We start from the raw sequence: 72,089 nt of genomic DNA on the forward strand, positions 1-72,089 counted from the left end.
CCAGTATGTTTTAACATGTTTTAACCCCTTAATGACCAGGATGTTTTTTAATTTTTTGTACCCTTCGTGATGTTAGTGGGAGTTCCCCTGGCATTAGTGGGTGGTCCTGCTCATGTCAGTGGGTGTTTCCACCGATGTCAGAGGGAAACACCCCATTTAAATGGAAAATGGACGGGGCGTGTCAAGACCCCGCAACCTGGAGGATTCGGGTATTGACCCGGAGAAGCGGTGCTTCACCCAGGATTCTCCGGGCAAACCCGAAGAGTTCCCAGGTATGGTTATAGGGCAATAAGTACAAGTGGCGCTTTCCCCCCCCCCAAAGTCTGGTAATTCAGCCCCATGTGCAATTTCAGGTATCTTTGAAGCCGACCAATGCAATTTACCCCATCAAACCATATATTTTTGAAAACTAGACACCCCAAAGTATTTCAAATGCTAGTATTTTAACCCATTCCATGCACTAATTATACTACCACCCTTTGTCAAACTTTGTAGTAGTAATTTATTTGGTGGGGGTTTTTTTAATCACACACACATTGTACTTCAGGTGTGCATTTATAGCTCCTGGTATTTGTCAATGTCAAACACCCCAATATGTGTTCAGCAACATCTCTTGAGTACAACCAAACCACCCATGCATGGGTTTGTCTGGTTGTTTGGGGCTAAAAGGCCACATTTTTCCATTTTGGTCAGTCTGTGCCTATGCCCTATTTGGGACATCTTTGAACCTGGCCACTCCAATTTACCCCATCAAACCATTCTTTTTTTTTTAGTAGATCCCTTTGGTAGTTGAAATGCTAGTATTTAAACTCTTTCCATGTCAGGATTTCTCATAAAAATAAACTTTTTATTTATTTCATATTTTGGGACTTTAAAAAAATATTTTGTTGGAACTTGATGGGTCCCGTGATGGTGACATTATTGTATAATATATTTTTAGCTATTTTAGTTTTTTTTCCCTTTTTGTTAATTACTTTCTAAAATGTTTTACTAATCACATTGTGGAGAGACCCTCTTGGAAGTGTTTTAATTTTTTTTAAAGGATACCGCCATCTTGCAAGAGGCAAAATCTATTGTAGTGGCATCCTGGGGTGGGTGTTTGGTGTCGCTTAATGTCTCGCTATCAAGGCATTTCAGCTACACAATTGAAGCTTAGAAAGCAATCGTTGATAGAATGGATGTCCGCCGCCATACAGGCATAGTATATGGCAGATGTCTACACCCCGAGGAGGGGCCACACAGGGCCGATCTTGGTGTTGCTGAATGCCTCGACATTAACGCATTACAGCAACACCGTTTATTGATCATAGATCACTTTCTAAACCTGCTTAATGCCATTACGTGTCAGGCACGTCACTGGTCATTAAGTGCCTTTTTTCTGTGATGTTCCTGGCACGTCACTGGTTGTTAAGGGGTAATGTTATTAACATTGTCTTTTCACTCTCCCTTATTGTAACAGCGCTAGGGAATCTGCTGGTGCTATGTAAATAAATATAATATAAATGTGCCAGGAAAGACGTTTTCGATCTATCCTCCCTAAATATTTAATATCCTTGAGAACAAGTGCTTGTCTCCAATGGTTCATTTCTTTCGGTGAAAGTGCCTCTAAGTGTACTGCGCTTGGTATGCTGAGTGCATACATACACTTTGGTGGTGTGGGACAGTATACTCCCAGCGCTTCCGTTCTGGGTTGTCTCTGATCGGTGCCAATATCATGAACGTTTAACAGGCTAACACAAAACAATCTGGTGGCGTCAGGTGGCTCCGCAGTGTGTTTCACGTTGGCACGATGGAATGGCGGAGACCGGGGACTGTTATCTTTATCTCAGGTTTGGTGATAAATCTGACGTTTATCAGCCCATAGGATTTTTATTAAACTTTATCGACTAAGCGTTCAGATGAGTTGGAAGCTAACGTACAGGGGACAGATGTGGCCAACCTCAGAGAGCTTCTGCTGCACAAAATGCTTGGCTGGCCCTGTATAATGTATAGTTAAATCAGTGATTTTCCCCCCTGTCTCCTCACATTGACCTATGCATTATATCAGGCTTTCTTGTTGGAGAAACCTGGCAGAATTGGTCCTTCGTAGTGCATGGAGGGAGTTGAAAGCACACTCTCCTGCCAACTCTCCCTTTAGTGAATAAAGTTGGAATTCTTGCAGCAGAAACTTGCAAATCAATTTCATGAAGTTCTCTCTCTTCTCCTCCAGATCAGTAAATGAACAGGGCAACAATAACCTCATTGGGAGAAGTCTAAACAGCATTATATATGGTTATTTAGTTTATACAACCGCAAAAAAGTTGATTTGGCAGATAAAGAATGAAAGATTGTAACAGAATAGACAGAAAGTGTATGAGCTACACCCTTGTGAACAAATTCCATGGTTGGTTTGTTTTTTCCAAAAATAATCAGATTTATTGTGCCGTCATTAAACAGTTAATGATGCAGCTTCCCAGAGATTTCATGCAGCTGGCTCTGTACCATAAGAGATTTAAGTGGATCTACAGGGTCCTTCGCACCTCTTTCAGTTAGAATATTTATTGTTTTTATATATAAAAAAAAATCAGCGTTGGTTTTTGTAAATCAGAATTTTTAGAGAGGTAATCCCAGGTAGCCACGCGATATAAAATACGGTATATTCAACAAGTAAAGCGTCAGGTGTAACAGACATTAAAGTATATTAATAGGTGAGGCCCCTGGATGAGACAGCACTATCCTCCAAATACTACAAGCTTTAAGCAAGCGGCGCCTACAGCTTCTCAATCAGGACTGCAGATGCGCCACCTCCGCCATTACAGATTCCAGCCAGTCCAAACTGCCCCTTCTTCAATGCATGAGCCATGTGACCAATAATTCTGGCACCCGACATCCTGAATAAAGAGGGCAGAAAGCATATTTAAAGTTAGAGTATATCTCCCCAACACAGAGGGTGAGACAGTAAAAGAAAAAAAAAAAAGGGGTGCATTTATGGGATTTAAGAAAGTTCTTATCTGCCGTCAAATTCTATGTTTCTATGATGCATCTTATTGCTTAGACGGGAATCACAATTTAATCCACGCACATATTCAGCCCTTAAATGATCACCAAATTTTCATTTATTCGGTCTTTACTTACCCTATGGGATGCCCGAGGGACACGGCGCCTCCATTAATGTTGACTTTTGCTGGGTCAATCTCCAGCATTTTGATATTGGCCAGAACAACAACACTAAACGCTTCATTAATTTCCCACATGGCAATGTCTTCTTTCTTCAATCCAGCCTGACTCAGAACCTACAAACAAAAGAATACACGCAAATAAAATAAATAAAACCCTTAATTGGGGGGGGGGGGGTAGTATTTTGGCAAGAAAACCAGTGGATGACAGTCTACGTCAGGTAGGAAAATAATATAAACCGCAGATAATCTTTAGTTCTAGATTATGGCTACATGTGCAACACAAATAATGTAGAAGACACACGTGTGCAACACATTCTTCTGTGATGAGTGGTGCATGGTAGGTAGGTCTGGGAACACGCCAATATAATAAAAACGGCAAGCGAAAAACTAACTACATAGTAGGAGTATCTGTCATGAAGAAAAAAAAAGTCAATATTCAATTTCTAGTCCAAAATTGCAGTTTCCTACCTTGGGTATCGCATAGGCAGGAGCAATGGGGAAGTCAATGGGGTCCACAGCGGAGTCTGCAAAAGCTGTACGATACAAGAGTAATGATATATCCTGAAAACTCTTTACTGCTCTACTGCTTAACTGGATATTAAAACATCTGAATTGATAACAAAATACGGTAAGAGTCCACTTGGTACAACAGTAGTAGAATTATTTGGTCTAAGGGCCACCCCCTCGTCCGATTCAGATGGGTAAGACTAATAATCTGGAATCTTCAACCCAAATCTAGGTACGTAGAGAAATAAAGTGCTAAGAGGCAGAATGTTAACCCCTTAAGGACAATGGGCGGTCCCTAAACCCATTGAAAACAATGCATTTTGAGCCCGTACATGTACAGGCTTTGTCATTAAGGGGTTAAAGAGTAAATTGGCACAGAACATGTTGCGTTTACACACAAAACCATCATAAAACTATTATAAACAAGTAACCGAAAAACTTTATATTATCAATTTCACCTGGAAAACCTGTGTAAGGGGAGATTTACTAAGCAGTGAAGAGCTTAATTAGAACAACATGTTCTAGATTGCATCTTATGCATCAGCCGTAGACTAAGGCTCCACGATACGAGGAGGATTGGAAGGTGAAATATTAGTATAAGACATTAGACTGGAAGTTCTCAATGTGCACTAGCAAACCTGGACACATTTGTAAATAGATTTTATTTAATTGTAGGCGAAAGTGAGCGAGATATAAAATCTACCTACCCACTATTCTAGCAAGAGGTTTAACTTTCAGCTTTTCTGCAGCTCCGGACGTCATGAGAACCAAAGCAGCCGCTCCGTCATTCAACGTGCTGGCGTTGGCGGCTGTGATGGTACCTAGAGAAGACACATAGCGGGAGAGGTAAGGACAGCTCCAGCCGTTACACATCTGAATAAAACCTGTGGATACAACTGGGAAAAGTAGAATTCTAGAAACCATACCCTAGATAAAAAGATGAAGAAGCAGAACGAGAGACACAAATTATAACGAGAGGCAAATGCAGAATTCAATCCCAGCAAAACAGAAGAATTAAAATGGGTGAAAGAATATCTAAAAAAAACTATAGGAAGCAAGACAGTCCACGTGGCCCGACATGCTGTTGAGGACTACGACAGACAATTCTCCTAAGAAGGAACCTGAAGACAGTGTTCCAGAATGCACCGGGGGACTCAGTTCTCAGCAGCACACGCTAGACACAACCACTCTTTATTATTCCTCCATTCAGATCCCAATACACCCAATGGGTTAAACCCGATCTGATGCCGTTTCAAAGTTTAACCCTCCGCAAACGTCCAGTTTCTGCAGCACGATACCCACCATTGTCCTTTTGGAAGACAGTCTTGAGTTTTGGGAATTTACTGAAGTCAACTCGCTTGTACTCCTCGTCTTCTTGCACTAGAACATCCGGTTTACCTATAAGGGAGGACATCAGGAAACTGTACAGAAAAGCTTATCTGGGGGCGTATGGGTGAACCACGTCGCCTGGAAGGCTGTTCCAAGCATTTAGCAGGATCTCCTGTAACTGTACAAGAGTCTACCTTCCAACACAAACTGCCCAACCCCCCCCCCCGTGGTTATACCGCTGCCCGCTAAACATTTAAATGTATTGTAGGTATCCATTAAATTAGCAGAATAATAATTCAGATCCAGCGGAGGTATCCACCTTTTTGTGAAATGGTCACAGGTGCAATCTCACTGGCTAGTAGCCCAGCGGCCCAGGCGGCTTTACTCCTGGTATAAGAGCTGATGGCGTAGTTATCTTGCTCCTCACGAGCAATGTTAAACTTCTTGGCTGTGTTTTCTGCGCAGTTTCCCTGCAGAGAAATAAGAGACTTTATTTTACTGAAAGTGGTACTGGACAAGTAGAACAGCCTTTCAGCAGAGGTGGTAGAGGTTAATAGGGTGAGGGAGTTTAAACATGCACTGGATATCCGTAAGGTTATCCAAATAATGTTTGATGCAGAAAAAAACCTGGGATATCGCTGAGGTTTGGATATGATTGAAACTCCTAATCATGGCACAAACAAAGAAAAATGAAATCCTACACGTCACAAAAAGCCGACGACGAGCCAATTCTTTATGGCAATGATAATCAAACCCATTTCCCACAGATTTTCATTGGTTAGGGCGTTCAGGTGGGCGATAAGACCAAGCCAGTCTGATTTACCGCAGACACAAAGTCAGGATGTTAGTCTAGTAGACCAGACCAAGATAACAAGAAATATACAGCTGGCTGAAAATAGTATTGGAGAAACAGACATTTAAAAGAAAAAAAAAAAAAAGTGGTGACTCCCCTGTAACAACTATTACCCTACAGATGCAACAGTTATAGGACACTGTATGACCCTCTTTTTTGTTCACTACAAAACGTTCAACACACTGGAAGAAAATCTCATGCACATTATAGGAAAAGACCCTGAAAAGCTACAGTAGACAACCTCTTCCTAGTGTATGTATTAAAGCCACCATCACTGAGCAGTCACCTAGCATACCATGTGGATTTTGTTGTAGACATCAGTCAGACCGTCTTTTACGATCAAGTCTTCCAGTTTTACTCCTCCATACGGCGTGGCTCCTCTGCTCATGCAATAGGGCACATTAGACATGCTTTCCATGCCCCCGGCTACCATCACGTCCTGTTTGAAGCAGAATACTCAACTTAATAGGCGTAACTTGGCATTGTATATATATTTTATCACATACATTTTGTATAAAACATTGGCTAGTTTCTCAGTTTGGGAACTCAGTTACCGAGGTGGAGATTCAATAAATTCATTATGCATCATGAAGGGCCATTTCCTCTAAAAAGAATGGCTGAGTGGGCCATGCATACTGTATCGCTCAATCAAGAAGGTAGTTTCAATAACTATACATTATACAGGGCCAGCCAAGCTATTCTTGGAGCAGAAGTTCACCGGGGTTGGGGCTTCTTAATGAATAGTGAAGTGAGGACATTGAGACTGCAACTATCCTACAAACGCCCCCTCTTGTGAATAAAACCCACTGTGGTAAATGTCATCGGTGCTTAGTAAGCGTGTCCGTGTCCTGTGAAAGTCCTAAACACGTGCTCCGACATCATAGAAAGCTGGCGGAACATGTAAGCCTGTTGTTGCTCAGGCACTGCGACATTGAGGTTGTTCTGTCTAATCCCGATGAGCTTCTGTTTCCAGAGAATGATTAGATCTTTAGAATCATTACATGACACGCGTTCACACAACAGAACTAACCTGGTGCCCACACATGAGGTTCTGTGCAGCCAACATGACAGCCTTCATTCCTGACGCACATACTTTGTTGATGGTGGTGGTTGGGGTGGATATTGGCAGGCCTGCAGAAAATAACAGGGACTGTGAATGTCGCTGATCGGAAGAGAGAATAATTCCACTAATGTGTAAACAGACAGACCAACAACTAATTTTTTCCCTCATCCTCATTTTATCATCCGCTTATATCCGAGATGTGACCTAGACTTTGACAAGAGCAACTTGCTATCCAAGTACTCCGAATGAGCTGGAGGAACACTAAAATCTCAAGATCTAAATCCTATACACAAACATAGAACACCACAACCACTTTCTGCATCATCTGTGAAGCAATACAATGTAGAGGGATGCAAGGCTGTAGAGCACCAGGTGGGACAACCCGATCATAATCCCACGTAACAGAGCTTCATGCTGTACACGCCGTCACACAGGTCAATGCCTAGAAGCGGTCACTGTCCCTTCAAACTGGAAAAACTGCTTCCGATACATCCCGTCACCTATTGAGGGATCCGTGACTTTCAATGTATACAAGATTCAGGAAGACATCAGTACCTGCGCCAAGTGCCGCCTGTCTGGTGGGTGCTTGTCCTTGGCCTGCCTGTAGCACGTTGCCCATGTATACTTCCTTCACTTCATCTGCTGGGATGCCTGTACAACGAAGAGGGTATATGATATAAACAACTGATACATATTCAGAAGTCGTCATTCGTCTAGCAGCCAACAAGCTCGCATCTAAATCCCACGGTACCTCGAGGTGTTCTGCCTGCGCAGAGCATACCAACAGCAAACCCAAACGTACCAGCTTTCTCTATGGCAGCTTTAATGGCTACGGAGCCAAGTTTAGTCGCAGGCAATGAAGACAAAGTCCCCTGAAATGATCCGATTGGGGTCCTGACGGCACTCGCTATTACCACTTCCTGGATAGAAATATGAAAGCACCAAATTACTATAGAGCTCGTCGAACTCCTTCACACCGCAGGATCCTCAAAGTACAGACATCTTTTTTTTGGTGAACATCAAGTTTTGTTGAAATACACACTCAACCTTTTATTTAACCCTCCTTGTGTCTGAGCTGTCTCTGCAACCTGGAAGACTGTGTGAGCAAAGACTCCTGTACAGAGTACCATTGTATTGTGTCACACATACATATATACATATATATATACATACATACACACCCACGTATATATACATACACACTCCAACATAGACTACATTTGGGAAACATTTCAGTTTAGACAGAGGACGCTTTTGTCTACAAAGCATATACCGTAATGAAATGACAACGAATAATCAGGCCTGGACCGGCCATTCGGCCACTGGTCAACAGCGCCACACATACACACACACAATAGTGCTGCGTGTATCCAGCCGCACTTACGGCATCAGGTGGCCTGTCCAGCACTGAGAAAAATCACTTATAGCTGCACTGCATTTATGGGGTTAAACTTACATTTAGAGAGCGTGATGAATAGCTTCTGTGTACATAAACCTGTAAATGAGACAACAGTATGAAGACTTGGTAATGGTGCATACTATAAATCAGACATGTGCTACAAATAAAAAAAAATACCCCACCCCCACATCTAGGATAGTTCCCTAAAAAAAAAAGAAGTTTAATTTTTTTTTATATTTACTGAACAAACAGAAAAGATACTTTGCATGATTTTCATTTGCCAGACATTTATATTTCTCATTTTTGAAATCCGTGCATTCCTCCAAATTAATGTTATTCAATCATCAGCAGAAAAGCTTTCCATTATTATGTTTGTCCAATTTTGGGGAAAAGGAGAACCCCTGATAACATTGGCTTTCTACAGAAAACGAGAAGATTCGGAGCCGGTGAAGAGCTTTATCCACCGTCAGCCTTTAAGGGTGCAAAGAAAGAACATGGGGGTGTAATTAGCCAACAATAGTTTGTGTATACATCAAACCTAAAAGCAAGTATACTTTTATGATAATATTTATGGAGTATTTACACGGTAAGGAATGGTTATGGTAAGACATCCACCCTTCATAACGATACAAAACAAATAAAACAATATAGAATATAATAAATCATCCAATAGCTTGGAGCAAATAAGAGAGAGGGGAGATGTGATGGAAACATTTAAATACCGGAGAGAAATGTATTTTAACGGAGGAGAAATGCTAGAACAAGTGGCCACATTCTAAAACTAGAGGGTCAGAGGCTTAGATGTAATGCAAGGATGTTTTCCTTTAATGAGAGGGTGGCACAGCCTCCCAGCAGAAGTGGTGTAGGCTAATACAGTGAGTGAATGCTCATGGAATATGCATTAAGCTATCCTGAACCTAAGACAAGACCAAGGCCTGATTAACCCCTTTGTGACAAGACTTTTTTTTTTGCTTGCTGAATTTAGAAATGCCAATGTTTGGTTTTATGGAGTTTTTTTGCAAGTTATAGGCATACCTGGGAACTTCACGCCCCCCAGTTCCCCAGTTAAACAACTATGTGTCTCAACATCAGCCGGACTCCCTGCTCGCATCCCACAAGGGATGGCTCCCGGTAGCTGAAGCCATAAATATCCCAAATATGGTTATAGGGCAATAAGTACAAGTAGCGTCTTGCCATGTCCAAACAATTGTTTTTCAAAACTGGTCATTCTGCGCCCATGTCCTATTTGGGACATCTTCGTTCAATTCAATTTACCCCATCAAACCATATACGTTTAAAAACTAGACACCCCAAGGTATTTCAAATGCTCGTATTTAACCCATTTCATGCACTAATTCTACCAACATCCTTTGTCAAAGTTTGTAGTAGTAATCCCCCCCCCCAAACACATTGTATGCTATATAAACCTAATGCTATACTGAACGTACATGTACCGCTCTATTTACCAAAGTAACACATAGCGCTATATAGATATAAAAACACTATATAACAGTATTTGTATAGCAGTATTTGTTCACCTCATTCACAGAAATTGAGCCAGAAAGTACACAGTCTGGGTCAACATGCGGTTGTGTTGCAAGAAAGGTTTTTGGCCGCAATAGTATTTGATTATGTAAACTGGATTGCAGATACCTAGTCAGTCCTGGCTGATCTGCAGTAGAACCCCTGCTTATTACATTCTCCCTACTCGAATACTACTAAAAATACACCTGTCCACTCCTGGGCTACTGAAAGGATCATTTAGAAGCCAAAGTCTAAAAATAAATATAAATGAGGGAATCATTACAGATCTGCATTAGAATTTCAAAAAAGTTCCCAAAAACAATGCAGCAGCAGAGATCTCACCTACCGAAAAGCGTCTACGGGATGTTACTCAAAGCAGCCTTAATCATTCAACAAAGGGTTTATTCACCAAAGAGAGAGTTGTGGCTTCCCCACTTCACCATTCATTATGAAGGGCCATGCTGGCAAGTTTCTCCAGTAAGAATGTATGATCTAGCCCTGTATTATGCATAATTTAATGGGCGAGGCAATCCAAGAAATGTCCCTGATTTAACTATACATTATACAGGGCCAGCCAAGCTCTTCCTGCAGCATAAGCTCACTGGAGTGGGAACTTAGTAAGGTCAAGGAAACCCAACTCTCCTTGTAGTCTACTCTGTGAAATATGTTAGATGTTTTAATATTAACGTATTGGCCCGAATATAGGGCGCACTTTTTTTCAACCTATATTCGGGGTCTGGTGCAGGGATGCGCAGTCTGCATCACCCGATGCCCGGGACGTGCAGTTCCGGGCACATTTTTTTTTCCCTTTCTCATTTACCCCAGTTGCGGGTAAGCAGAAGGGTTAGGATCCAGATCCCCCGCAGCGCTGCTGGGGACCTGGATCCTCCTCTCCGGCAGCCGTGGACATCTGCACAATGCTGACAACCCCTGCTGCCGGCACTTCTGCTGGGGCTTTGTTGGAGGAGCACCGGCTTGACATAACTTTTCGGTGCTCCATCATATAAGCCCCGGCAGCGGAGGTTACCTATACGTACCGCACGGACGTCCACCAGCCGTCCTGCTATACACCAGGGGGTGCATTGGTAAGTTGCGCGGGGGCGGTGCACTTCTAGGAAGCAGAGTGGCATATCAGGGGGGCATTTATAGGAGTCAGAGTGGGCATAAAGCATATCAGGGGTTATAAAGCATATTACGGGCAGAGTGGCATATCAGGGGTTATAAAGCATATCTGAGACAGAGGGGCATAGCTATAAGTAAGGTGCATTATGAATTAAGGGGGGGACCTTAAAATGGTTATTGATTTTTGTTTATTATATATAACATATGCTGACAAACTGTATAATAGATACCAAAAAGTGTTAAAATACATGTATTCCAGTGTATTAGGTAAAATACTGTTTTACCATTCCACTAATATTTTTTTTTTCCTTTAAAAATATTTTTTTTCTTTAAAATAGCCCCAAACTTTAAGGGTGCGGCCTATATCCGAGCCAATACGGTAACGGGAATAGACGAGTTGTTCTGATTTTGCTGCACATAACATAATATTCTCTAAGATACGTTTAGGAAACAATGCGCCTAGATGGCCATCTGCTAAGCGGTGCTATGACCTTGGCTGTACGTCACAGGGTTGTCCTCTCAGTAGGTGGGTTTTTGCTGTAAAGGTTTCCCAAGGTCATGGCAGCACGCCGACCATCAGGGCCAACTGGAAACAGGTGAATTCCCCAAATTCTAAAGAAGCAACCAACTCAGCTAGGGGAGAGCTGGCACATTCTGCCCTGGGGGGCATGTAATGCTAAACCGCCCCTGCACAGGGAAGAGCTGGCATTTTTTTCCCCCCAAGGAGGCACATACAGCAGAGTGGCCTCCTAACCCCCCCCCATGACATACACTCACTGACTCAAATAACACAAACGCACTTATACATACACACATACTTACTCTATCTTGCCTCACTCTGTCACACTCTTACCTTGCCTAAGTGTGAAAGAAGCCATGCTATTATTGCGGGGTCACGTAACACCTTGCCGCTTCTTCTGGGCAGCCGGTTGTTTGGATAATTAGGACCGGCCCCTATCAGCCCACCTCGGAGCTCAGCAGAAAGTTTATCTAATATGAGCGTTAACACGTAGTTTGTGGATTTTATGAACGGTCTTGTTTAGTATATTAGTTAAAGGTCATAATGATCCACATGTTCCACCTTCATACACGGCTTCTATTTATAAAGGTCCACCAATTATTATTATAACCTTTTGGCTGAAGGTCAGAGGGATGGATTTTATTGCCGACCAAAGTGAATATAGATGGGCGCTCCATCCGCATCCCACAAGCTCCATCACCTATAGAGTGTATTGTGTAGAGGAAAGAAACCTTTATACTTTCTGGGGGGGGGGGGAAGAGGTCCAATCGTAGATATCAATATAAAAAGGTACAAAAAGCTAGAAGCCAGATACATAAAATCAAAAAAAGGTAGAAGCCCCGGCTCCTGGTTGTCAAACTCTGCTACAGTATCGCAAGTTCCGATAATTTGAGGTTTGAGGATTTTACAGAAGCACCCCCCCCGGCAGACTAGATGGGACAAATGATTCCTGTCTGCCCTTCTATGTTCTAAAAAGGTCTGTAAATGAATAGGTGCAGAATGAAGCCATACAACGTGAAGCATGTTACGTGTGAATAATAGCAGAGGGGGGTTTGCACCAACCCCCCAAAAACTAAATGAATCACATCCGCCACATCCTAAATAATCTACTTAACGGTGAGGGTGGTAGATCAGTGGAACAGTCTCCCATCAGAGGTGGTAGACTTTAATAGAGCAAAGGGAATTTAAACATGCCTGGGATAGGCATCGGAAGACAGCAGGAAAAATGGGCGGACCAGATGGCTGAATGGTTCGTATATGATGTCATATTCCATGTTTCTAGGCTGGCATTACATCATAGGCATGCTTTTAGGCACTGATTCCATCATGGGCTTCGCAACACCTTCATACTTCATGCCCCTTCAACTTTATCTACAAAATGACAATCAGAAATAAAGTGCTATGGCAACCAGCAACATTCCACTGGTTGCTATGGTGATTGCACGATATTTCAGACTTTCCTCCAGAATTTCTGTTCATCAACCTCGAGCTCCGAAGGTTTTACTCTCCAATCCTAAGCACTGAAGGCTGCTAACCGTATGCCCGGTGCGCCGGGCCACAAATAGGCCTGTCAGCTGCACTAAACGGTCCAGCAGCTGGAGAGCTGATTTCCCTCCGCTGCACTCTCCGGGACAGCTGGAAGGAACCCTCTGCATTCATATAAGGAAGGGCCGCCGACTCTGCCTCATGGGCTAGCATGGCGCCAAGAGACAGACCCCCTATCCTGTTACAAGTTTGGGGTCATCCGGGAAATACTCACTCGCGCCGTGTATGCCAGCCGAGCCTGGAGCTCCACAGCACGCGGGGCACAGAATGCCATGTCTATAAGTTGGCAAGAGCAGAGCACCGCTTACACCACCGCGCCCGACGTGTCCAACCACACAGAGTCACCTTTACAGCACTCAACACCAAGGGCTTTCCACCACGAGCCAATCACAAGCCGCGACCGGACCAACCCCCTCTTGCGATTAGATGGCGATCACGAAGGGGCGTGGTCATCTGTCATTGAAAACGAGTTGTAGGCGGTGCTATGTGAGTCACATGGACGGTAATACAAAGCATGTTCTGCCATATTTGATGCTGGAAAGCTGGCGCGGGATGAGATTGCACTCATTACTCTTTCAAAGAATACAATTTTTAGCGAGTTTCCTTATAACGGTCCCCGAGTGAAAAAGAGCCGTGCCTGCGTGTCACGTGTGCATAAAACCGGCACGGAACACACGGCTCCCTGCAATGTTAATTTTAGTTTATTGCTCGTTTACTGCCTGTTTATTGCCCGTTTATTGCCAGGTCTTTCACGCCAAAGAATAGCCAGGGTATTTCCCTCGTTTCACATGATCCCTTTGATTTGTATTGGGAAGCTTTGACAGTTTTACCTCCTGCATTATTCTGAATTATTTTACATTATTCGGCATCATCTTGCATTATTCGACATATTATTCGGCATATTATTCGGCATGATCCTGCATTATTCTAGCATAGAGGCTTTAAGGAAGGGGTGTCCAAGTTTTTTCTGCAGTGGGCCACTTCATCAGAATTGTATACGTCCGAGGGCCGCACTCATTTTTCACTGTGAGAAAATATGGCCTTTAATAAAATATGCAGATTAAAATAAAGTAAATTACACAAAACCTTTACTTTTCCTCTCACTGATTTCTGGGCGTGGAAAGGTTTGTCCTCTCAAGTGACTACAGGATTCTGGATAATTAAAAATGAAATAGTTCTATTAATTCTAGGGATGCACCGATATGAAAATTCTCGACTGAAACGGAAAAGTCAGGGTTCACTTAGCCAAAACCGAAAATGACCCCCCCCAACAGCAATCACTCTCCTATCATGCCCAGGTACTAAATGCTGGAACCTGGGCATGATAGGACTGTGATTGCTGTTAGCAATCACACTGTTAGCAATCACACTCCCATCATGCCAAGTCAGCCAGTACATGCTGAAACCTGGCTAGCTGCCACCCTTGTGTATTAATGCTGCCAGCAGTATGGGGTCTGCACATCACTTACAGCCACCCTGTGCCTTGCCTTCCACATCCATGCTATCACACACACACACTCATTCATATACCCATTATGCGTGATTGAGGGGGTGAATGACTCATTCCCCCACCCCCTTACCTGCACTGCAGCTCTCTCTGTGCCGCTTCTCTTGTACTGCACAGAGGAAGCAGGAATGGAGCAGAGTTATGTGATGTGCATACCTGGGAACTCTCCGGGTTGGCCCGGAGATTGCGGGGTGGAGCACCGCTTCTCTGGTTTTCCGGGTCAAGACCTGAATCCTCCAGGTCGCGGGAGTGTGGTCTTGACATGCCCCGCCCCACGCCCATTTTTCATTTAAATGGCTGTGTTTCTCGCTGAAATCGTCGGGAACGCCCCTTACGTCAGCAGAAACTCCCTCAACATCAGCGGGACCTCCCACCGATATCAGGGAGAACTCCCACCGACGTCACAGGAGCGCCCGCTGATGTCAGTGGGGAGTCCTGACCGCGTCCCAGAAGCCGAAAATTCCCAGGTATGGTGATGTGACATAAATTCACGTGACTCTGCTGGGTTCCGCTTCCCCTGTGCAGTACAAAATACCCTCCCACAGGTAAGCAGCAGGGCCCTTGTGATCCCGGTTGCCCTGGCTGCAGATCTCACATGGGCCGTACCTCGAGGTGCGGCAGGCCGCATTTGGCCACCCCTGCTCCGTCTTGCATGAACCGCACGTGTGATATCTCTCCAGAGTGGCTCGATGATATTGAGGTCACCTTTTTCTACTGTAACCACTGGAGGGTCAACTTGGTCATTATCGTGCTGCAAAGTCCAAGAGAGTGTCATGCGCAGCTTTCTTGCTGAAGAATGCTAATTTTCTGCCAGTATTTTCTGATAACATGCTGCATTCATCTTGCCATTAATTTTTACAAGATTCCCTGTGCCTTTATAGCTCACCCCCCAAAAAACCATCAGTGAGCCACCACCATGCTTCACAGTGGGGAGGGTATTCTTTTTGCTATAGGCCTTGTTGACCTCCAAACATAGCACTTATGGTTGTGACCGTAAAGCTTTATTTTGGTCTCGTCACTCGGAATTACAGTGTGCCAGAAGCTGTGAGGTGTGTCAAGGTGTTGTAGGGGATATAGTGTAACCGGGCTTTTTTTGTTGCGTTGACTCCTTTCTGGCAGCTCGACCATGCAGCTCATTTTTGTTCAGGTATCGTCGTATTGCGTTCCTTGAAACAACCACACTGTCTTTCTCCAGAGCAGACTGCATTTCTCCAGAGGTTAACCGCTGAGTTTTCTTTGTATCCGGAGCAATTCTTCTGGCAGTTGTGGCTGAAATCTTTCCTGGTCTACCTGACCTTGGCTTCGTATCAGAAGATCCCTGAATATTCCACTTCTTGATAAATGATTGAACAGGACTGACTGGCATTTTAAGCCTTGGGATATCTTTCTCTATCCTTTTCCATCTTTATAAAGTTCCATTACCTTGTTACGCAGGTCTTTTGGTTCTTTTCTGCTCCCCATGGCTCAGTATCTGCTCCGTGCATCCACATGAGAACTAAACTATTTCTACACAGACACTAATTGCAAAAAGCCAAGGTGTGGGAAATTAACCTTTAATTGCCATTTTAACCTGTGTGTGTCACCTTGTGTGTCTGTAACAAGGCCAAACATTCAAGGGTATGCAAACTTTTGATCTTTTGATATCTGTTATCATTATGATTTAAAAAGCAGCCAAACAACTATGATCACTAGCCTTAAATAAAAATCAGTTTTTTTTTTTTGCATGATCAGTCATATTTTCACAATCAATGCCAACATTTCACAATCTGTGCCAGGGTATGCAAACTTTTTAGCACAACTGTATTTTTTAATAAATAATACTGAAATAAAAGCTTCCGAACGGTGTGCTGTTAACATTTAACCAATAGTGCTTTAACATGAAATTATATTTTATAAATAAATAAAAAATACAAGGAATAAACATATATATAATTTTTTTTATTTTGACAAAAATAAATTATACAACATAAAAAATAAAGTTCAAATAAATGAAGCAGTGTTTTCATGGACTGGCATGGAGAACTCCTACAATCCCAGACATTGTCCGTTCGCTTGTCGTCGCACGCGTTCAAAATGGTAGATAAAACACATAGATCACAACCCAGAAAATCAAGAATGCTCAACGCTCCAGAATATGTATAGTGTGTAAAAGAGTCACCTCGTAGGAACCAAAAGGGGGGGGGGACAATCCCAGATAAAACACTGATTGCAAAACAATTTACTTCCTTAACTGGTGAGCCTTGATCATGAACGAACATTTGGATCATACAGGACAATGACATACTTTGCTCTTTCTTGGAAGATGATGACCGTGAGATCAATATTAAGTCAAAAACAACAAAAGTTGACTTCAACATTTCGTATGGATTCCATGGTTTGAGCAAGTGCAAGAATTACTCAATTTAGAAACTTTTTTTTAGGATAATACCTTTTCTAGCAGGGAACATGGAAGACACAAACCTCATCTTTGTGTGAGCTACAGAATATGATTTAATAAAATAGATCGAAGTTTAGTGAAGTTGGCAGTGCATGATTATCCCTCTCTCCCCCCAGGGGGGTGTAATAATTTGATGTTTTTAAATCTCTTAGAAAAATGTCCACATGGAGCTGGGGTTTAAGGTGCTCTGGAGATACACTTGACAGGTTTAGTGGCACATGGTATGATCCAAGCTTCGCTTGAGGCCATAGTTACCCGAGAACAAACCCATAAACTGTCACCCGTTGGGTAATTTCAGACCATTAAACAAAAACAGCCAGGAATGTGCATACATTGGAAATTAGCATTATATTAGACTTGGCATTGCTTTTCAGCTATGATACCAGCTAAAAACAGCCATGAAAATTCACTAAAGTACCAAAAATCCCTAGTGAAACATGTCCAGGACACGTCTGAAGCAGTTTACGCAAACCTTTATTGTGGATTTTCTGAAACATTGCTTATAAGTCATCTGTACCACAAGATTACATTTTTAAAACGTCCAATCTGTGAACGTCCCTGCCTGTTAATATATAACTGGTAAATATTCCCATTATAGGGCAAATCGTAGCAAAGTCCGTTCTATCATAAAAGTTTGCAACTACCTTCACAGTAACAAATAAAAAGTTCAAAAGGGACGCTTTTTGAGAAGTACCCCAGTCTGGCGCCACGTCACTGATGGCCACCACCGGCTTTGATGTCAACTAACAAAGTAGGTTTTTGCTGCTGCTCGGTTTCCAAACACCTGCTTCATTACTACCAGAAACACATTAATGGATGGTCCGTGAAAACGTGAGTTTATAGATGCATTTAAATACATATAGAGGTTTAACAAAATACAGAAGAGAATTACATTTTAAAGGAGGAGATGTTTCAGAACCACGATTTTCGTCTAAATCTCGGGAGTTAGAGGCTTAGATGTAACGCGGGCGGAAACAGAGATTCATTTGTACGAAAGAAATTATTTTGGTGTTTCTGCTGACGGTATGTTTCCAGTGCAAGCATAAGCTAAAAAAAAAACCTGGTAATATACCATATGATCTCACTTACATCCCCTACCTACCAATAGCTTCAGGTGTAAACTGCTTTCAGACAATAGAGCCCAAAACACAGTCCCAAAAATACACATTATGATGTATAACAACTCAAAGGTTTCCACTGTATCCAGGGGCTGATCCCCCAAGATGTCAGATTGCCTTTATTATCATAATAGAAATGGGCAAATTATACCCACATCCAGGGGTAGGTAAAGAAAAAAGACTTGGGGAAGTCATTGTTGTTTTTGGGGGCATTTATTCAAATGTCCTTCACAAACAATGTTAATGCCTACTCCTGCCCACATCTTTTAATATTCTTTCTGTATTTTACAAAGAGCTCTCGGTAGTAATTTATGACTAGGCGGCCCCATTATCACCCGACCCTGCCAGACACCCGGTAAATACCTTACATTTACTCTTTAATAACGTTCTAATAATGTCTTCAGAATTATGCATCTTGGAGGGGATCTCGAAAGGTTACCTACTTTGGATTGTTAACTGCAAGAGTGTTATGTGTAAGCCGCTGAAAACAATAAAAGTAAAAAGGTGCACATGAATTCATTTATTAATATATTTTAAAGAGCGTTGCGTTGAATTTTCAATATGATTACATTATGTACATAAAATATCTACACACATATATGTATATGCATATACACAAATATATACAAGATATAAAGACTTGTGTTTATATGTATACATATATACGTGCGAGTATACATATAGATACATACGCTTCCGCTGTGTGTATATATCTATACAGGAATATATGCATACATACATATCTATCTATATAAACACAGGTTGGTTTTTTTTTTCATGGCAGTCCCAGCTGTATAAATGTGTTCGTTTATACAGTAAGTAAGATTTTTGAAATGATTAATGAAAAAGTAAAACTTCCCCGTAAAAGCAGAACGTTAGAACGACAAACTACAGTCTACCCTGTGATCGGTTTTCCTTCTATTACATCATTTGTGAAAATGAACCCAATTCTTCAACACCGACAGGTTAAAATTAAATTACATTGCAGGCACACTATGGCCCCCACCGGCTCCTTCTGATTGGTGCGCGCGGCTCTTCTCTTTCGTAGGCTATTTCCTAAAGGAGCCTCAATCTGTATTTATATTTTTTTGAGCGGTACCTCTGGGCACGACGCTTGAAAACTTTAAAAGACTCGGCCATGTCGGAAGTGCTTGCTGTGAAAACGCATCGTGCTAAGAGAAGAAGTAAAAATCACTAATAGAGTAACAGAGTTTGTGCTCATCACTCATTCACCTTCCTGTTCAAGGCGCCATTACGTTCATTTACATATGGTGGGGAAAAAAAGGTCACAAAGATAAAAGTTCTAAAGCACCTTTCCTCATAATCGCTATAAATCGGATTTAAATTCAGTGAGCACAATGACAACGGATTGTTTTTACGCTCTTCATACCAATTTACATGATTAAGCTTCCAATGCTCAGTAAAGTCAGAAAGATTCAGGTATCTGTCAAATTTAACTAATGCGAGTCGGTATTCTTCATTCCTTCGCATACCAAAAAACAAACACGTGGGGAAGTTTGAAAGTGTAAATATCGTCGGGCTCCTTTAAAACAGCAGGTTTCGGTTCACTAACATTTGGGTTTTCTTTAAGGATTTCCTTGAAGTGAAAAAAAAAAGGCTTTAAAAGTAATATCAAAAGCATTGCTCATGGGGGGTCAACATTTTTTACTATTACAAACCATTTAAATTATGATATGCATAAAAGATTCACAACAACTGTGCAGCAAGGATCCATAGATAACGTTCAGTCAATGTCATACTCCAAGGTGAAAAGTGCCAATTCTTAGGTTTAACACTTAAAAAAAAAAGAGAAAGAAAGTAACAGTTCATCAGTGCACAGTGATGTCCCCTTCCCCAGGACCCGAATTCTTTAAAGTGACAGGTCTGCTCTTCGAAGGTCAAAACACACGATCTGTAAGCAAATGTACAGTCAAAAGAACATCGTGATCCAGTCTGCGCCAACGAGTGGGTAGTGCACGGCTACTGACCCCACGATACGCTGGGAGAATCCAATACACTTACTTCTCGTTCAGCGGTAACAATTACTTGGAAACGATCTACAGATGCGCACATAGACCCTGGGTTAAAATACCTTTTTGATCAATACATTTGCTAGCCACTTGGCTTTCCTAGTGTACAATCAAAAACATGTCGTTCTTTCAAGAACTTCAAAAATCATGGTTGTATGACAGGTGCATTTTAACAAAAAAACAAAACAAAAACAAAAAATAAAACACGATGCTTCTGGTTCCAGCAAAAAGAAATCTACTTTACAAACTCCGGCTGTGTTCTCCAGAAAGCGTTGTGTTCGTTAAAACAGCATGCTGGTAAAAGCAACATGGAGGGAACGCTGTCATGCTGGCAGAATGAAATTGGCAAACCTCAAAAGAAATACTTAAAGTTGTTAAGGTGAGGCAGGGGCTGCAATATTTATGCAATGTAAGTCTGGAGGAGTTGGCTTTTAGCATAAACATTTGCGATAACCTGCCCAGAGTACGTTTCATGCTTTCCATAGGGAGGACAGGTCTCTGGATTATGCCATGTATATGAAGGTGTTGATATCAGACTCATCTCTGCGGATGTATTTGTGTTCTATGAGCCACTCGATTTGCTCTTTTATCATTTTCTTCTGGGGCAAGAACATGTTTTTCAAAATTTCTACAAGTTCAGTCTGGAGCTGGGCGTTGGTGATTTTCTTCCTCATCTTCATTATTTGAATGATGGCTTCCTAAGAATCGGAAATATGAATGATAGAATATGTTTGAGGATCAGTGATGGGTGTGCAATCCATGAAACAGGCAGCTAGACAAAGTAACATACAATGGTAAGGGGTATCCATTCAATCATGACAATTTAGGATTCTGGGCTGAAATGTGGACAACTGATCATCACGGTTATAGCAAAGTAAATCTGATGATCTGTCGTGTTCCAAGCTGACAAGGGACTGGGTTTCTATGGCTAAAAAAGCTGTTACTAATCTCAATAGTAATCTATATGATCACAGCAGAACGTATAGCACCCATTAGGCATTTTGAAAGCCCGGCCTGCTAAACGGGATCACATACCTGTGTTCTCAATATTCTCAGCTGGACAATGCCTTCATTTTCTTCCTCCCGCATTCTTTCTGTGGTCAGCTGCAAGCGCCCTATTAAGTTGATCTTTCCTCTTTTCTGAACTTTTGCATTTTTTCTGTGGGATAGATTTTAGAAAAAGAAAAAAAAAATGTGTAAATCAAACTGTATTTTGTGAATAGTAAAAAAAAAAGTTTTATGCCCATCTTGTGCAAAAACGCCACTCATTGATTGATCGTTCTTTTGTTTTCTAAATGTCTTTTTTTGCAGGATAGAGTATAACATGTTTTAAATGAAGAATAGCACTGATTGTATGTCAAAGTGCTTGGAAGCCTTGGTAGATAACTGATACAGATGCTTTACATCTGCCATTGTGCATAGATGTTCCCAGCATGCATGGAGGACCAGAGTCAGCAGCTACCAATACTAAAACCTCTATGGTTAGAAATCCGGCACAAAGCAACAAAGCACTTACATTAAGCTGAACTCCTGGTTCACAGAAAAGAGGGTGCCGTCCGTGAAGTCTTTTGGGGAGTTCACCGGCGGTTCGTATGATAGGACTTGCCGCTTCAGCTTCGGGAAAGCTACAAGAGACTGAACAGGGAAAACGCAGCGGGTGTAAGAACACGTCTCAAGAGAAACATTTCAATAGACCTGTTTAACAGCAGAAAAAAAATAGCCTTCATCCGCTCTCTGTATTCCTCTACGCTTTAATGCGTGAAAATATTTAAGAGGCTTGTTCCTTACACGTTAGAAAAGCTTAAAAGTGTTGTTTCAACTGCACAGCTGAATTTCTTTATAATTAAATTAAAAGTTATATAAACTATTTTAGCACAGTTTATTGGCTAAAGTCAGTTATGGAGAAAGCTCCCCTGCACACATTCTCAGTGAATGCCTAAATCGTATCCTGTACTCATGTGACACAAGGGATGCCATTCGTAGGTCTTAACTATATATATTAATTTCTAAAACAAGCAATTAAAAACATATATATATATATATATATATATATATATATAGTACATACCCAGAGAGTCCTCCTTAGCTCTGCATCTGGAAGCTCTGTTGCAAGTTTAAGATTTTCAAAGGTAATTTTCTCCTTAGGCCTCTGGTTCCAAGCAAACAGAACGGCCAGCTGAAACGTGGTCACCTCCAGGTCGTACTGTCCAACCTCATTCTTAAAGGTAATCTGCAAACAGCGATGCGATAGGATTTAGTTTGGCTAAAAATTCATAGAATTAACCTGAATTCCCGCTATGCATCATCTGGCTTGTCTAAATGAATTAACCATGGAGAAAACAGGGCTTTCGTGTTTTTTAACTTAAAATGCTTGGCAGTTTAGGTTTGATATTTCTTAAAAGTCAAAACATAAACACCTTGACACTCTAGTTGCGTAGGACTTCCACAGACAACCAGCCTTTTACTAAAAGGTGTAATAAGGCTTCTTTTACATATCACCTAACAGTTAAGAAAAATAATTTGCACTGTCCTGAAAACTACTGAGAAAAAAAATTAACACTTGTGATCAGGAGGTTTAATCATGAGAGAGAGAAGTAACGAAGCCTTGATCTTCTAAAGCCACCAGCGGACATGGACGCACTTACGATGCCGTTTGACATGAGATGATGCCAGTGCAGCTTTCTACCGCTGTGGTTCTTCTTGTAAAACTCTTCTACTTCAGGAATGAGATCTTCAAGCTCAGTAGGGAGGGATACAAAGACCTTTTCAGAGCTTCGTGACCAGGCGCCGGCATTTAATATTTTAATATTCACAGAATCGGCTGCAACAAAAAAAAAAAAAACTTGGCCGATTACATTTGAATAGCACACGGGCCGGCTATGTACTGCATATATTCGCGTTTAAGTTTTGTAGATGTGTTCCAGAGACATGGATGTGTTTGGGTAAACATTCAGCTTTTCTGGAGGACAGGGAGTTAAAGTAAAGTACGCTACTGACCTAACTGGAAGAAAAATGGTAGTTCAAATAATTTACTCCACATTTAGAAGGAAAATATCAGATTTTATGCATTGCACCGCTGCTTTCAGAGGGGCAGAATAATTAGAAGAGAGTATCCGTGTGACACTCAGCACTGTGAGTTTTATAAGAATACAAAAATCTTGTTTTAAAAATAATATTACAATAACATATAAAATAATAACAGCCCAAGGTGATTTAATGAAACAAAGACTGGACGTCCACTACGAGCAAAACAGTCAGCCGCAGGACACAAAAGGGTAAATACATCAATACATACCTGGCAAAGCCAATTTATTGTTTTTATGCATTTCTTTGAAAGATTGATTTAAGTCTTCGGATACTTTAATATCTTGGAACATTCTTGCAAGCTTGTTAACGTAATCAGCGGGCATGCCGACTTCCTGAAACAAAATAACGAAACAAAATAAGAACGTTTAATGTTAACCGGTGAATGCCACTCAGGCAAAGCCCGCAGAGCCCATGTGTGGATATTTACTCCGATATAAATTGATGTATGACAAGCTCATATCCACAAACAATCGCAGGGATTTCGGGCTACCTTACCCTTAGCCATTCCACCATGTTTTCTTCAATTTCGCTGTCAGCAGAGATGTCTAAAATAAGGCGCCTGGTGAGGTGGGCTTTATGGTATCTCATGAACACATCTTTGTTCTGTACGTACTTCAGCACCAACAACTATAGAAAACAGGACAGTTACGTCACTCTATGGGTTTGCTTACATTCAGCATAAACGCGTTACTATATTATTATACTAATAAGGTTAGCAAATGCTACAGGAATTCCTAGCTACAGAGAAGCCGACTGTACTTACTACTTCCTTCAGCTTTGCTTCAATTTCTTCTGATGTCAGCTTTTTACTTAGCGGTGTTTTTCTTAGCAACATGTCACAGTAATTTGCAAGCAGTTCAGGGCACTTTGACTCCGGCTGTGTTTTCAGTCCCACCCTAGAAAGAAAGAGGGTCTTTATATCATATTGCGTAATCATTCAAAATGTAAAAAAATAATTATTAATACAAATAATAATAAATAAAAATAAGATTGCAATGGGTACGAGAGTTGAACACTTAAACTGAATTTTGGAGTGGTAACCCAGTGGATTTCTCCTGCTGGGGTGAGATGAGCCGATAACTCAATGTGCAGTTAGGGTGTTTGTGGAGAGTTCTTTCGAGACATCTGACCTATTTAACTCGTAGATGAAGCTCACTGGGGTTGGCTCTACACAGTAAATAATGAGCTCATGGATTTGAATCCACAACTGTCCATTTAGTGAATAAACAATTGTCGCCTCTACAAACCATCTACTGTTCCTACAGACATCCAGGCGATATTCCCATTTTACTCACCCTTTCTGCTTCAGAGGTAACTCAAGTTTAAATATTGTTGCATCATTTACAACAGCCTTGTACGCCTGAAGACAAAAAAACAAAAACAAAACACACAATCAGTATTTACAGTCCTGGGAAAGCGCTGGTTACAAAAGGTAATTAAATTTATATCAATAACAATCTGCAATTTACCTATAAATAGGACCTCTAGAAACAGAAATTGACCTATTTTGCCTTAAGCAGGGTTCCCTTGGAACAAAAATGCAGAATATAATATAATTTAACCTATTCGTATATGTTAATTGTAATAAGTAGTTATTTCTTACAAGACAAAAATGTAACAGACCAATTAGGGCCCCAGAGTGTAAAGGAGCAGACTAGTACACAGTCGTCTTGCGTTCAGGTAAAGATTGTGAATATGGCATTCGGGTTTGGTTCATAAAATCATTCACTCCATTTTTCTGTTATTATTTAAACCACTTATTTACACTAAAGTAAATATCGTGGCCTCTTACTACATCACCCATCAGCTACGTGGATAATATGTAACCGTTACCCTTACGTGAACATCTACTGAACATTGAGATTACTTGCCTAAATAGAGAAATTCTCATCAGGTATGACATTACCTTATCTCGAGCAGTAAGGAATCGCGGGTCATCTTGAAAAGCCTCTTTAACTAGTTTGCTGAATCTATTAAACAAGGTCAGTAACTGCTCTACGTATTTCTCGGAATCCTTCAGGGGGAAAAAAAGACAAAAATGCGGAATACATTAGATTTATTATTATTAATCTTCCCAAATAAACAACTTCATGGTTCTGTCCCCTGATCGTTTGGAACTGTACCGCTGCTTAGCTATAGCCCTTTGGGTTACGGGCAACTTTCTATAGCACAATGAAACACGGAACTTTCTACGTTGGTAATGTTCTCTGTAAGAGTTCATTCTCTTCTATTATTTCTGTTTCTGAGTTGGGGGCGAATGTACCTATATTACTAGCCCTTTCGAGAGAGTTATTTGATACATTATCATGAGTTTATTAACAAGCCGTATTCTATCGGTGTGTATATTACTGTCTCAACCATAAAAACCCCTGAGTTAAGATGATTATTAAAATAACTTTATATATGAATATCTTAAACATAAATAAGTTATTAGTTTCACAGCCATTTACATAAAAAAAAACCATCGTCAATTCTTACCACGTTCTAAACGAGAGAATAATCTTTGTATATTAAATGTCTCTAGGCCTCAAAACATGGTGAGTGAAATGCACGTGTGGAAAAAAAATGTTTGCATATTAAAGAAAGATGTCCACGTCCGGATTTTCCTGTTTCTTTTTGTCCTTTCGTTAAGAAATGAGTGTTAACGTTACTTACAGTAGTAATGGTTTCTGCAGCTGCCACCATGTCAGCTAAACCGGCGCTGACAATGTGCTCTTCCAAATCTTTTAACATGGGCTCAATTCCGTTCGGGACTTTGTCCATTAGAGAAAACATTAAGTGTAATTCTGGAAAAAAGGAGGTGGAAAACAAATTCAATTATCTGGTGTGCGACACGTAATAGGCTTTACTACATACCGGCAAGACTGAGTGTGAATAAGAAACACGGAAAAGCAATATTTGAAGCAATAATAAGAACTGGGATAATGCCCAATGAATAATAAGCCACTAAAACGCATATCGATATGAATGTATGTCGAGTCTAAATGCATGTGTTTATGAAGAATTACCCAGTACGTAAAAAAGGTGTACTGTCATTAAAAGTTAGTGCGATCCTTAAATTGAAATTCAATTAAAGGTGTTGAATCCTGTTGATCACAGCTAACTTTAAAATACAACACCACAAACTGAAACTTAATAAGAGGCGGGCAAAATAAATACAATTTAAAGATAAAAAGGAAATTGCAGATGTTTTGTTTGGTTACCAAGCATAAACGATGAAAAAAGTTAGAAATGAAAAATGCGATCACCTCAACCTACACAAGAGCGTCTAAATGTGTTCTTCAGCCTGTCCATCCTACCTGAAAGCAGTCATTAATAGAAACTTGCAAAATAAAATTAACGACACAATTACTCATCGCACGTACTTTCTGTTTCATTGCGCTTAATCATTCCTTGGCATTCTGCTAAAATAGTCTCCTTGAAGGACGTCACAAGAGCGTTTACACAGCATTCCATTAACTGCAACAAAGAGATCACGTGTTACACGCATTTCAGGACATGGGATATTATATATATATTATTATACATAAGTAAAGCTGGATCTAAAGCCAGTTTAGCACCAGCACCTAAATCCAGGAAGAGAACGTGAAAGTAACATGCAGGTTTTATTAAGCGGATAGCCGGAGCTCATGTGTCTGATGCTGCTGGTATAACGCCTTTTGCAGAACACAGCAATAACTCTGTAGTATATGAAACTACTAATACATTTACTAAGATATAGGATAACATCAGATGTAGAAATGCTTTACAGGAAAGTAATGCCGAGATTTGCTACACATGCACCTCTTCTTACACATACAAAGGTATTAAGTGGTCTCCCCAGCAGAAGGGTTCAGGATTTAACCCTGCAGAAACTATCCTGCTAGACAAGAGGATAGACCATCAAAGCCTGTACATGAGCTCTGCAGGGGGCCTTTATACTTATTTTAAAAGCTTAGTGTTGTCTACACAACATGTTAACCTTACTGTGCTAAAATGACAAAGGTTTCATGAATATATAGCAAAGTAAATTCTTTGGGTGCCATATTTCAAGCCTATTCATCTGTTCCTGGAAAGGGTTAACCAAGCAGGGGGTTTGCAGGAGAGACCACTATACATTATGTTGGTCCAGCACGCACAGAATTTCTCTGAGAGGAAGGTTGAGATGGCCCTGTATAATGTATATAAGTACAAGAGACAAGAACATCTCACCATTATATGAAAATACTCATGACACAGGGCCCACCAACCTCTTTGGGTTGGGTGTTCTTAAATGCATAGAGAAGTTACTTGAAACTGCAACTCTTCTCTAAGTGCAGTAAACCCAAATCAGCGATAAGTACCATGAAAGGCAGAAGAGTATGTGCATACCCACCGCCTGCACAGAGTTACACTCCCGCCTCGTCTCCAAGTACCGCAGAGCCCTCTTCTCTTCTTCTTTCAGTTTAGCATCCGCCTGTTAAGAACATTGCAAGCGTTACAAGTTGCAGCGAATGGCACGGTCTGACGTGACGCAGCCCTGGAGCCGTACACTTACATATTTCATGTAATTCTGAACACCGTTTTGTTGCAGGTAAGAAGGCGCCTGGGTTCGGTAAAACCTCTCTGTTGAATCCAAGTAAGCTTTTTCAAAGTTATCCCGATAAATCTGGAGTTTATCTTCCGGATTGGAGCACAAATTAACTGCAAGAAGAAAGCAGAACCCGTTTGTACCTGCCGGAGAATACGGTCTTATACATTACTGTCTGCAACTGCATATTATCTCAAGATTGTAAGTTTGCGAGCAGGGCTCGCTCCACCTAATGTAGAGATAATAATAAAAATAATAATGAATAAAAGCATGGCGGTGCACAATTGGGAACAGAATGCAATAAGAGGGAGTCCTATACAGTAGATAAACCTCCTCTACACCTGTAGGCAGTAGTGTGATATTTGACTGACTTTACCAGTTGTCTGAAAACATCATGAACTAAGTTGATGTTTCGTTATATAAAGAAGAAAAGAACAATACTTCTGAAAACCCGTGTTTAATCGGATACTAGTAACACGCATTTCTGGGAGTTCCTCTTTAAGAAGATGCGGTATGAAAGCCAGCAATCTCTACCCGATGCCAAATGGCATCCCATATGTTGTCGGCGAGTGGGCTGCCCAATTAGTTCTGCAGCCAAGTTACACAAAGAACACAAAGAACAAAATATACATCGAAACGTTTTATTTAAAAATAAAAACTGTCTTGGAAAAATATATATAACCAAATGCCGTAACCTACCGTATGACTCTCTTACACCGATTACAAGCTGCGAATCGAAGGCCTCCCCCAACCGCTCCGCGTGGACCAGTTTCATTGCGCTGTCCTGGAGGCGGTTTTTTATATTTGAGAAGATAGACTCATTCCACGTATCCAGCATTAACTGTAATTCATAAAACATATAGGATTATATAAATACAAGCGACAACTAGGTGGTTACAGAGTAAATTCACTTTTATGTATAACAGATCACTAATTCATCAGGGGTTGTAAGCACATTCGCTGCCGGCGGACACGTATGGAGCGCGGTACAATGCGTGTATTAAATGTCTTACCTTCCGCACAATACTGTCTTCGACGTTTGATTTCTTGTTGCTTCCTTGCTTCCCCATTAGAGTGATCTCTAGCTGGCAGAAAGGTTTGGGGAGGATATCGCACTGCGTGAAAAACTTGCGCCATTCCACAATATAAGCTTTAAGCAAAGCGGTGTCATCCTGATGACTTAACACTCTCTTGAGAAACAGAAAGAAAAAAATAAATACAGGGTTAATAAAAAAAAATTATGAATCTTGCACCATGAAGTTATTCAAAATCATATAATGTGCCAGGAGCTAGAAAAGACTTGTTTCTAGATTTCATCTTGATACAGGCTTTAATCACCGGTCTTCCAAAACCAGGAATTCAAGGTGCCGTTCCATCTACTCTGCTAAACGTTTGCAACGAAATGCATCATTAGAAATATCATTCCGAGTATTTTTAAATATTCAAGCCTTTTGTCAGAAATAATTTAATGATGTAACAGTCTGCCTCTTTTTTTTTTTTTGCCAGGAATGCTTGTCATGTGACACACACAGTCACTGTCGCCATAGCAACCTGAAAAGCACCATAAAGGTTTCTGTGTGAGCAAACCTTCAGAAGAAAGGATAAAATCAGATTGGTTAAAGTGTATTTAATAATAAGCATATTCTTTAAATCGCACGGACTGAACGACACGTAAAACACGGGAAATCACTCACTGCTTGCGCTTGCTTTATGAAATCAAGTATGTCTTCTTTTAATGCCTGGTGGATTTTTGCAGGGCCTTTATCATCCCACAGGCAAACCGCATGCACATCCCTAGAAAACAAAGTTTGTATAGCATAAAAACAGAAAAAAAAACCAGAAAAAAATTATACACAAAACCCATGGGGGTATTATACGTGAGCTTTTAAAGTAACAGGCCATATAGATTATGTAGAAGTAATCATAAAGCTAGATGGACATTTAAACCAGATTGGAATGAAGTGAAAGACGTTGAACGCCTCCCCTATGTAGACCAGCAAACTTCCTCCTATATTTAATTGGCCTCCATTATCACCTGATGTACATTTAATGATCCTGATATTCTAACTCACTTTCTTCTGACTGATTATTCTCTGCCCTATAATATTATACTGTAAAAGATGGTGAAAATAAATCGATGAGCTATGTCTGGCCGACGCACTGACATTCTGATCTGACACCGAGTCTATCTGGATAACTTTATTGAAGAATAAATGCTTGCCCGATACTGTTACGGACCCCATTCCGAGATGCGCTGAATATCAAGCGAAGAGCAAGAACTTCATACACGTGTAAAAGTGACATAGCCAGCCATGCTCCTGACTATATGTCCGATCTGTACTGGAAAATATGAGGCTTTCAAGAACAACCTAATTCTTCCATCAACTGACGGACGATAAGAACCATTCGGTTCTGATTTCCTGATTTCAGGGGTTTAAACCCCCATCAGTCTTTGGTCAGGTCCCATGGTGAGGAAAGCTTTATGTCTATCCCGTGCTTGTTTAAAGTCCCTTACTGTATTAGCCTCCACCACCGCTGCTGGGAGGCTGTTCCATTTATCCGCTATCCTCTGAGTAAAGCAGAACTTCCTTGGGTTACATCTAAGTCTCTGGCCTTCAAGTTTTTGACCATGACCTCTTGTTCTAACATTGCTCCTCCTTTCAAATAAGCTGGTCTCCTGTACTTTAAGTCACTTTAAGTATTTAAATGTTTCTATTGTACCCCCCTATTGTACCCTCCTCTCTATATTAAGATCCTTTAACCTTTCCTCATCACTTCTGTCCTGGAAACCACTTACCATTTCCCTCCGGTTGTACTCTTGTAGAAGATGTGTTTGTCAAATGACTTCTTCTGCTGCCTGCACCCACGGGGTGTACTCACCACCGATGAGCGTCATCACTGGCTCATTTCAATGACTTTTTTCCTGCCATGGATTGGCCACAGACAGCATATTGCTCGAAAGCTCTAGAGATGCAGCTTCAGCTAAGAAACTTACAAAGCCCTTCACATGCATGGTTGGTAGGCGAGGGCGCAGGGGACACTGGGTTGTCCCCTTAAAGGAAGCGGGGAATGTTGCGCAACATATAAGGGGCAGTCACATTTTGTCATTTATAGTGAGTTGATGGCTACAAACCTTTCCTCTGTAAGGTTTGCAACAAAGACCCGTTTAGAACCTGCATCCAGGAACCCACTATAGCTTCCTGAACATGTTTTCTAGACATCAAAGACTGTCATTTATTCTATTTCAACGCTGGTTTACTAGAAGCTACCTCTCTGGGAGCCACACAGCCATATCCATGTTTTCTCTACCGCATACTTACGAGAACAAGTCGAACCATTGCTGCTTCGTGACGGCCTCCTGACGCAGCAGCTTCAGAACTATGGGTCGCATAAAATCCCATTTGTCTTCAAACTGAAGTGCACCCTTATTCTGGAATACAAGGACAGAGAATTGCACTTATTAATGCGTTACAACTAAGATATATTAGCATTCTGACCCCCAGCCCAGTTATCTTAGCTATGTTAGTATAAAAAAAATGAAAATGAAAGACTAGGAGTAATCTTGATGGCCGACTTATTATACTGTAATTATTGTACCTTTAATAAAGGCTGTATTTTAGCATTTTGAGTCATGTTTGTTTACTTTAAGTATTATGCAGACAAATTATCTTTTTATTTCTTCTTATTCTGCCCTGCATTGCAAATCTATCCTGTGATTTCAAAAGTTATATAAAGAGTTAAGCAGGGGTTGACAAGTTTGGTTTGGATCTAGGAGCCAGCCAAAAAAACATTCATGGTTTTATTTTCCTGATAACTGGGGTTTGTTGATCCCTCCCATACATTTACCCAACATACAACAGCAGACACACACTAACATCTTATGCTCACAAACATTAACACACACACACATACACGCTAACATTCTACTCTTATGTACACACTATACACACACCCTAACACTATATGCTGTTGCCACTCATGCTAATGCCATACTCTAACATAAACACCATCATACACGCTAGTGCCACACACTTATACACACACGCATACACACATACTGGCTAATACTATACTTGTATAAAATTACACACAAACACTATGGACACATACACACTGAAATCTGGCACTACAACATATTAGACCTTCTGACTCTGGCACCATACATTTATACATACACTGACCGTAGCACTATACATATACACACACTGAGTGACGCTACAGTATACCGTATTTGCTCTGAAAATGACCCCTCGTCTTATAAATCGGGGTCGTCTTATAACCAGACCTCAAATAGAGCTCTGACTATGAGACTAAGATCCAGATCCCCCGCAGCTCTGCAGGGAACCTGGATCCTCCTGTCTGGTAACCTCCGCTGCTGGTGCTTCTGATTCGCTGGTGTGTAGCCGGTGTGTAGGCAACTTCTGCTGCAGCCTGAAGGAGGTGCCGTTAGCAGTGGGGGTTGTCTGCGTCCAGATGTGCTGCAGCTTCTCCTAAAGGTAGTTTATTTATTCCATGTTTGATTCATATTTAAGTACTTTACAAAGTAATATGGTTTTTTTGTTAACATGTATTTTTCCTGTGGTCATTACTACCACTGGTTTATTCATCCATTCCGACCCCATTAGCCAAGGACATGAGCAGCGCTGCCATGAGTTCCTGGTGTATGTTTGCTTATAGACAAGCCGTCTTCCATAGCAGAACAAGTCAATTTATTGAACCCGTGATAACAGGAATGGGGTAGAGTTAAAAATATTTTACATTGATAATGCTTTATCGAAAAACGGAAATAACTGAAAGACTTAGAACAGGAGGCGGACAGCCAATGCAAATGGATTTACCCCATCCACGTGGGTTTCGGGATTAGGATCTATTATAGCTCTATTTTGGAACAGTGCACAAACAGTGTAAAGTCAGAATGCACTCAGGTGCGCTTATTTCTGCATCTGATAAAGCCAAAGGAGCAGCTCTGCGCACACTCACACATACTAGTGACGATGTCAAACCTTTCCACATGCCCGGTATTAATTATAGAAGCCATGAACAGCCATGTCAGCTTCAGGGAGCCCACTTGCATCAAGAAAGCCAGACTCATGCCCAACAAGGCCTGGGGTCCCCGCATCGCAGGAGCCTGTGCGCTGCATTCCTATAGCGTACAGGAGTAGTAGTTTCATTGCTTTACCTGCTTTATTACACTTTATTCATATTTTGTCCACTCCGGACATAGTATAAAGTGATAGACAGCCCTTACGATACCTAGTGTGTACCTTCTGCTCCTGTTTCTAAAGCACAAGACACTCCGATTTCAATCTACTGTGTATTGTACTAGTTTAGTACTTCTTACTTAAATTATACAGTTATAGATAGAGATTATATATATATTTATATATATATATATATATATATATATATATATATATATATATATATACACACACACACACACACAGGTTTTTCTTTTATAACTAATGCCTTGTCTGAAGGTAGATCGCAACGCGAAAGAGAGGGGGGGGGGGGAAAGCTTATAAAATATATTTACTTAATCAAGTAGAATTAATTCAATCCTTCACACAAAGCTTAGACTACAGGAGCGAATAAATAAAATAATCAGCTATCAGTAGTGCTAAGTCACACAGTCTAAGACATCAAGCTACCAAAGTGTAAATAAGCGATAATTATTATTTTTTAGAATGGATATATGTGGAGTGTCATGACTTTCCATAGAGACCATCGATGCAGCTTCCAGAAATAGTAACACAGACCTGCTATGTGCTCTTCTATTTATACACATGGAGCCACACAGTTGCCGACAGCACCATTTTATTTGCACACGGAGAGCTTGTTACCCAAATGGTGGATTCAAAGTTGTTTCATGGCCCCCATGTTTTCAGGTTACAATAACCTGGACACAATTTTTATGTTGATCAAAATTCAAAGCGTTCAAACCTCTTAAAAAAATAAATGAAACAGATTGTGGGAATAATTGGGGTTACTGATAAAGAACAGTAGAATCATTTGAATTTATAAACAGTAGGAGCTGCTTGTTGCTATGGTAACAAGACAACTTTTATGACACTTTCAGAAGAGTTGTTTTTGTTTTTTTTAAATAAGAAAACGTATATATTCGGTTATTAGTAGATGGATCACCTGATGGCAAAGAGCCGAGCACACAAAGGCTAAGCTAAATCTAAAATACTGACCCGGGACGCCCAAGGGTATTCTTTAATTTCAAGAGATTGTTTAAGATGTTCGGTCTATTATATTGATTATGCTTTGTAGACAATCACTTTGTTTAGCCCTGGTGAGTACACAGCTTTTTGTTGTACATGTTCTCCCTAGTAAAAAAACAAAACATCATTGTTACACTATATAACTAGTATGTATAAACACAGTATCTCACAAAAGTCACTACACCCCTCACATTTTCATAAATATTTTATTATATCTTCTCATCTGACAACACTGAAGAAATGACTCTGCTACAATGTAAAGTAGTGAGTGTACAGCCTGTATAACCCTGTAAATATACTGCCCCCCTCAAATATAACAACACACAGCCATTAACGTCTAAACCTTGGCAACAAAACTGAGTACAGCCCTAGAGTGGAAATGCCCAAATTGGGCCCAAAGTGTCAATATTTTGTGTGGCCACCATTATTTTCCAGCGCTGTCTTGGGCATGGAGTTCACCAGGTTCAAAGGTTGCCACTGGAGTCCTCTTCCACTCCTCCATGACGACATCACGGAGCTGGTGGATGTTAGAGACCCTGCACTCCCCCATCTTCCGTTTGAGGAAGCCCCACAAATGCTCAGGGTTTAGGTCTGAAGACTTACTTTTGTTGCCAAGGTTTAGACATTAATGGCTGTGTGTTGAGTTATATTTGTGGGGACAGTAAATTTACACCGTTATACAGGCTGTACACTCACTACTTTACATGGTAGCAGAGTCATTTCTTCAGTGTTGTTACATGAAAAGATATAATAAAATATTTACAAAATGTGATGGGTGTACTCACTTTTGTGAGATTCTGTATGTACATTATTGCTATGCTATATAGTAGTATGTAGAGATTGCAAAAGCCCTTGATGGTTAGGGTATGTCTTTTTTTGCAGATGACACAAAGGTCTGCAACAGGGTAGACCTTCCTGGTGGAACAAGCCAAAACATGTAAGTAAATTCCAAGAAAAGTCAGGAGTGTGGCAGCTGCAGTTTAATGTTAATTAATGTAAAATAATGCACTTGGGACATAAAAATCCCAAAGCAGATTACAGCACGGGGGATCCTGTTCTGTCAGTGACAACGGAAGTGAGGGGCTTTGGAGTAATTATTACTGAAGTAAGCAGGCAATGCTGGGTAGTAGCAGAAAGAGGGAGGTGATGCTGCCCCTTTACAGATCTCACTAGAGCATGGTGTACAGTTCTGGAGACTCCATCTCCGGAAGGATAACGACATTATGGAGAGAGAGTTCAGGAAAGACTAAAGGAACCCAATGTGTATAACTTGAAAGAAAGAAGATAAAGAGGAGATATTAGTAAGTAAGGGGGGGTGTTCAAAGGAGCAGAGGTTTAGATGTAATGCAAGTAAGTTTTACTTTACTGAAAGGGTGGTTGATAACTGGAACAGCCACCAATCAAAACTGGTAGATGCAAATACAGTGAGGGATAGGCAAATAGTTATACTGAATACATAGCCAAGGACTTATTAAGACCTGTTCTAAATAAATTTAAGAATATGCAGTAATCTCATCCTTACTTTCCCCAATAAACAAACCTGCGGGACACATTTATAGCCTGGAGGTGCAGTTATAGGATAACCTTTCGTATACAGGGAATGGAGTGGTTTACGGCAGCCGCAGCAGGCACCATTAAAGCGACACTCCAGCCATCATATGCACCTTATGTAGTTTTTTTGTATTATACAGGAAAAGAGAGCAAATTAAAGTGCTTACAAACTAATTTAATATACATTCTTCTTTGGTGTGAGATTAGACTGCCAATTTATGACAGGGGTTGGCCATGTGAAGATCCCAGTTACAGAAAGGTTCTAGTAAACAAGACGATTTGCGTCTTACATAAAGGGTAGAATTACAAAATAGGGATAAAATGGTAATGCAGAAAAAAAAAGAGCCATAGAACATACGCGAAAGGTATTTCCGGTAAGAGGATAGAGAACACCTTACAGCAGAGATGCAAAATTTTGACACTTTATTTGGAACACATCTCTTAAGACACGGTTATATTTCAGGGTAGAGTCAGATGTAGAAAAGTCACAAATGGCGCTTTAACTTTAATAGGCTAGGCATGGTTGTTGAATTTTGATCAAGGTGACAACTTAACGAGACATCTCAAGATTGCATCCAATCAAGGAGTGTGGCGAACAGAAACTTCACACAGTCAGCACGGTCCCAAGACAGGAGTGACGGACAGAACTGATAGAGGTCTCCAGAGAGCCAGCAGGAGAAGCTGGAAGGAGCTTGAGCTTGAGTTGGACATGGCTTAGGCTGACTGCTGTGTTATGGGAATGGCATCTCCTTGGCCACATCGCTAGAGTAATAGTCCCACAACACTCAGCCTAAGCCATGTCCAATGAAGGAGTGCAGCCAAGAGAAACTCAAGCTCCTTCCAGCCTCTCCTGCTGGCTCACCGAAGAGCTCTATTAATTATGTCAGCGACTCCTGTTTTTGGACCGTGCTGACGGTGTGAGATTAGAGCACCTCAGGCCAAACACAATCAGTTTACCCCATAATAAAATGTCCCTCCCCCACTTCTTAATACAGCCAAAAAATAAAGCATGATTATCTTCCATTCAAATGGGAAAAAGTGTTTTTCTTTAACATTAACGCAAGTATAAGATGCCTATGTAATGAGCCGAGCTGTTCTTCAGCAGCTTTGATGTCCACCTTGAAGTATTCTTCAATTTAATAATTACCAGTAAAATGTAGGCTTCCAGACAGGGAAGGTGGGCACAGCAACCCTCACGCTAGCAATTTTACAGTCCCATGAAATTATTCGGTTTTGGACATTTGATTTGGCTGTGTTAACCCCTTAAGGACAATGGGCGGTCCCTAAACCCATTGAAAACAATGCCTTTTGAGCATGTACAGGCTTTGTCATTTAGTGGTTAATAAGGTTTTAATAAGTACCTTTGTTTTATCGAACAACAATGGTGGCCATTGTACACTTAACACATTGCAACAACATTTTCACACTGCTGCACTGGTCTGTAGTCAAATCGTCCCTTAACAATGCTTCCAGGCACAGAAAAGAATGGACACCGACAGCTGGTATAACTACAGCAAGGAGGGCTGAACATTCCAACTACTTCCCTACGCATTATGAGGGGCCAGCGCCGGTCAGCTTCTCTTGCTCATCATTGAGGTTTATTCACTAAAGGGAGAATTGTCAACATCTTCTGCACAACAAAGACATTGGCTGACCCTGAACAATGCATAGTTAAATCAGTGAGCGTTTATAATCTTCTACCTCAAATTATGCATCATATGGAGTCGCCTCAGCCCTTGCAGGAGAAGCTTGACAGTGTTGGCCCTTCATAATGAATATCGTATTGAATCTACAACTCTCCTGCAAACTTTCCCTTTAGTGAAGACACCCCACTAAACTGGTGAGTTTCCTCCTCTATTGAACTACTTAGGATGTATATGTATGGTCAGCTCAGCCCTTCTTGCAGAAGCACTGTGTAAACGGCCAATCGCAATGCATCATCATGAGGATGCGGCAATAAGTTGTTCAACTTCATGCAAACTCCCAAAGTCATATTATTATAGTCTTGCCGCCTGTGATCTAGGAACTGAAATCCTAGGGCACTGTGGTTGTTCAATGATACAACCCCCCCCTCCCAAACTCCATCTGACACTTCAATCCTCTCGTATTTGCCAATAAATCTGCAGTGAAACTCTTGTATTTTAAAACAAAACAGTTTGGTTAATCTCTTGATTAATCATGTGCTTTATTGAGCAATTCTCATTAGGATTCCAGTAAAATTAAACATTATGGGTCAAGAGAGCAAAGAGAAGATGGGTGGAGAACAGTGGTGCTGATGCAAAGTGCCTTAATAAAATATCTCGCATTGGCCGATGAAATAACACAATCACAATTAGCAGATTACATTTTAGAAACATTTTTACAAGAAATGTTGCTCTCGTTGGTTCGTTTGACCAGGGGCCGCCATAACTGGCACTCAATAGACTCGAGCACACGGGAACCTATTTTCACCTATGAACGAAACAGGAACAGTAGCATGCATAATATATATATATATATAGCTGTGGTTTTGAGCCGCTTGGCAGTATACTCAAACCTCACAGATAAAGCAGTGTTTTCCATTATTTATGCACATTTTAGAATGTTAGCTGTAGAGTACCTTAAACCTGCCGCCTGTAGTATGTTAGTCAATGAAAGAATAAATTCTGCCCTAAAATTGCCCATTCCCCTCTCTTTTAGATTTTGGCGCATTTTTCAGGTAACACTATCCCAAAGTTGAACAATCAAAGCAAAGCAAGGAGATGTTAAGGATACCAAGAAGTGTTCATATTTCTGTAATGCAAGCTACTCATCTTCATTATGAAGCCACCAATACATTTAAAAGAACAGCTGTTTGGGGTATTAAAAGCCCAGCGATCAGATATGATGGGTTATGCGGTTATGCATTCTTCTAGCTAAGGACTTGAGGCTTTATCAGTGTATATGAAGGTAACCAGCGGCATCATTAAAATATTTGAAGGAAACATCATACAAATAAAGTAAACTGCATACACTATAGAAACATAGAACGTGACGGCAGATAAGAACCAACTTGCCGATCTAGTCTGCCCAACGACGTAGATTGTGTATTACGACATAAGGCTTCATTGGGCTGTTGGTATCGGACAATGGTTGTCAACAGGTTGCTTTTGCATAGCTAAAGCAGTGAGCGGCTATCGCAGTACTTATTCACAAAAAGGAACCTGTTGGCTACTTCTTGTAGGACACAAGTCATCTGTCATATGCGCGTAAAGAGACACTCCGGCCTCCATATGCACTTTAATGCACACGATCGTTGATGTCCCTTTAACATTTTGGTGATTTTAATTTACACATATCAGAGTACCTACAAAGTACTTTCATATGCACTCATTATGCAGTGGGGTCCCTGGGACACCGACATGTATCTTTAAAAGAAGTTCTTGCGTACGGGGACCGCCAACTCAGCACTGCGGTATATGATGGCACTATATAAAATAAATAATCCTACGTATAATACAATCAATATACTGGCAAAGTATAAGCAGAATGTACAGCAAAGTATAGCCAATCTGCTTTAACATAAAACGGTAACATTATTCGTCAATCCGGCAGGTAATAACTACTAAAACAGCGATACCGAGAAACTATTTGCCAACGTTCTGGAATATTATAACGACAGATATACGAATCACTTACACATTGCCAGAGCCGAGCGCGCCATTCACATTAAATCTATCCATCTAAGGGACAACAGGCTTCACTAAAAGACAACACATAGGTGTGCATATACGTTACCGCTTTAATTATAACTGCACTCCCGCTTGGGGTAGTTGGTTAATACCTAATATAAACAAACAGTGACAGAGAGGTCTATGCTTATACACACATATAACACACACATATAACACACACATATAACACACACATATAACACACACATATAACACACACATATAACACACACATATAACACACACATATAACACACACATATAACACACACATATAACACACACACACACACCATAAATAGCATGTTCTCGGTGACTCGGTGAACGTGCCACTAATTCCAGTCATTAAGCTCATGTCTCCCAGCACCCAGTCTAGGAGGGCCCCTGCCATGCAGCACTACTGGGGTCCAGCATACAGAAAGCCTTTGGGGCCACTTCCCTGTCACAGCAGAAGCCTCTTTGAACGTCAAGGCCGGTGCGAAAAGGATGTGGCCAGTCATTACCGAGCAGAAAGGCCAGCCATAACCCTGACAGCGTCCGTTATCAGGAGCTCTTCCTGCAGGTCAGGGAAGCCCGGTGAGCGCGGAATCTCACACCTGAAAGCGCAGGGCAAAGAACTAGGGGAAGGGCTGCTTACCTTTAACAGATTAGACGACGTCCCCGCCATACTCCCCCAACTTGTCCTCCCGCCGGATCCCGCGAGATCTCTCTCTTCTCTCACTGGTTTCCGCGAGATCTCCCCCCCTCCTCCTCCTGCACAGGCTCACGTGATGCAAGGTGGGCTCGCGAGAGAGGCGCAGACCTTTTCCCTTCACGCTATTGGTTGAGTCTCGGAGTAAGGGGAAGGGTTTGGGAGCTGAGCCGGTGAGTCGGTGACGTTAGTTAGTGAACGGGATTTCCTCAGGAACGCGTGGATGTCTCGCTATAGAATGCTGAGCACCGCTTTCAGCCGGTGAAGCGTAGATAGCGAAGACGTAACACGTGGGAAAGATAAATGAACCGAAAACACAAAAAATGTTGTAGGTTGTGGGAAGTAATTCGTGCGTTAAAAATGACAAGGTGTCACTTTGCAGGGGGTGACTTTTCTCCTAGACATTGTGCTAGCCAATTGGCTCAGAAATGTGTCGGTGAAAAGTACCCCCGTTTTTTTTTTTGCTGGAATTAAATTGACAATGATGACTGTCATGATTAACCCGTATGATGTAGTGGATGCATGGAAGGGTAATCCAGCAGAGGTGGTTTGTGCCTTTGTGTTAGCATTCCATGAGTTAATCTGAGGTTGATTTAAATGTGTTTCTTTGTGCATGCCCTCTGTATCTGTTCTGGCTAGAGGTGTCATCTTCCCAAAGGACCTGATCTTGATATAGATCCTATATATAGTTATATGAATTCCATTCCTATCTTAAGTGGGGGGGGGTTCCATCACCTTTACTCCACCATAAATTATTGGCACATCAAAGATGGGAATCAATTCTTGGAAAGATGTCATATGATTGGTCATGTGGTCAGAGGGCCATTTTGTTGCAAAAGAGTCTGATTTAGGGGCAATGCAGCGACCTCAAAGCAGAACTCCATGATATACTCTGATCGGAACAACATCATAAGAAACCATCTGGATTTACAGAGTTCCTACAGGCCGGCTTATTGGAGAAACTCGTGAGTGAGGGTCCTGTGTTTAAGTCCCATTGTTTTTAAGAACTGTTTGCCTGTTTTATTTTTCTTTTGTATGTCTTGGTTTTTGTAATTATGGCACTGTGTAATATTTGTCTTTTTGTTATTAAAATATTAATCCAAGGCTGTCTTTGGGCTCTAGTATTGATATCCACAAACCCTAAGAGAGGATCACGTTACCGTATTGTTATTTACTAATTTCTAGAGGATATATATATATGTTGTTTGCCCGGTGTGGGTTGATAGATATTCTAATTCAGATATCAAAATCATGAGCGGTGGCAGACTACCTGGAGGGATACAGGCAGGATTTGGGGGTTAATTTGGTATAATTTATGTCTTGTTAACCCCTTTGTTCCCCTATAGACGTACCGGGACGTCCAAAAAACGCCCACAAAGAAACCCCTATGGACGTCCCGGTACGTCCAGCCCTTCGTGCAGCGTCAGGGACACATCCCTGCCGCTGCACGGGAGACCAGGCTGTCGTTTGACAGCCTGGACTCCCCACTGACAGCAGAAGCCGGCTTCGCCGGCTTTCTGCTGTCCGATCGCCTGTAACAGCTTCCGGCATGAAAGCCGGTAAGCTGTTACCGGTAAACTGCCCGATCGCGCAGTTTCAAACGCGCGATCGGGCATTCCCTTCCGGGTTGCGTCACTGCTGACGTAACCCGGAAGGTCATCGGAGGACAGGATATCCCCTGCGGGGATATCCTGCCCTCCGATGAGGCACAGAGACGCTGCGATCTCTATGCAGGTCTGTGAGGACCTGCATAGAGATCACAGTGTGATCGGTGCAGGGGGATCGCGGGGAGGGGAGTGAGAAACCATCTCTCTCACTCCCCCTCCCGTCCTGAAACGGAAAAGCTGAAAAAAAAAAGTTAATTCATTTAAAAAATAATATTAAATAAATCATTAAAATAATAATATAAATACTAAAAAAAATTATAATGTGAGCTGTGATGTCACTGTGACATCACTGGCATGTTCAGGAGGTCCCTAGGAGGACCTCTTACCATTACTGTGTAAAAATAAAAAATATAAAAAAATGTAAAAAAATTAAAATAATTTAAAAAAAAAAAAAAAATATATAAAAAAAGATAATAAAAAAATTCTTAAAAAAACCTTACATTGTTTACTCATCTAATCTACCATCTAAAAAGAAAAGGGGTGCAGTGATAATTTTGTCTGCTGAGATTAATTTTGAATATATTTTTCATGAATGCGACCCATTAGGCAGATATGTTATACTTATATGTAAACTAAATAACACGGTCTATACATTGGTCAATTTTTATGCCCCAAATGACTACCCGGTAAAATTTCTGAAATTACTTATTAGAAGAACTGAAGAAGTCAAAAGGGGCATTTTATTTTTTGGTGGCGATTTGAACTGTGTTCCTGATGTTAATTTGGATAGGAGATCTAGCGATAATAGATCTTATGACAGAGCTGCAGGGACCATACCTCGGAGATTGTCTACACTTATGGAAAACCATAATCTATTTGATATATGGAGGACACAACATCCCTCTGAAAAAGATTTTACTTTTTTTTTTAAAAGACATCTATCATATTCAAGGATTGATGCAGTTTATACTAATTTATCATCTTTAAAAAACTGCAAATCTTCTTCGATTAGAAACATCTCTTGGTCTGATCATGCACCTGTTATTTTTTCTTTAGAGGATCAAACTAAACATAATATTAGACCGGGTTGGAGAATAAACGAATTCAATTTAAAATCTGATTTATGTAAACAAAGTCTTCTTAAAGAAGCGCAGCAATTTATTCAGATAAATGATAACGGATCTGTGCAAGAAGCTACTTTATGGGAGGCATTTAAATGTACATTAAGGGGATATTTAATTAAAACAGATGTGTCATGAACCGGGGAAGCAGGTCTAGTAGGAGCCCAGGTGCAGGGGATACGAGGGGCTCTGTCTGTACCCCACGATGCATGACGGCCTGGGGTTGTTACAGACAGGCACAGGAATGAACCACAGACAGAAGATCAGGTTTAAGAGCTGTATTGCATGTAATGGTACAACAATAGATATGCAATGGAAGTTACTTGGCAGGAAGCCCTCTTGCGGGGCACACGGCAGATAAGCCCTCTTGCGGGGCACACGGCAGATAAGCCCTCTTGCGGGGCACACGGCAGATAAGCCCTCTTGCGGGGCACACGGCAGATAAGCCCTCTTGCGGGGCACACGGCAGATAAGCTCCCTTGCGGGGCACACGGCAGATAAGCTCCCTTGCGGGGCACACGGCAGATAAGCTCCCTTGCGGGGCACACGGCAGATAAGCTCCCTTGCGGGGCACACGGCAGATAAGCTCCCTTGCGGGGCACACGGCAGATAAGCTCCCTTGCGGGGCACACGGCAGATAAGCTCCCTTGCGGGGCACACGGCAGATAAGCCCTCTTGCGGGGCACACGGCAGATAAGCTCCCTTGCGGGATACTCAGCTTTGGAGTCCACTTAGTGGGGCGCTGGACGCAACTCAGGAACACGGCAGGTACTGGAGCAAGGCAGGTACTGGAGCAAGGCAGGTACTGGAGCAAGGCAGGTACTGGAGCAAGGCAGGTACTGGAGCAAGGCAGGTACTGGAGCAAGGCAGGAATCAAACAGGTAGTCCTTTGACTTCAATGTCAAGGCCCAGACTGCAGGGCTGGGCAGGCTTATAAAGGCTGTGATAATCAGGTAAGCAACTGCAGCTGGACCTGATAATTGGTTTGAGTGGTTCTGAAATGCAAGGGCGGCCACTAGTGGTCGGCAAATGAGAATGGCACAGGTATGAAAAAGCCATGGTTCAGGCAGCAAAAAAGTGGTTCCTGACAGTACCCCCTCCCCAAGGAGCGGTCACTGAACGCGAACAGTCTGAACAAAATCTGTACAACTTTAATAAACTGAGCAGAAGGGTGTACTTAATGTGATTTCTTCTTCTTCTTCTTCTTTTTCGGTAAAGCTTGTTCACAGATCTCCAGGTCTTCCTTTCTGATTATATTGCCATTAGGGGTAATAACACAATCAAAGCAGAGGTTATCTGTGGTGCAATTGTAGGTCAAAGTAGGACTGGATGCTGAAGAAGTTGAGGAGAAGGTATGATTCAGTGCTTTCTCTGTCCATGTACCAGGGGTCACGTAGCTGCCCTGTACCCAGGGCACCACTGAGGGCAGTTCAGTATGAGAAGCATTGATGGAAGGCCCCTTCTTACGCAGAGATGGAATAGGGTCATGCATCTTTGTTATCAGTCCAGAGGAGATATTCGGGGCTATGGTAGTCTCTGGTGTATCACACTTTGCTGAGGTAGCAGTGATAGGAGTTGCAATCACGGCTGAACAGAAATCAATAGGAATCACAGGGGTTGGTATATACTCCATGGATGTGTCCATGACCTCTGCATCAGATGACGCACTGTCCATGTAGGACCACTCGGGGGTGTCAGACAAGGTCTGGAGGTCTTCTGACATTGTGATGGAGGGTGTAGGAGTCACAGGTGCCGAGGACTGGTTAACCCCTGCATTGCCCGTCTGTGGTCGCAACAGGGAATGCTCCTGCTTTGTGACGTTGCTGGCGTCATATGCAGGTTCCTGGGCATGGGGTTTCTCGCTGTGGGTTGCGGATGGCTTGACTGGTCTATGCGGACAATATGTAATCCTGTGGCCAGTCCCTCCGCAATAAAAGCATAAGTCGTCCTCTTGTCTCCTTTGCATTTCTTTTTTGGTGAGCGGCTCTCGCTTAAAGCTCTTAGCAGCCTTCTTTCTTGGTGTCTGGGTCTTGGTTTTTGTGTCCACGCACTCAGCTTCTACCACAGTCCTTACTGACTTGCATAAGTGGAGTACACATTCTGCCAACAATTCCAGTACTGCAGGTATCCCCGCGGACTCCTTGTATTGGCCTTGACATTCTGTCATGAACCGGGGAAGCAGGTCTAGTAGGAGCCCAGGTGCAGGGGATACGAGGGGCTCTGTCTGTACCCCACGATGCATGACGGCCTGGGGTTGTTACAGACAGGCACAGGAATGAACCACAGACAGAAGATCAGGTTTAAGAGCTGTATTGCATGTAATGGTACAACAATAGATATGCAATGGAAGTTACTTGGCAGGAAGCCCTCTTGCGGGGCACACGGCAGATAAGCCCTCTTGCGGGGCACACGGCAGATAAGCCCTCTTGCGGGGCACACGGCAGATAAGCCCTCTTGCGGGGCACACGGCAGATAAGCCCTCTTGCGGGGCACACGGCAGATAAGCCCTCTTGCGGGGCACACGGCAGATAAGCTCCCTTGCGGGGCACACGGCAGATAAGCTCCCTTGCGGGGCACACGGCAGATAAGCTCCCTTGCGGGGCACACGGCAGATAAGCTCCCTTGCGGGGCACACGGCAGATAAGCCCTCTTGCGGGGCACACGGCAGATAAGCTCCCTTGCGGGATACTCAGCTTTGGAGTCCACTTAGTGGGGCGCTGGACGCAACTCAGGAACACGGCAGGTACTGGAGCAAGGCAGGTACTGGAGCAAGGCAGGTACTGGAGCAAGGCAGGTACTGGAGCAAGGCAGGTACTGGAGCAAGGCAGGTACTGGAGCAAGGCAGGTACTGGAGCAAGGCAGGTACTGGAGCAAGGCAGGTACTGGAGCAAGGCAGGTACTGGAGCAAGGCAGGAATCAAACAGGTAGTCCTTTGACTTCAATGTCAAGGCCCAGACTGCAGGGCTGGGCAGGCTTATAAAGGCTGTGATAATCAGGTAAGCAACTGCAGCTGGACCTGATAATTGGTTTGAGTGGTTCTGAAATGCAAGGGCGGCCACTAGTGGTCGGCAAATGAGAATGGCACAGGTATGAAAAAGCCATGGTTCAGGCAGCAAAAAAGTGGTTCCTGACAAGATGCCTTTATTAATAAACAGAAAGGTAAACCTATTGCTGAACTATACATAGCACTTGCAAAGGTTGAACGTAATAATAAATTAAACCCCACCTCGGATCTTTCTAACGAAATAACATCAATCCAGAAGGAGATCAAACTCAAATTGGATGAGAGATTAGAACGAGCTATTATGAATACCAAACAGAGGTGGTACTATGAAAGTAACCGCCCGAATAAGTGGTTAACAAATAAAATCAAGTCAGCAGCCCCAAGACATAAAATAAAAAAATTAATAGTAAATAAGAAAGTAATTTTGGATCCATCACAAATTGCAGAAGCTTTTAGAGATTATTATAAATCTTTATACAATCTTAGATCAAGAGATGTTTCACTTAATCGTATTAAGTCTTTTCTTAGTAAGCTTTCAATACCAAGATTATCTAGAGAAAAAGTAGAAGAGATCAATAGACCCTTTTTATTAAGTGAAATAAAAGAAGCCATTCTAAACTTAAAGAATGGGAAATCTCCTGGTCCAGACGGTTACACAGCAATGTTTTATAAGATTCTAGACCCTTTGATTTCCCCTATTCTGTTGAGATTTTTTAATAAGATTGGAGAATTGGGTGTTGCTAGTAAAGACTTTCTTCAAGCGTCTATTTGCCCTATCCCAAAACCAGGGAAAGATTCTTGTTTTATTTCCAATTACAGGCCGATTTCGCTGATAAATGTCGATGCAAAGATCTATTCTAAAATTTTAGCAAATAGATTAAGTAAAGTAATAACAGATCTGATACACCCTGATCAATCAGGATTTATCAGTGGTAGAAATGGGGAAGATAATACCAGGAAACTATTAGACCTAATTGCTCAGATACATTGCACTTGTGTTCCTTCAGTTTTCTTGGCCTTAGATGCCGAGAAGGCATTCGATAGGGTAAGTTGGAACTTTTTAAGTGCAACCTTAGATGCAGTAGGGATTTCGGGGTTTTTTAAATCAAGTACAATGGCCTTATATAGTACACCTACTGCTAAGGTTACAGGCCCCGCTCTGAATTCAACATCTTTTAATATCATTAATGGTACTCGGCAGGGATGTCCGCTAGCTCCCCTACTCTACGCGTTAACCATTGAACCTCTGGCGATCCTAATTAGATCTATGCAAGAGATTGAAGGGGTGAACATTAATCAGCAAACTTTTAAAATAACATTATATGCAGACGACATTTTACTTACTTTGACTAGTCCTGAGGTATCAGTCCCTGCAGCTCTGTCAGCTATTCAAGAGTTCAGTTTATATTCTAATTATAAACTGAATTTTCAAAAAACACAGGTTATCTCAGCATACATACCTACTTCTCAAAAGACCTATCTTAAGGAACAACACCATCTAGATTGTTCAAAGGAGTCCTTGGATTATCTAGGAATTAAATTAATGTTTAATTTGAAAAAATTAATTTCTTGCAATTATGAGATTGTAGCGAATAATCTTGTTAACTTAATAGAAAAACTGAAATTAGTAGAATTTTCCTGGTTGGGAAGAGTTAACATGGTTAAATCTTATTTAATTCCTAAAATATTATATCCCCTCAGGATAATACCACTTCGGGTCCCGGCATATATTTTGGACAACTTTTCAAGAATGCTCTTATCTTTCATTTGGAAAGCGGGTAGAGCTAGAATAACCCAGAAAATAATTAAGAGAAGCTATAGACATCTGGGTTTGGGGTTTCCAGACATTAGAAGACTACATGATATTGTAATGTTTACTCATGTATTACATTGGAATATCAAAAAGAATTTGAATTTAGGTTGGTTATACTGTGAACGGAATCAAACTAATGAACAAGATTTAATTAATCTTTCTTGGCTTGGACCATCTAGTTGGAAAAAATTAAACTTTCCGAATCAAGTTATATTGGATGCTTTAAAAACAAGCCATAAATTTAGAAGGTCCGAAAAACCAGATGTGCATTTTACGCTTTTTACACCTTTAAAGGTCCTCAATTATTATATCCAGAATATTAATTTTAATAATTGGACTCTAAGTAATATCTGTACACTTGGTGATTTAAAATTAAATGATTCATTCCTTAGTTTTTCTGAGCTTCAATCTAAATTTAAACTTCCTGAGAACGAATTATTCACGTATATTAGATTGATGCACTTTCTGAATACTCAGACAGTTTACCCACCTTTAGAACTTGATATATTTATTAGTAAGCATTATAAGAAAAATTTAATATCCTTGATATCATCACATTTAGATACCCAAGAATCTGATGCATTACCCCTCTCAGTAAGGAAATGGCAAAATGATTGTAATGTTAATTTTTCTATCGAAAAATGGGTCGAGGTTTGGTCACAAGTCAGGAACGCGGTACACGCGATTAATATTCAAGAGATGTTTTTTAAGCTTCTTCATCGTTGGTACTTAGTTCCCTCCCGCCTAAATAAGTTCTCCAATTTATATTCTAATTTATGTTGGAGGTGTGGATATGAGGAGGGGACTCAATTTCATATATGGTGGGCCTGTTCTAAGCTGGGAAATATCAAGATGCAAGTTGAGAAACTTTTTTCTCATATATTTAGATGTAAATTTGCTATTCACTCATATACTTGGCTCTTTCATTTGTCCCTCCCCTTTCCAGAGAACGCACAAAAATTATTAACAGTTAATATTCTATTGGCTATCAAATTATGTATAGCGAGAGCTTGGAGGAGAGCTGAACCTCCTATTTGGAAGGAAATAATTGATCAAATAAATCATCAGGCAAAGATGGAAAAATATTTCTTTATAAAAAACCAAAAGATCTCCAAATATAATCATGTATGGTCCCCATGGCTGAAGTACATGGAGGAGTCTTGTTTAGATAACTTTTGACTCCTTATCCAAGTAATTATTTCTCTTTTGGCATTATACATATATATTATTGATGTATTTGATCTCTTTTGATTTTTACTTATTAACTCATATTTATTTGTCTATTGTGAAAGACCCCAATGGGTATAGTGTCTTGAAACTTATCTATTTATATATAGTTATGGATGTCCACGTCCTGTCGCTCCAGTCTGCCGCCACATGTGTGTAGATGTGTCCTCGTCCGTGTAGTGAATGGTTTGGTTTGGTATAACGTATTACCTGGTACCCTACCGTACAATTATCAAATTAAGATATAAAGAGATGAAAATCTTGATTCTGTACATCCTTTACTTCTTGTACGTTTCTGTACGCTTTTTTAAACTGCATATATCTCCAAACTTTGTATGATTTGTGTGTTATTGTATGTTCCCCTTTTTTTATATTCTAAAAAATAAATAAATTATATTCTAAAAAAAAAAAAAAAAAAAACCTTACATCCCATTGCCCTAGCATAACATCTAGCCAGTATAACCCTCCTGCACCCGTTCACAACCCCCAAACCGGTTAAGCCATAGGCATAAAAATTATACAAAATTGTACACCTAATAGTATGCTCCCTGGTGCTGGGAAAGTCTGGAAAATCTATATAAATTAGGTATTTCTGAAATCAGGACACCTGAATTGATAAACTTGGTGGGGATTTTCCATCACTTTACCTAATTTTGTGAGGATTCAGAGGGAAAATGTAAAAAAAAATTCGTTTATTTTTCTAATCTTCGCTAGTTTTTACTAAATTTCTCATTCTAAATTTTCAGCTAATCATCCAACTATGGTATCAAAAGAAAGCTCTATCTCTCCTTGAAAAAACAATATATAGTTTACATGGGTACACTATTCACAGGAAAAGCAAATAATCGCTGAACCGACATACCCCAAAAATGGCAAAATTGCTCTGGGCTTTGAGGTACCAAAAACCCCTGGGATTGAAGGGGTTAAGGGATGAAGTTAGTAAATCCAGAGACCTGGTGCTATTAACCCCTTCATGCCCATGCCCTTCACACAGTCATGGCTTGACAACTAGTCCTGACCGTGACAATGACTTCAAACATGGCCTGTGTGCCAGGGACACTCGTTATCCCTCGTGATTAGTGACACTTAATGTCACTGATCATTGGTCAGTCTCACCGATCAATGTCGATGATTTAAATTTGTCACAAGTGTGTGTGAGCATGGATGTGTGTTAGCATGAATGGTGTGCAGCTACTGCACTCAACCATGCAAGTCAATGGACATTGACCAGCTTTATAATCACAATGTGATAAGCAACATATTAAAAAGAATAATGGCTAATAAAAATAGCTAAAACAAAATATAAAAATGTGGTAACATTTAAAAAATAATTATGCAGTGATGTCACCATCAGGCGAATCATACAGTTCCAACAAAATGTAAAAAAAAAAAGGCCAGAAATATTAAAAATAAAATAAAGAGCTTATTTTATGAGCAAGTGTTAAAATTAACACTGTATCTTCCAAGCATGGAAAGCGTTAAAATACTGGTGTCTACTTTGACTGGTTTGATGGGATAAATTGAATTAGCCGGCTTCAAAGCTTGCCCACTTAGGACATGAGGGCAGTAGGACCAGATGTTAAAGTTCCAAGTTGAAAAATATGCACTTACCAAATGTGGCATTTTGCCGCCCAAATAACCCCCCAAACCCATGCATGGGTGGTATCACTGTACTCAGAAGATATTGCTGAACACATATTGGGGTCTTGTTTGACTAGATTTGGAAAATAAATGGTTTTGAAATAGCAAAACGCTACTTGTAATTATTGCCCTATAGCTTGCAAACAAACACTGCGTTTTTCTAAACTCAGGACAAATAGTAGAATCTATTTGGCAGGTTTTCCATTAGCTTTTGTAGATGAGTAAAAGATTTTTCAACTAAAAGTGAGAAAAAGGTGCTTTTTTCAAAAAAATTTCATCGTATTTATTTTTTTTATAGGAAATTGAGATGATATGATCAAAAAATGGTATCTGAATATTTCTTGTCCTGAAAAAACAATATATAACTTGCGTAGGTACGTTCAAAAGGAGAGGAGAAAATTACAGCTAAACACGAGCACCGCAAAAGTGTTAAAACAGCCTCGGTCACGACAGGTACAAAAAGTAAAAAAACAGCCTGGTCCTTAAGGGGTTAATGTCTGTGCCTGTATACATAGTTGGCACGCTGAGTTGTTACGAGATCCCTTTTTATGTTCTTTGTAAAACCTTTAGTTAGCGCAGCATATGATAACACCGAGTGAAGAAATGAAAGGTTCTACAGGTGACAGAACATTTCTTGCTTACAGCGAATTCAACTTTGTACTGTAATAAAAAGATAAATAGGTGGGTAATTTTTTGTTTTGCAATTGGCATTGAGAACCAAATGTAATTTTTGTGCCCGCCGGTGATTGGTTTATTAGGAACATATAAACATATATAATAGGGGTAACCATGACTGATATAAAGAGGCGAAGGAATTCTGCCTTTGATTATTCATTATCTTCTTAGCATTCTCTAGTCAGGTTATTCAGTGACCAAGAAGAAAAGAGCATTCTATGCGGCTGCCTAATCTCATCTGCATATATCTCCGCTTGGACTAGGCACATTTGTGTGCTAATCATGTAACGTGCGGTTAATGATTCAGCAGAGACTATGGCTGGTCATGGTTCCCACTGCGATCTAGCATTTGGCCCCTGACTCCATGAGAATCTCTGTTTTTCGCTGGGCTGCTAGACTGGATGTTGGGTGACCATAAAATGGAAGTTATAAATACCCACGAGAGCTCGGTGCCCCCTACTCCTGGCAGAAGAAGCCTCACCCAGACCCTTCTGAAGGCCAAAAAGAGAATATGCAATTGGTAAGTACCCTATGGACAATAAAATATTGGATTAGCAAGGGGTTACCTATGCCTGGATAGGTGTAATGGGAGTCTTAGTCCCCGAATAGCATCCTTTCTCCCTTTACAGAGATTGCATATCTCACAGGTTTATGTGAGGACAGTCGGAGAATCATGTTTGATTGGATCTGGGTTAACATTTTATGCACATCTAACTTTCCCTCTAGATTTCAGCTCCTATATATTTTTGCCTCTGCCCAACAGGCACATAAAGTGGGGTACTCCACGAAAACAAGCTTATGTGGCTAATAGCCAGTGATATGGTTAGGATCGGGGACATTTAATGGTCTCAGGAATGCAGGGGATTCATAGAGGAGGCTTATGATATAAAGAATGACTCTAGAGGCTTTGCATATATCCCCGCTTCTATTCTCTGGCCGGGTTAAACAAATATATGGAGGTTTCACAAACCAGAAATAGACATATTCTCTCAGGATGAGTCTAAACACTCAAAAAATCAGCAAAAAAGCATTTTAGCATGGTAACCGGCACAGGGATTTTTCCAGCTATGGTCTTTTTTTTAACCCCTGCTGTACAATAGCAATGGCGTGATAATAAAAATACAAAAAGGAAAGCATATAAGCATATAGCATATAAATACTATTTAACTGGACCAAGACTCAATAGTCATTTATTAAGGTAAGAATGATGCATTCAGTTGATGCCTTTGCTTTTTTAGCAAAGAAGAATATAAAGATATAACAGATTACAAGGATGGGATTAGTTATAATTTGTTAATCCTGCGAGACATCAGATTGCCACTTTGGCGTCAAAAAGTAATGTTACCCTTTTGGGGCACAATAGAAAATCTCAATAAGGGGTGTTTGCCTTTTTCAAGATGAACAGCAGGGATGGACTTGATGGTCTTGTGTCTTTCTTTCCACCTAAATTCCTACGTTACTATAATTGCCGGTCAGCCTTTGTTAGTCTGCAGGGTTATAGTCTGAATTTACGAAGGCTGCATATCACTGGCTAGATCAGAAAACGAATGTGCTGTTCCTGACATAGATCCACGCATTAAATAAACACAGTATAAATGCCCATTCTGTAAATTTAAACTGGGATATGTCCTAACACATGCAATGGTTTTTATTTTTGCTATGCTGCTGAAATTAATATCCCCACCAAGAATTAATCGAAATGCTGTAGCACCAGGGCATGGGTTGGCAAACGAGACAAGGCGGCAATTGCCACCTTTTATCCTTTTTTTGGTATTAAATATTTCGATATGGTCATATCATAAACTCCTATTAAAAAGGAAAATGACCATATAGTAGTAAGACTAATGCAAATCCACGAGCATGTTCCAGCATTTATCAGCTTTAAAATCTATAAAATCAAGTTAAAGTGGTTAATATTATTACGTTTTATTTGTGCAGGTACATGTTATGTAGCACAGAGTAATATAAATTAAATGACTTATCTCTGCCCTATTGCTAAGTTGCTGGTTGCAGTTGATTGGCTCGGGTAGCCTTTGTAAGAGCGAGTAAAGACAATAATGATAATCTCAACTTTTTAAACTAATTACCATCCAAACACCAACTCTGATTAACAAGCAAAACATTTTAGGCCAGCGGGGAATAACCAGAATACATCTTTAATGTGATTACCATCAGGCTTTAATAATCTTTACATCAGGTGAGATTTTACAGGCGTCTCACTGTACAGTGAACAGTTTTATGAATTTATGCACTTTGAGCTTAGAATTACTGGGGCTGTTTTTTTAGTAAAGTTGGTAGTGATGCCTTAAAAAGAAAAAAGTACAATTTGATAAAATACTGAAGACCCCCTTGGTCCAGATTTTTGCTTTACTTCCTGTTTCTTTGTGTCATATAATCTTCATTTGGTTTTTGCTTAATTTCAAAAATTCAATTGATTGGGTTTTAAAAAAAAAAAAAAAAATTTAGAAAAGTACCCTAAGCTGATAGGGAACTCCTGGGTTCAATAAGCAACCCCAGCTGCGGTGGGCTAGTTCATTGGGAGGACATACACAGCACAGCATAACACACAATGCACCCCACACACCTCGCGCATGCCTGCATTTCTTCCATGCATGCGCGCATTTCTCCGAGAGGCCTTGAAGACACTTAGCAATCCATACGTAACATCTGGGAAGAGAAGTATGAATTTCACTGAGGGTACAGTGTCTTTGGAGAGGAAACGTGGCAATAATTTTGAATATCGGGGCTAAGTTCCATTTTCATTGTGGAAGGAACCTCTTTTTTCCTATTAATTATCTAGCTTTCACCTGTCAAGAAGGTGGCATTTTGCCAACACATTTGTATTGAAAATGTATCAATTCTGGGGTTATTGCTCCAATCTTCCAGTAGATGGCGGTAGTGAACTTAAATTTACATACACTACAATTTACTGAAAAACTAGTTTACCAGCCCTGCAAATTCTTTTATTAGCTTTATTTACCTTTTAATAAAAGTTACATTTTTTTTCAGACTAGGAAACCTTTATCCCCTTTCATCTTTTTTTGCTATTTATAATAGCGATTTTTTTTATTTCTCTCTCTCTTTCTTTTGAAATACTTTGCTAGAGATCCATAGACCCCAGACAGATCTCTTGAAACTTTGATACCATTACCGGGGGCTTTTCTTAAAGTACGGTATTTATTTCATTTTTTAATGATAGGGACTGTGAATCAGTGTCATAAATTAGAGTAATCCACGGTGGAATTGACATTCCTAGGAAGCTTAAGATCCATTTTAAGGTTAAAAAAAAAATACTTTCAGCACATGTCTTAAAATGAGTGCAAAGATCATTGTCACCTGAGTAATCATACATGAGAGTTTCACGCCTCCCTCATGACCTTTGGAGGAAAAAATAAAAGATCAACAAATATCAAGCCAGCAGTTCATTCAAAACTATACATTTAAAGGCAATCAAATGCTATAACCCGAAATGTTCAAGTGTGTTTGTGTTAGCATGATTGTGTATGTGTTAGAATGAGTGCGTATGTGTATGATTGTGTATATGTTAATTATAACTCCTATTATCTTCAGCCAATAATAGATTGATCAAATTGTACCCTGTAGCCTCTGGTTTAAGTGAATTGCAGGTCACTTAATGGTGAAGGTAAACTGCCAACCAATGTATTTTAGTAATAACTACAAGGTACACAATAATATGTAGACATATGAGATACTATTTTTTTAAGGTATAAAAGGAACCCTGTGTTTTTTTTTTTTTAGAAGGTTGTGTTAGTAACAAGATGCAGTTTTGAGCAACTTTCAGTGGAAAATATAGTGTTTGGTGGTTGTAGCTCCGCCACCTCTATAGCCAAATCCACAGCCCTGTAGTGAATGTCAGAAGGATCAAACCATGCAGCAATAAAAGCCGATCTTTGTAGTCTGTGTGGTCTTCTATAACCACAAAATACAGCTTTCCCAACAACCTCAGCCTGCACTTATTACTGGGTGTTTAGCCACCCATGTTTCCAGAGACGATGTGCCAATAAATAGTAGCTTTATGATTTGTCCATAGGGGGGTTTACTACCTCTCCATAGCATTAGGAGTAACACAGTGCTGGCATCACTTCATACTCTTGTTTAGTAACACATGCCCGATTGAGGCGGGACAGTCCCGATTTTAGGTCTCTGTCCCGCCGCCCCGACTACCGGGATACCTGGAAATTTCCCGGTGGGCCGGGCGGCCGGCAGACGAACACTCAAAACAGCCGCTGAGCAGCATTGAAAGCCTCTTCCGGCCGCCGGCGCCTAATGAAATTAAAGGGGCTGGCATGCACGCCCGATGCCCGAGCCGCAGCTGTTCGTCCCACCCCTTTTAAGACGTGGGACGAAGTGCTGAGGCACGGCCATTGGTTGGCGCGATGCGTGCCAGCCCCTTTAATTTCATGAACGCCAGCCTCCACCCGCTGCCCCCAGCAGACACAAGGGAGTCAGAAGCAGTGGTGAGTCGGGGGGGGAGTGTTATATGGGGGGCATAAGGCTTTTCTGAAGGCAGAGTGCCCCATGACATGTCTTTCAACCCCCTTTATGCCACTCTGCCTCCATAAATGCCCTTAACCACCCTATATGCCACTCTGCCTCTAGAAATGCCTTATACCCCCCTATATGCCACTCTGTCCCATGATATGCCTTTTAACCCCCTATACATGTATATGTGTGTGTACAAGGGCAGTGTAAATGTATGTGTGTGTATAAGGGCAGTGTCCGTGTATATGAGTGTGTAAGGGCAGATTAGTGTTTTTAAATATACCGTACTTTTTATATTTGGGGAAATATAGGTTTGTATACCTAGTTCTCCTAATTTTAATAATAAAATAATCCAGAAGGAAAAGAACTGTGTGGATCCTTTTACTGCCTGGAGTGGGTTCAGAAGGAAGGCATCCTTTTGTTTATACCCCAAGTGGGCACCCTGAGCTGTTTATATAGAGCCTGTTCACGGCTCTAACTCATGTGAGTTTATTCTATACCCCATTAAATTATAATTGCATTTATGGGTTACACTATGATCTCTCTGTGTCTCAATTTACAGGGCTAAAAGAGAGGTCTAAACCACATAATATGCAAGTATATATATACAGAGTTACTCTAAGGTTGTGTATTGGGGCATGTGCGCTTACACCTTTATGTTTATTGTTAAGGGCAGATTACGTGTCTATATTTTTCTTTGAGGGCAGTGTACGTATATGTGTGTGTAAGGGCAGCGTATGTGTGTGTGTAAGGGCAGTGTATGTGTATATCGTGTGTAAGGGCAGTGTACGTGTATGTGTGTGTGTGTGTGTGTGTAAGGGCAGTGTATGTGTATATGTGTGTGTGTAAGGGCAGTGTATGTGTATATGTGTGTGTGTAAAGGCAGTGTATGTGTATATGTGTGTTTATGGGCAGGTGTGTGTAAATGCAGTGTGTAGGGGTCCTGGGAGGGAGGCTTACATTAGCCTTTTTTTAATAAAAAAAAAAAACTCTGCTGCTGTGGACACCTGGCTGGCTGAGAATCATAGGAATTTTAGTTCACAGCTTTACTGCATCTGCAGCTTTACTGTTGCTGCACCCATGACGCTCAGCCAGCATCATGGAAGTAGTATGTCTGGCTGAGCCTTATAGGAATTCAGTTTAATGTGTTGGTTATTTTTAATATGCATGACTGTGCTGACAAAAATGAAGCGTGTTTTAAGTGGCGATGCAAGCGTGACATTTTAAAGTGCAATTGCTTGTATTGGTGAGTCTGCGAGATTAAAAAAAAAGTGTCTCTCTTTCACATTTTGAAATGTTGGGAGGTATGGTAACAGAAAACTCCAGCCATTACTGTCAGAAACATGATCCGTGGACTCGTGTATTTGCTGTTCCCGTGTTTTTATACGCTGAATCAGTGAGCGTACTTAACAATGCTGCCGCTCATGTGCCGCTTGCAAATTTGTGTCGAGCTTCCACAGGAATCCCATGGAAAAATTCTGTGTACTTTCATTAGATCCAGCGATGTATACAGTAATGTAGCTTACTATGGTTTATTTCATTTTATTCCAACAAACTTCCTTTATCTGCAGACCTGGTGGCTGACATCGCTGTCACGCGTGCTATTTTGGGCCACTTTCTTTGTATAAACAACAGACTGAGCGGATTCTTTTTAGCAATTCTAATAAAATGAATTCCTTTATAGATTGTTGATCTATTTTGATTCCCTGTGGATCACTGTGGTGTGTGTGTGGAGTGTGGATGTGACTTCACATCTTAGTATGCCGTACCGAACACGACACATGGAAGCAAATCAGCATGAACGACTCAAAATTGTGACTGTCCAATGTGAATTGGGATAGTTGTATGGTATACTTTTTACATCTCTAGTACATCCGTTTTTAAAGGCGGCAACTCCCATCATGCTCATCATTGCATTTAAAAAAAAAATGTACTTATATAAATTAATATGTTTTTCTAGGTTTGTGACAAAGGTTTATTGTGTGTATTGGGGGGGCTCTTGTGAAACCACAATCACTTTGATTAGTAGGATTACACTTGTGTATGTGCCCACAGAGGTAAGGCGACAGCATTTCTTTTTATGTAGGCTGCCCACTACACAAACTTTTTATTTGATGTTCACTTTTTTGGTGGAGCAGCTCTGTGCAGACGACAGAAGTCTCACATATTAAACGTGTGAGACTTCACCAGAATGGGCCGATGGCAGCCCCACTACACTGCTGAAAGCTTACAAGACCCTAAAGTGCAAATATCCTGTGTCCACTTATACATGGTTAGCACAGAAAGGGAAAAAAGAGAAGTCCTTGCACTTGTGCCATATGCTTGCACTCTATTTACATGTAAGTTTTACAGGTCAGGGAGCACAGATGTCTTCATTCTACCTTGAAGCATGGCCAGCATACGAATACAACTGTTTATAATCCTATGCCCTTAGAGTATAGAGATTTGGGTTTCCCTGGGTCATTCTGTGACTGGCAAGTACCAAGTACCTAGTAATAGTATGTTGGGTGAAGCCCCGCCATCGACCTGTGCAGTCGCCATCCTTTATTGCTGAGCACTGGGTTATGACATCATATCCTTGTGTTCTGCCTCATCAAGACATGCAATGCCAGGTCCCGCCAGGAGGCTGCGCCCACAGGCCTTCAAAATGCAAATGGGCTGGCTGAGGAGATCAGAGATCACAAATAGAAGAAATCTTAAGGTATAGTCAAATGTCCCTGGCACTCCTACTATAGAATAATGATTATTAATGTAATCTGTGTGAACACTGTTTACTGAACGTATGGGGACACCTGACATCACACCTAGTGGGACATCCCATGCAAAAGCCATGAGCATTGATATGGAGTTACCCCTTCTTACCTCTGCGATTTATAGTAGCTTCCACAGGATTTTGGAGTGTGTCTGTGGGAATTTGTGCCCATTCAGCTAAAAGAGTATTTGTGAGGTCCGGCACTGATGGACGAGATGTCCTGTCTTATAATCAATGATTGAATTCATCCCAAGTAGTAGTAGTAGTATAGCAGTATAGTATTGTAGGTTGAAAAAAGACTTTAGTCCATCAAGTTCAACCTTTCACGGATACCTAGTTCTAAAGTTGAGCCAAAAGAAGGCAAAAAAAACCTACTAGGGGCAATTATGCCACAACAGGGAAAAAAATCCTTCTTGATTCCATAGCGGCAATCAGATTACTCCCTGGATCAACTTTCTAATACGACTGTCCTTTTAGCAGTCGTGCCCCTTTATTTTATGCTTCGCCAGAAAAGCTCCCAGACCTTTCTTAAAAATACAATGTCCTTAGGCAGAGAGTTCCGTATTCTTATTGTTCTTTCTGTGAAGAACCCTTTCCTATGCTGATGGTGAACTCTCCTTTCCTCAAGTCTCAACCGATGGCCCCGTGCCTTTTGTAGAGACCTCTTGGTGAATAATAGGCACTTTGCATTCTGGTATGTAGCGTTCTTATGGCAGACTTCCAGACAGTTAAGCATGATTCCACTGCTACAAAGTCAAGTGTCGGTGGGCTTTACCCCCCTCCAGCCGAGGCTAGGCAATCTCCAGCTTGTGTGCAGCTGCTCCGCTTGCATTTCATGAAAGCCCCCAATGCACAGAGCTTGCGCCGATGTACCTTCCAGAGCCAGTTTGGAACTCTACAGTTACCAATGCTGCAAAGGACAGGAGATTTTTGCACACTACACATATCAGCCCCGTTCTGTGAGTGTGCGTGGTCTACCGCTCCGTGGCCAAGCTGTCTTTCCTGCCCCTTTGTATCTAAACACCCGACCCTCTAGTTTGAGATTATGGGCTCTCGTTCTGGCATTTCTCCTCCTTTGCAATAAACTTTCCTCCTGTACTTTATTAAATCCCTCAAAGTATTTACATGTTTATATCACATCTCCTCTCTCCTCCAACCTAAATGTATCGATATTCCTTGGTGTTTCCTGAAATGTTCTATCCTGTAAGCCATGCATCATTCTTCCATTCATCCATAATGTCTTCTGGAGATGGGATTTCCAAATCTGTACACGTTTCCCTAGATGAGGTCTGGCCAGAGATCTGTAAAGCGGTAGAATGGCCTCTCTCTCTTTTTGCTACCAATTCCTCCAGCTATACAACGGTGCCTGCTTTTTCTGACTGCTTGCCTTAATGCCCTCAGAAATGATTATGGATAACATTGTGGGCATAACCAGCCTTTAAGGACCCAACAGAAGATGATGTTTTACATTCCGGGAATGAGTAATAGACAGTTTAAAGGTCTGGATGAATCCAATGTTTGTTCCGTTGAACAGGTTTTTGGATCAAAAATAACTGAAATTTCACAACCATAATTTTACCTGAATATAATCATAGGTGGGGTTTGGGTATAATTATATATATATAATTAAAGATAGACATATAGATTTGCAGAAACACACCTGTGTCAGCCTTGTGATGTGGAACATCATTTATTAATAAGCAAAATGTGGCTCCATATAATTGGCAGGTATACCAGGGTGGGAACATTTGCCTAAAATAGGAAAGTCGCTGAGTTAATAGATACCGAAGATCTTGTCAAGTACATTTTATACTGGAATTATTAAAATGTCTTAAAAATGGCAAGGTTTGTAGGGTAAGAATTTGCCTATATACGTTTTCAAGCCAATTTATTTCCAGATGTATAGATTGAAAGCCATTCTCACTCGTACAGCGCTGTGGAATATGATGGCGCTATATAAAACAAATAATAATAAAAGACTTTCCCCATAATATCTTTATGCTGTCGGATTCTGTGGATACCATCGCTGCTTCCCTAGGTCTCAGGGCCCCCATGTGCGATAAGGTTAGCTTGGTTGTCTTGTAGATTGGGCTAAGATAATACAAGAAGAACACATACTCATGCACTCATGCTAACATACAGATATCTGAAATTATGCAAAAACTAGAACTGTGCTAAAAAAAACAACACTTGGGAAAACTAGAAAGACAAAATTTGTTGGGAGAGCCCCTTTAAGAGACAGGATAGCAATATTGTGTTATATCCCAGCACTAATCAATAAGGATGGTGGACAGCGGCAACGCAGAAATGTGTTTATAATTGTGTAAAAACAATGATTGCATAAAAATATAATGCTGTCTAAAATTAAAAAAAAGGGGGGCTCCAAAGGATATTCTTGACTGGGGTGCCTTTGGTCTAAGACCAGCCCTGATAACATCTTGTGCATCCATGTAGAGGACATTGTTTTCTGCAAATTTGCATATTTAAATAAAATAGCACACCTGAAGAAGAGACATAAAGTTGTCCTAAAAGCTTGCACTCTAATTCTCAATGAAGGGATCACCTATTAAAAGATCGAGGTTACTCTGTGGTGACCTCCAGTGGTGGCTTAAGGTCATTACAGCAAACTGACACTCAACTAATGATGTGAGACTGGCCATTCAAACCTGTACCAGGATCATACCTCCCAACATGTCTAATGGCCTAAGAGGAGGCATAGATAGAGGCAGGCCTAGGGGGCAGGTCTTTGCATGACTTTTTACCATTTCGATAACTATTTATGTAACTGGGTAAGGCATAGAATAATGTATTTTAAAAAGTTTTGCTGTTTTATATAGCACCATCATATTCCATAGCACTGTACAATGGGTATCATATGCATTTACTAAGAGTGATTTGAGTAATGCACCTATGGATGGTGAATGTTGCAAGAGCGTCTTTCAATTCAAATGTAGTATTTTTGTGTTAATTCACGCCAGAACGCATCATATTGCGGCGGTAATCAAGCTCAACATCTTGGGGCTAACATTAATATTGACAGAGGAAGATATGAGTGCAGGAAAAATCTCTGGGTCTCCGGGTGAAGCGGCAGATTCTCTGGGTCTTGGGGTGAAGGGGCAGATTCTCTGGGTCTCGGGGTGAAGGGGCAGATTCTCTGGGTCGCCGGGTGAAGGGCCAGATTCTCAGAGTTTCTGAGTGAAGGAGCCGATTCTGGGGGTCGCACAGTCTGGGTCTGACTTCTTCCTAATCTACACTGCTGAGATCATATATAAAAGACTCCCAGCTCATGCCTTTTGCTACCAGGATGTTATGGTTGATATCCCTGCTTGAATGCAGGTGACAAGTAAATGTATCTTTAAATAATGACAAGTAAATGTTTCTCCATGTGGAGAGCTCCTATCACTCCCAGCCACTCGCAGGCACGGGAACCGCGCAGACCGCTGTGGACCACAATAGCTGGAAGGCCACCTGTTCCTGAGAGAAAAGGTTGGATGTGGAACATCCAGTCATTGTTACAGAGTACTAAACACCTGAGAAGAGCTCTGATCACAGGGCATAATCTTTATTTACCGGCTCTTATATTCTGAACAATAGAGGCTATAGCAATATTAAGTATTTTGTGTTTAGAACTCAGGTGGTACTGATGCTTCCTGGTGACGTCAACCTGTTTCCCTGTCCCGCCCATCCAGGATACCCAATCAGTTTGGCTCCCGCACACATGGCCCACTGGGGGAGTGGGCTTCCCTTCTCAGTCTGTGGGCGCCTCGGCAGAGTGCTGCCCCCCCACTGCACATCCTCCGCGCTGCAGCCGTACACCGAGCGCAGCCACCTCTGCCCGGTGTATGTGGGCAGCTGCCGTACCCCGCTGGGCAGCATGGAGGAGGCAGAAGCCAGTCAGCCCTCTCTTGGGCACCCACCGCTTAACGCAGCGCGGTGGAAGCGCCTGAAACGTGTCACGGGCAAGATCTTCTCATGGTATGTGAGCGCTGGGGAGGGATAAAGCAGGTGTTTTACCAGGTGGGACAGAGAGGACCCCATTGGCTGGTGGAGTTCAGAACGCTAATGCATAGGGGAGAGCAGGGCAGGTGGGCATCAAACCAGGAAAACGTCACAGGGCTTTACGTCATCCGCACATGCTCCTGTATCCCGTACGGGCTCCCCATATACTGGAGTTCATTCAGTTTCCTTGTGACTTGGGTGATTATTCACTAAATCGTTTCTGGGATCTCTCACCATTACACGTCCTCTGCATCCCTGCCCCGACTCCCTGACTTGCCTGATTTGCCCCCTAATGATGCTTAATGTGGTGAGATGGAATGTTACATGTCTCTGGAGCTGACTCTTTAACCCCTTGTGTGCCGTGGGCTTATGCTGTTTTAATGTATGTACCCCTGTCTGTTCCTCGCAGGCTCTTTATCTTTCTGAGAATGTGGTTACGATGTGTATGTGTGTATGTGTGTATATATAATATATATATAATCATGCTTACCCCTGTATGAGTGATCCCACTGTACAGCGCTGTGGAATACGATGGTGCTATATAAAACTAATTCTTGTATGCTGTCTAAATATTTTGTGTATTCCCAGCGTGATACACGGTCTCGCTATAAATCTCTCTCGCTGTTACGTTGCTGGCTTAGCTCTGTGTTGCCGGTGAATGTTGTTAGAAAACTACCGTCCATCTCCGTGATCGTAAGCGGGCGATAAATATATTAACTGCCACAGAGCAACGCATCAGGGTCGTAAGGCATGCAGTTCCTTTACATGGAAACATTGTGTTATTGTTTATTGTGTTATTACACTCTACTGGTAATAGAGAGCTGTACCGGGTATAATAATACGGAAGAAGAGCTCTAAGTAGTCTTGAAAACTTGCAATCTAATGCAGTTCACATAATTAAAGAGACATTCCATTTTTATTGTAAAGAACCAGCAGATTCCGTAGTGAGCAATTACAGCAATAATACAACACATGTCCATGTTACGACATATCCGTACACAAGGAAGAGAGCACCCTTTCCCTGTGAGCTTACAGTCTATTTGGAGGCTGATCTAGAACGAGACCGAAAGTGAGGGCGAGGATGACTTGATTGTCTCGAGGCTCGTGGTGAAGGTGGGACATGGTTTCTTTCCAGGATGTGGGTTTTTAGGGAGTGTTTAACATGTACAGGCTTAGTCGTGAAGGGGTTAAAATAAGTAGGAGAGAGTTTAAACAGAACGGGGGCAGAGGAGAGATCCTCTTATCCGGTACATGGTGATTATACAAAGAAATATGTTGGGAATGATAGGAGAGAGCAGAGCGCTCCAGGTTAGAGATGGGGAAAGCCACGAGTTATCTTCTAGGAGAATGTTGTTTACGTGCCCCAGAACCCCGAAAGAGCGTTGGAGAAGAATTAAAAATAATCCAACTTTAATATATATATATATATATATCTATCTATATATATGTGTATGTAAAAAAGAGAACGAAATACAATCCGTTGGCAGATCCCGGATCCCATGTCTTTAAATCTGAGACATTTCTGCTCTAAACAGCATAAGAATATCTATGAGCGCACTTTTTTTTTTTATATATATATATATATTTTTTTATAAGCGTTATCTGAAGAAGGATTTGGGGAAGTATTAAGAACGTTTCCCCTATTTAGATGCCCGCTGATCTCTTGTTTGTTTTTATGTCACCGTGGAGCTAATAGTGGAGGTCAGTAGGAGGAAGGGATGTCGCGGGGTTGTGTTCATTTTAGGGCACGCTGAGGTTTTTATAGCTTTTTTTTAGGTCTTTTCAGTGAAGGGATGGTGGGAAGTATGGTTATGTTGCAGGTCAGAAGTAGTGGCCGGACAGAGCGAGGTCGGTGATAACGCGGAGACTGTCCAGAGGTAGCAGAGAAGCGGGTCAGTTTGGTGGCCATCATTGTGTGGGGGATGCCGGAGCCGATCTGTAATTATTATTATTATTATCTTTTATTTATATAGCGCCAATAGTTTACGCAGCGCTTAATACAATACATATATTCAAGGGGTATGACAAGACAAGAATTTTCAGACTAAGACAAACCGATACATTAGGTGGAGAGAGGTGTAATGTAATAAATTGGGATGGTAAACCATTGCCATATAAACTATACATGGAGAGTAAAGAAGGAAAAACAAAGATACAGAGGGAGAATTAGTCAAATAAACCCTGAAAGGTCGGTGGAGAGAGAGGAAGCCAAAGAAGAAAAGAGAGATGATGATGATGATGTGCTTTCCTCTAATTTAATTCCGGTCTAATTTGTCCGCTCGTCGTTCGCTCAGGAAGATTTAACTAATTTACCAAACTACGCTCTACCGGCGTTCCTGAGTTTAATAACGTTTGGTGCTGATGCTGGGCGGAAGGACTGTCTCGCTTCCAGTTCATCCCAAAGTTGTTTGGTGGGGCTGCGGTCAGGAATGGAGATCTACCGCTCTGTGGGCTTCTAGATGTTTCCGCTTCACAATAATAGCCGATACAGTGAACCGGGGCAGACATTTCACCAACTGACTGGTGGCAAAGATGGAATCCCATGACGGTGCCCCCTATAGAGTCACTGAGCTCCTCCGTACCACCCGTTCTACTGTCAATGTTTGTCCATGGAGACGGCTGTGATTGTATGCACCGGTGAGCAATGGGTGTGGGTGAAGCTCGGTAATTATAGGAGGGATGTCCGCGTACCTGGTCATATAGTGACTCTCATCACCTGCTCAGGTATAAAACGATACAGGGCCAGACCACAGAGCGTTCAGCTTTACATGGATTGGGGGGTCGGGCAAAGACTCTTACAGCGAGTGTCGTTTAGGATATATACCCCAGAGAAACTTTCACTTTTTGGCTCGCAATGAAAACTGTGATTGTACTGAACAAGACATTGGACGCGTAACGGCGTATGAATGCATGCAGCCATACTCCATGTTGATACAGTAAGACTCCGTCACCACACACAGAGTATCGATCCAGACCGTGTAGCGAGTATCTATTCAGCACCACATTTTGTGTTTATCACTTGGTTTATTATTTTCGCTGATGGCTGCCCAGTAAAAGAGTTGGGCAAACTAATTGTATATCTTGGATATATATTCCATTTATATCACGTGGTGCCGTCATTCTCTTTTCTTCTTCATAGCTTTTGAGACCCTGGTTCTTACAATGTGAAAAATATACTTTTATTGGTCTTTATGACAAACGTGGCAATACCCCCCCCCGGTCGCAATTGCTCTCAATATACATATTACAATATACATTATCTCGTATACTGGTGCAGGAACAGAGTATTGCTGGGTCCAGCGGGGGATAATGGTGAGGGAAGTTCATCGCACCTGTATGGGGTCTGTCGGGAAGTTGTCACGCAGTGAGGTTGAATAGACCGGGCTGCCTGGTTGCCGGACAGGGAAGTTAAATTCCGTTCTCTTCCCGTCACTGCGTTTTCTTTGAATTTTTTGGAATGCTCACTGCCAGAAAGCGATTGTAAGAATAGAAAAGAGGGAAATCTAGGTGCCGTCAAGGATACATTGGATACAACTAGAGTAAAGTGCTAGGACATCAAGCCCTGGTGCTTTCCACCGTGCAGAGAAGCAATGATCTGTCCTCACCTGTGATCAAGCACATTGAGACCTGGCTGCTGATCATTCTGTATTGACTCCTGGCAAAAAACACATCAGCGAATATAAGATTTTTCTTACTTGCTTGTTGCATGATAATGGAAACGCTCGTCGAATGCTCTTTCTTTAGCGTTGGTCTAATGACCGCTTAGTACTACGTGTAGCACAGAGCGCGGGTAACTTCGTATTGTAAATATACTGCTGGTCTGCCGATGTTTGGGGTCCTGCTTTAACCCTTTCTCATTGATTGACTTGCAGGTACGTGCTGAAGACCATCGCTTTGGGGCAGGTGCTGTCTCTGTTTATATGCGGCACCGCGGTGACCAGCCAGTTCCTAGCAGAGAACTACAAGGTGGACACTCCGATGCTACAGAGCTTCATCAACTATTGCCTTCTTTTTCTGGTTTACACCGTGTGGCTGGCGTTTAGGACGGGTGCGTATATCGCATTTCTCATCCATCTGTGAAATACAGTAGATATTAATGTTAGGAACCAACCGGTTATCGGTTTCATTTTGTGGTTTGAAATCCAGTCCTTCACCTGAAAGCAGATCTGTATTGAAGCTAAATTCAGGCGCATTTGTTTCGGGATCTGTTACCGTTCCATATGTGATCTTACAAGATAGGATTAAGCAGTTGGATGGACGGTCCTCAATGGGGGTTGTAGACTGACCATGGAATAATATAAATTATTTATTATAATTATCTGCTATTTATTTTTCTTTATCACACAGGAGAGAACAGCCTTCTATACATAGTGAGAAAGAAATGGTGGAAGTACATATTTTTAGCCATCGTGGATGTTGAAGCAAACTATTCCATTGTTAAAGCCTACCAGTTCACCACAATCACGAGTGTGCAGGTGAGAGTAAAGCTCGAAAACGGGACTTTTGGTTATATCTGCTCATTCTGGTGTAAAGCTGCTGATTGTCCTATTTTATGGTTGATATGGTGATAAGACCACCTTTACAAAATTTGCACTAGAATGTTACTTTATTTAAAAAGTGACCCATAAAACCAGATCAGGCTAACACACATCCGTTATCAATGTGTAGTGTGGATAACTGTAGATCTTCACAGTTAAATAAATCAGTCAAATTAGGCATTTAGTCTCTCCTATGTAACTATACAATATGTTTCGACGGCAAGAATTTGATTTGACCCTTCAAGGTGCATAAATCAATATTAGATTATACTGGTAGATTAACTATGCATGTACATAATTTTACATACAGAAGGCAAGCTATACATTAAAGAAGTGCTCTAGCCTTATTCCCATGCTAAATTAATATTGAAGTCCATTTTGCAGTCGGTGCAAGTGTTCTTTACTTATTTTGAGTTAGAAAATGAGACTTTTGTTTTATTTAACCCCGATAACTAAATAATGCATTGGAGTCCATGCAATATGGACAGATTTGTTGGCACTTAAGAAGTTAACTTCCACTTCTCCTAGTCTAAAACTGCAATTAAAAGGTTAAGCGTCATTCAGGAAGGGCAGACTAGGCGAGCTATAATTTATTTTCTGCCGTGGCTGTCTATGGCTGCTGTGCTTATGTTTAAGCAGTTCTGTTCCGTGTACGTGAATGAATGATGTCCCTGTTATAATCGGTCTCTGTCGCTTTTTCCAACCATATAGCTCCTGGACTGTGTTGGGATCCCTGTACTTATGGCTCTTTCTTGGTTTATTCTTCGCTCGAGATACAGATTGATCCATTACATTGCTGTTGGGGTCTGTCTGTTGGGCGTTGGGACCATGGTCGGTGCAGATGTGTTGTCTGGGAGGGAGAGTGGCAAAGGTAAGGGCACTGGGAGCGATGTGACGAATGAAAGGTACTTGATTGTGGATTAAGATGTGCCCAAAACTAGAAGCTGTGCTTGCTATCATTTTTTTCATTATTGTGCATCGTATTAGCCCAGCTACAAATCACCCCCAATTTTAATATGAATTTATTTAGACATAAAAATCTTGTTTTCAGTAAGTAACGGGCTACAAACTTGTTCAGGTCATTTTTTTAAACTTGTATTATTTGAATACCAATCATATTTAAAGGAACAAGGATACCTTATTCAATAACATAAAGAAACTAAAGAAACCTGAACCTCTTCCAATTACAAAATAAATTGTTACAATAAAAGTTTCCATACATGTTGATCGCGTCCCCTTAGTTGGTTGGTTTACTCCTCTTTCCATTAGTCGTTACTCATTACCCGTGCTTTCTTTTCCTTGTTCTCTGCAGCCAGCGACATGTTAATCGGCGATGCCCTGGTGATTCTTGGCGCCTCTTTATATGCGGTGTCCAATGTGTGCGAAGAGTACGTGGTGAAAAACCTAACTAGAGAAGAGTTCCTGGGGATGCTCGGCCTGTTTGGCACATTTATCAGCGGCATACAGCTGTAAGAGCCTTTATCCATCCTGTGCTGGGTTCCCAGTGGGCAGATACTGGATATCTGTATTCTGTTACTGGGAATCCCGCCGTCTCCTTTCCAACATGTTATGCTGATAACCATTTACAAGAAGAGACATCTTGATTTCTCTTTAAGTTGTGGCTGTTCAAGAGAGGCATGATGATTTAACAACGTGCTGCTGATTTACTATAGTGTTTTTATTATTGTTTCAATCATTAAGTTATTCTCAGTTCAGCTCAGTTTGATGATAATACAAATCCGAGCAGCCGTATGTTTGATGGGCCGATGTGTACCTGCTAACTTCACCACATGACTGTTTCTTGTTTTTAAGCATGGTTGTGGAGTACAACGCTATTGGCGACATAGAGTGGGACTGGAAAGTGGGTAAGCACTGTGAATAATGTATGTTGTCGCTCCTATTGTCATATTTTAGTAACGGCTCCCTTTCTGGCTAACTGAAATGGCACGGTGCTAGATGCTTGTGAAAGCTCCTGGCCTGATTCCGTGTCAAGTGGTTATCCCAACGGAACAAAAATTTAATGTCATTTGCCTAACTAGAATCTCTACCGAATGATATAGATATACTACCCTTTGCCAACCGTGCTGCATGCTTTATAACAAATCCTCGCCCTCCCTCTCTCCTCGCCCTCCCTCCATCTCTCGTTTTGAAATGCTTACCATTGGGGGGAGGGGGATGTCATAATGAAAGTAGACTAAGTTGTGTATGCCGTTTGCGGTTATATATTATACATTTGTTAATGAGGTTTTACAGACATAATCTGTGCGTATTATCCAGTATGCGTATCTGGAAGCCCTGCTCGTGTACCAAAAGTGTATATTCTGTATTTCAGGGCTGCTGTTTGCGGTGTTTGCCCTATGCATGTTTGGTCTCTACAGTCTGATGCCTGTAGTCATGAGAGTCACCAGCGCTACCTCTGTCAATCTGGGAATCCTGACGGCAGATTTATATAGTCTCTTTTTTGGCCTCTTTCTGTTCGGATACAAGGTAAGAAAAATGTTTGTCAGAAGAAGAGACCTCTGAGGTCCTGAAAGCTTATGAAACTACACCTTTTTGGATGTTTTGTAAAACTGTCACTTATGAGAAATTTACATTAATTGTTGCATCACAAAGGCTTTATGTTAGAATTGTGTAAATTTGTTCAGTTGTAAAGTAATGCATTGAAAAAGATCTTAACATACACTTTATGCCCAAAAGTATGTGAACATTCCTCCTAATTACTCAGTTTTGATATGTATAAAATCAAGCCCATAGGCAAACTTTGCCTCTTCGTACCGAAGAGCTCGGTAACTTTAAACAAGGCCCTGTCATAGGATGACATCTTTGCCCCGCATGTTAAATTTCTACCCTTTAAGATCTGCCCCGGTTCACCGTAAGTCCTATTGTGACGTGAAAGCATCCAGGAGTAAAAAAAACGCTCAGCCGTGACTACATGCATTCACAGAGCGGGGCTGTCGAGTAAATATCGCCTTTCCTCTGAACCATCGCTCGCTACAGAGTTCCAAACTGCCTCTGAAAGGCTGGGGGCTTCATGAAATGCGTGTCCACGGCCGAGCGGCTGCACACAAGCCGAAGATCACTATGCTCCATACCAAGCATTACCGTGGGGTGGGATAAAGGAGACAGCCACTGGAGCGGATGCCAGGAGGACGCTATCTACCGGAACGTATGGTGCCTGCTGTAAAGATGGATTAATGGTCTGGGGTTGTGCAGCCTTTAGTCCCACTGAAGCGTAATAATAATGCTTCATCACACCAAGACATTTTGGATAATGATATGCTTCTAGCATTGTAGGAACAGTTTGGGGAAGATCCTTCTCTATCCCAGCATGACTGTGCCCCAGCACACAAAGCAAGGTCCATAAAGACATCGTTGGTTTGGTGTGGAAGAACTTGACCGGCTTCACAGAGCCCTGACCTCAACCGCATCAAACACCTTTGGGATGAACTGGAACGGATATTGTGAGCCGGATGTCTCATCCAACATCATCTGACCTCACAAAAACTGTACTGGATGAATGGGCAAAAATTGCTACAGAAACTCCCCAAAATCTTGTCGAAAACCTTCCCAGACGAGTGGAGGTTGTTATAGCTGCAAAGGGGGTCCAACTACATCTTAATGCCTATGATTTTGGAATGGGTCAGGTGCCTACATACTTTTGGTCATATAGTGTAAATGGTCTGGACCTTATAATTATAGAAAAAAGAAATTGCGGGACTCCCAATCAGCTGCTGTTAACAGGATAATAAGCCATATATTAAATCTAGCAGAAAATGTTCCATAGCGCCATAGTATTCCATAAATGAGACATACAAAGTAGTATATAACATAACTTTTCTTCTTTTTGTTCCAGTTTTCAGTCCTCTACATTTTGGCGTTCGCCGTGATCATGGTAGGTTTCGTCATGTACTGTAGCACCGCAACGTACAGGGCCGAGCCCTCGCCAGAAGACCGGACTAACCAAGGGATTGAGAACCAAGCAGTGAAAGATGAAGAAGCAAACGAGGAGCCGGCGACATCCCTCCATTATATTCCTTCAGAACTTTCCGCCAGCATGGACTGAGCCGAGCTCACGCTTGCCCTCCCACCGCCAACTTTAAGCGTTTGGGAAACGGGCCGATGAAGATCTTGTCTTTTTTTTATTGGAGAGATTCCTTTATTTTGTAGACTGAACTTGGTTTTTAAACATTTATATGTTTTATATATTTTAATGCAATAGCGACTTGATCCTGAAACAAGGTCCTTCTCGTTTATTTTAAAAGATTGTTTCAGGAAGGAGATTATTTTTTTAAGACTTTTCATGATGCGGTTGTCTTGAAGCAAAGTATCACGTTCTGGATTTAAAAATCATCATTGTGGTGCTGTTAATGGTCTTTGGTTGCAGACCCCACACATGACTTTTATCCCTGTTTTGAACTATTTGTAACTTTGTAACTTTTTTTTTAGCAAATTTTAAATAATTTATGTGTGGGTTCTCTTAGCACTAGGAAGACATCACTGCCTCCTTGAACTGAGTTCTCTATCCCAAAACAGGGAGTGTATCTGATAAGGGATGAAATAAAAAAAAAAAGGGCATTTGACATCACATAATGAATTCAAAAGAAAAATGTAAAATAAAAAGTGTCTTTCATAGGCTTTGGATAATGAGTGTGAGCTGTTGCTGAATGTAGTTTAACCCTTTCAATATCAACCACATAGGGGAAATGCGCTTGGCAAGTGGGCACCAGCTGCCAACCACACGTTCCGTAAAAGTGTCTATAGTGTAGTGAGGCTGCTGATCGTTATAGACGGCAGCGTACATTCACACTAAGCTCAGGGGGTCTGTTCAAAGAATAGTTAGGGTAATTAAGAAAAATCTAAAAAATCTGGTTTGTGCTACGATGGCAATTTTCATTCCATATAAAGTGCATGGTGATCTGTTACATCTGTTTGATCAGCCTGTCGGTGTGCAGGAAAAGTTGTCTAATCACTGCTAACTCGCAGGGATCACACCTTTTGACATTCAACCCATAAAATAAAGGAAAAAGAAACACACAAAATATATATATATAAACTGCCACTCCCATGACACTCAGCTAGAAACATAATGAAGGACATTGGTGATGTAGAACACAAAAGCTGCTATACCAGAGATAGACTGGGTGTTATTCTTGTATAAATGTGCATTTTCTCCCTTGTTTATTTCTTTAATATGTTATTTAACACCTTCTTATGTGTGGTTACCCCGCCAAATGTTGTGTGCTGTCACTTCTGGCATTGAAAGAGTTTAAATGTACCTACCAGCACTCCATGATACTAAA

At 41.3% G+C, this 72,089-nt stretch overlaps 3 protein-coding genes across 5 annotated transcripts; 1 reads left to right on the forward strand and 2 right to left on the reverse strand.

The window, feature by feature from the left end:
* Positions 1-2,388: 2,388 nt before the first annotated feature.
* Positions 2,389-13,388, reverse strand: ACAT1 (acetyl-CoA acetyltransferase 1). Its single transcript, XM_053456460.1, has 12 exons — positions 13,235-13,388; positions 8,367-8,405; positions 7,713-7,830; positions 7,466-7,561; positions 6,878-6,978; positions 6,143-6,286; positions 5,314-5,464; positions 4,968-5,063; positions 4,373-4,486; positions 3,627-3,691; positions 3,115-3,272; positions 2,389-2,870 (listed from the first exon to the last, which is right to left on the reverse strand). The coding sequence occupies exons 1-12, from the start codon at positions 13,292-13,294 to the stop codon at positions 2,750-2,752; spliced, it is 1,263 nt and encodes a 420-aa protein (XP_053312435.1). The 5' UTR covers positions 13,295-13,388; the 3' UTR covers positions 2,389-2,749.
* Positions 13,389-19,732: 6,344 nt separating this feature from the next.
* On the reverse strand, positions 19,733-39,931 carry CUL5 (cullin 5). The gene is made up of 19 exons (XM_053456461.1): positions 39,856-39,931; positions 31,069-31,178; positions 29,443-29,542; positions 28,762-28,938; positions 28,448-28,589; positions 27,716-27,861; positions 27,554-27,634; positions 26,565-26,658; positions 25,855-25,985; positions 25,106-25,213; positions 24,495-24,559; positions 23,963-24,095; positions 23,695-23,826; positions 23,408-23,531; positions 22,758-22,933; positions 22,181-22,342; positions 21,629-21,747; positions 21,148-21,271; positions 19,733-20,810 (listed from the first exon to the last, which is right to left on the reverse strand). The coding sequence occupies exons 1-19, from the start codon at positions 39,883-39,885 to the stop codon at positions 20,616-20,618; spliced, it is 2,349 nt and encodes a 782-aa protein (XP_053312436.1). The 5' UTR covers positions 39,886-39,931; the 3' UTR covers positions 19,733-20,615.
* An 11,247-nt stretch (positions 39,932-51,178) lies between these two features.
* SLC35F2 (solute carrier family 35 member F2) lies at positions 51,179-71,433 on the forward strand. 3 transcript variants are annotated; one of them, XM_053456462.1, is made up of 8 exons: positions 51,179-51,517; positions 66,124-66,299; positions 66,599-66,726; positions 67,501-67,660; positions 68,102-68,258; positions 68,602-68,654; positions 69,122-69,276; positions 70,643-71,433. In XM_053456462.1, the coding sequence occupies exons 1-8, from the start codon at positions 51,399-51,401 to the stop codon at positions 70,850-70,852; spliced, it is 1,158 nt and encodes a 385-aa protein (XP_053312437.1). In that variant the 5' UTR covers positions 51,179-51,398; the 3' UTR covers positions 70,853-71,433. The 3 variants fall into 3 exon arrangements, with proteins under 3 accessions (XP_053312437.1, XP_053312438.1, XP_053312439.1); XM_053456463.1 differs by lacking the exon at positions 51,179-51,517 and adding an exon at positions 61,981-62,227; XM_053456464.1 differs by lacking the exon at positions 51,179-51,517 and adding an exon at positions 64,772-64,888.
* Positions 71,434-72,089: the final 656 nt, after the last annotated feature.

The sequence above is a fragment of the Spea bombifrons genome, chromosome 2, assembly GCF_027358695.1.
Source record: "Spea bombifrons isolate aSpeBom1 chromosome 2, aSpeBom1.2.pri, whole genome shotgun sequence".
Lineage (NCBI taxonomy): Eukaryota > Metazoa > Chordata > Amphibia > Anura > Pelobatidae > Spea > Spea bombifrons.

Bases quoted from the DNA above. Each gene is read 5' to 3' on its own strand.
- SLC35F2 (XM_053456462.1), top strand. From the start codon at position 51,399: ATGTTGGGTGACCATAAAATGGAAGTTATAAATACCCACGAGAGCTCG. The intron at 66,727-67,500 runs GTGAGAGTAAAG...CCAACCATATAG, and splicing joins CCACAATCACGAGTGTGCAG to CTCCTGGACTGTGTTGGGAT. The intron at 69,277-70,642 runs GTAAGAAAAATG...TTTTTGTTCCAG, and splicing joins TCTTTCTGTTCGGATACAAG to TTTTCAGTCCTCTACATTTT.
- ACAT1 (XM_053456460.1), bottom strand. From the start codon at position 13,294: ATGGCATTCTGTGCCCCGCGTGCTGTGGAGCTCCAGGCTCGGCTGGCA. The intron at 6,287-6,877 runs GTTAGTTCTGTT...TGCTTCAAACAG, and splicing joins ACCTCATGTGTGGGCACCAG to GACGTGATGGTAGCCGGGGG. The intron at 3,692-4,372 runs GTAGGTAGATTT...TGTATCGTACAG, and splicing joins ACCTCTTGCTAGAATAGTGG to CTTTTGCAGACTCCGCTGTG.
- CUL5 (XM_053456461.1), bottom strand. From the start codon at position 39,885: ATGGCGGGGACGTCGTCTAATCTGTTAAAG. The intron at 25,214-25,854 runs GTAAGTAACGTT...TTCCCCCTGAAG, and splicing joins CTGCAGAAACCATTACTACT to GATTCCGAGAAATACGTAGA. The intron at 22,343-22,757 runs GTAAGTGCGTCC...CGCTGTTTGCAG, and splicing joins ATCTCATGTCAAACGGCATC to ATTACCTTTAAGAATGAGGT.